Here is a 72,089-nt window from a genome sequence, read left to right on the forward strand (position 1 = left end):
CAAAATACATAAAAAATCAAAATTATTCAAATTTATAAATAAATATAAAATACACAAAAATATAAATATTGTTATAAAATAAAGAGATATGAGGAGAATAAAAAACAAAAAATATTAAAGTAATAGAGAATGTACTTTATTAATCAAAGTGATGTTTACAATTCTTCATCGAGTCTCTATTTATAGGCATAAGAAGTATAAAAGAAGTAGAGATCTAATTCTAATAACTATTAGAATTTAAAGTATACCAAAACTTTATCTTGATCATGATGGACATCCACTTAATAAGATATTCATAACACTCCCCCTTGGATGTCCATTGATAGATAATGTGCCTCTTTAAAACCTTATAAGGAAAAACCCTATGGGATAAAAACTTAATGAAGGAAAAAGAGAACACAATCTATAATACGCATAATATGTTGCCTCATTAAAAACCTTACCAGGAAAACTCAATGGGTCAAAACCTCAATCAAGTGAAAAAGTGTGCAATGCGTATTTACTCCCCCTTATGAAAACAACACATATTTTCTCATTCTACGTATTCAATCTTGAATACTAGTTTTTTAAATGACTATTTAAATGTATTTGCTAAACATTTATATTGTCATTCTTTTAAAAGTCATGACTGAGGGAAATTTGGGGACTTAAATTTTGATCTCTTCAGGAGATTCAACAATAATCATAACAAACTTGAATCACAATTTTTTATAAAAACAAAAATAGGTATTTTTGATCACTTTATTATCCTCCTTCAACTACTATTCGTCAAATTTACCACATATGTTCAAATTATTTCAATTCATATAAATGAACAATTTCTCGAAAACTTCAATATGGTTCTAGCATCCTAAATCCTTCAAGGATTTTAATATAAAATTTACTATATAGTGATTCATAAAAGTTTATAATAATAACCATTAGACGCAAGCTAAATCTTTTATTAATTGTCAGTTTAATAATATATTTAAATGTTATTGCATCCACCACAAAAGAATATTATATCTTTCCATAATCAATGTCAGGACTTATCGAAAAACTTCATATTCCGCTTTTGCAAAACTACTTCAATTGCACATTCATTGGTTTTATACCTTTAGATATTTAGATTACTGGTCCAAAAACTCCACAAATTTAATTGTACTTGAGTTGCATCTTTCTATTTTAATCAATTTATTTCATATCTATATTTCTCAATAGATTTATTCAATATCCTTCTTTTGTTTAATTATTTCAATAATAATATTGCATGCAAAATCATTGTCGACCACTTTTATTATACGATACCATATTTTCTCAAATTGACATAACTTATCGAGATTTCTTATTTTCATTATTCTAAAATTCAGCTTCAGGTACCTGAATCTCTTCTGAAGTTTTACTTATTAGTTATGTCTTGGGTCTCTTCTGGAGCACCCGCCTCTACTATATGACCATCTAGAAGAATTTTTATCTTTGGAACCAATCAATCTATTATTTATTCTAACTGATTGTCTTATTGGGAATTTGATTCAAATTAAAATATTAGATGATATATAACAATTGATTATTCTCATTAAGTTTGTAAATACATCTAACAATTAACTTGTAATGAGTTATCCTTATTGAACTTCTAGTTCAAATTATTCTCCCCCTAACTCATTACAAGTTATTATTTCTCTCCCTCTAAAGTCAAGAAAATTATCGAATCAAAATTGTAATCACATATTATGTCATAATTGAATCTCGAATACATTCAAAACATCTGATAATATAAAAAAAAACTTATAATTAATATATATTCTCAACTTTCTTTGAGAATTCACTCATCTTTGTGTGTTGTGGTGGAGCAATTGGAACATATACTCACTCACAAAAATTCAAAGATAAGAAATATTTATCTCTTGATCAAAAACCAATTGCAATGAGAGTATTTATAACTTATTGGCTTGATGCGTATAACATATAAATCAAAATAATCTCATGTTGAAATAGAAAATTTAGTTATCATAAGTAATGATTTAGCTATTAGTTAGAGGCATTTGATAAACAATTCAGCTAAATCATTTTGTGTGTGAACATGAGCGATATGATGTTCAACTTTTATCCCAATTGACATGTAATAATCATTGAAAGCTTGGGATGTAAACTCACCAACATTAGCAAGATGAATTGTTTTAAGGCATAATTGAAAAAAAAACCTTCAACATTTAGGGGCTTTTGGTTTTGTGCCTTTGACCTTTTTATTTTTTGATTGACACCCTCAACATTGCGATTTTTTAAAAAATCAGCCCAGTTTTAACGGTCAACGTGAGTTGACCGTTAATCAAACTGTAGGTTAACATAATTGCCCATGTGGCATGCCACATAAATGCACGACCTCATAGATGACACCATCTATTTAGCAAAAAATTTTCTCTCTTGCCAAATACATGGTTGCTGCCATTTTTTTCTCTCATTTTCTCTCTTGCCAAACATTATATTTCTTCTTCAAAACATATGGTTGGCTTATTTCATCAACAAGAATCTCCATTACCATGATTATAATCTTGCTTTTGTGCAATTTTTGTAAACCCACACCACACTTTCAACTTAAAATCATTGTTTTCTTTTTCCCTACTGTTGGCTGCCATTTTTTTTTCTCATTTACTCTCTTGCCAAACACCATTTTTCTTGACAAAAAGACCTTTACGAGATTTACTATGGATAAAATAAGCACCCTAAGTACCATAGATAAAACAAAAAAAAAGTTTATATCTTAATAATACCATTCAAGTCTTTGAGATTTGGAGCTTATTATACCACTTGTTTATCCCCTTCTTGTTCACCATTACTGCTTCTATATATAAGATTGTAATGACCCAAAAGTTGGGGTTGTTGAAGAACCTACTTCTGGGACCCCGCCTTGTGTGTCGAGTTTAAATATATTAATATTATAATTTTTGGAGATTACTTTAGAAGTTAATTGAATATAGAATTGATAATTTTAATTGATAGGGACTAAATTAATTATAAGAAAGAAATAGTTGAATGGACTATTTAAGTAAATAGTCCATTTTGATTTTAGTCAAATGGAGTTAGTGGGTGTATATGGGACTAATATATGTGTATAGGTGATATCATTACTATGGATAATAGGACACAAGCTGAGATACGGCTGTGTCCCTCATTTTGAATGCCCACACAGCCCGGGACACAGGTGTGTCATTTGACCGTATGTCTCTGGCCACACGGGCGTGTGTCCCCTATTTCTTTGAAAATTTTATATATTTTTCAAAAAATTTCTTAAGTACCTGGTTTAGCCACAAACTAACTTTAATGATTATTTTGGGCCTTGAGGGCTTGTATTAGAGACTATATGAATGTCTATTAATGGTTTTTAATTGATTGAGAAATGTGCATGAAATGTTTGATTGATTCAGTTATAAGTCTAGAAATACTCAATAACCCTATTTTGGTGACGGATACGGGTTTAGGGTGTTACATTTAGTGGTATCAGAGCGTACAGGTTTAGTCGATTCTCGGACCAAATCAAGCTCGAAAGTAAGTCTAAAGGTACATGCCAAAGTCGAGTCGAGTTTGAGTCAGTATTGGATGATGATAACCATTTTTTTTTATTTATAGTGTAAAATTGTCAGATGATGCTAATAACGTAGTCGATCAAAAAGTACATATTGGTCATGAATCCACCGGGAAATTTGATGATTTTGAGTCGGTAACACCGAGTGTACAAATTGATGGGGTACGACGACCTAATGCTACTAGTGGCCCAACTGAAGGGAAATCTAATAATGACGTATTGCGAGTGTTAGCGGATGCTCTTCAGAGGGTAGCAGGAGTCGCTCCACTCCCGACGACCACATCTGTAGCTAGGCAGACTCCTATTAAAGAACTAAGGAGGTACGACGCTACCGAGTTTGTTGGAACAAAGGGAGTTGACCCCTCAATGGCAGAACTTTGGTTAGAGTTAACGACTCAAATCTTACAACAGTTAGAATGCACTCCCCAAGAGAGCATTATCTGCGCAGTTTCACTATTACAAGGAGAAGCCTAGGCATGGTAGAACATAGTTATGAAGCATGTTACTAAAGAAGTAGCCGATTGGGAATTTTTTCAAGCTGAATTCCAGAAGAAATAAGTTGGTGAGCTTTATCTTAAAGATAGGAAACAAGAATTTATCATGTTAAAACAAGAAGATATGTCGATAGTAGACTATGAAAGGGAATACTCGCGACTTAGCAAGTATGGGAAGGAATTGATACCTAAGGAGAAGGAAAATTGCAAATGTTACCTTCGGGGCATGTGCAATGAAATTCGAACCCAACTAGTAGCATTGAGAATTAAAGAGTTTGCGGATTTATCAGAACGAGCAAAAATGGTCGAACAATCTCTAGAATTATGCAAAAAGGTTAAACCCCCTCGTACTACGAGTAAACGATTCGGGAACTTCAATCCTTCCTCTACATTAAAAAGAAGTAGAGAATCACGGTAAATTGGAAAATCAAATGCAAGATCAAGCATACCAATTAAAGTGCAAAACCATCAACCTATGGTATCAGTGGGTAGTGTAAAGGGACCAAATAGAGTTTCAGAAGCGCAGAATTGCGAATATTGTGGAAAGAAGCACTGGAGAAAATGCTGGAAATTAACGAAAGACTGCTTTCATTATAGGTCGTTAGAGCATTTTGCTAGAGAACATCCGAAGCGTGAAAATGATTTAGTAGATGATTCTCTAAAAGCCACTTCTATGGTGAGGGGCCGAGGGACGAATAGGGGTGGATCGATTTTGAGGGGAGGATCAAGAAAGAACGATGATATAGTCGCTCATCAATCTGAGACCAGAGTGTCTGCACATGCTTATGTAGTGTGGACCTGTGATGAAATGGTTGCTACTGATGTTGTAATTGGTATTTTCCTTCTATTCTCCACACATGTTTATACTTTAATAGATCCGGGCTCTTCTCACTCATATGTCAATTCTGACATGGTTAAATCTGGGAATATGCATTATGAAATGTTGAATGTAGCCATGTATGTGTCAAGTCCCTTGGGTCAAACTATATTAGTAGACCAAGTTTGTAAACATTGTCATTTAGAGATTCAAAATCTAGTATTTACCGTAGATTTATTGATTATGCCTTTTGGTGATTTTGATGTAATATTGAGTATGGATTGGTTGACCGAACACAAAGTAGTTTTAGATTGTTGCAAGAAAAAGTTTTCGATCCAAGATAAAGAGAGGAAAGGCATAGAGGTTTGTGGTGTTAACACAAATGGGTCAAATTAGATTATTTCTTCGATGCAATTAGATAAATTGTTGAAGCAATGTTGTGAAGCCTTCTTAACATATGTTATTAACTCGAAAATGAGAAGTGAAGACATTAGTAGTATTCAGACTGTTTGTGAGTTTTTTGGCATATTTCCTGAGGAATTACCAGGATTACAATCGGGTAGAGATGTCAAATTTGCAATCGAAGTGTTTCCTAGTGCGCTCCCGTATCTATAGCTCCGTATCGAATGGCTCTAGCTGAGTTGAAAGAATTGAAAGTTCAGCTACATGATTTGTTGGAACGTGTTTTTATTCACATGATTATATCACCTTGGGGAGCTTCAGTGTTATTTGTTAAAAAGAAAGATGGTTCAATGTGACTCTGCATTGATTATTGTCAGTTGAACAAGTTGACAATTAAGAATCGATACCCCCTTCTACGTATTAACGACTTGTTTGACCAACTTAAAGGAGCTTTTGTTTTCTCCAAGATTGACTTGAGATCAGGATACTATCAGTTGAAAGTAAAGGATAGTGATGTACCAAAAACAGCCTTTCGAACTCGTTACGGTCACTATGAATTTTTAGTGATGCCCTTCAGATTAACAAATGCTCCAATAGCATTTATGGATCTAATGAACCGTATTTTTTAATCGTATCTTGATCTATTTGTGGTTGTTTTCATTGATGATATTCTGATTTATTCAAAATCAGAGGTTGAACATGAACAAACACGTACAAACTGTATTGCAAGTGTTGCGAGAGAAGCAGTTTTTTGGGAAATTCAACAAATGTGAATTTTGGTTAACTGAAGTGGTGTTCTTTGGACACATGATATCAGTGGATGGAATTCGAGTAGATCCGAAAAAGATTGAAGCAATTGTTCAGTGGAAAGCACCAAGAATGTGTCAAAAGTTCGTAGTTTTATGGGTTTAGCCCGAGTATTATCGAAGATTTGTGAATGGCTTCTCAAAGATAGCAATACTAATGACAAAACTCCTCCAGAAAAATGTGCAGTTTGTTTGGAGTAAGAAGTGTCAAGAGAGTTTTGATAAGTTAAAGCAGTTGTTGACAGAAGCACCGATTTTAACTCTAACCGAGTTGAGAAAGGAATTCGTGATGTATAGTGATGCTTCACTAAGTGGTTTGGGTTGTGTTCTAATGCAAGAAGGAAAAGTAATTGCGTACATGTCTCAGCAGTTGAAAACTTATGAACGTAATTATCCGATGCACGATTATGACTGTGTTATAGATTACCATCCAGTTAAAGCCAATGTGGTAGCAGATGCGCTAAGCAAAAAAGTAGTAACTGACTTACAAGCAATGTTCACTCTAACCAGTGTTAACGGTGATGACAGTCTTTTGGCCGAATTAAAAACCAAGCTTGTATTATTCGATTAGATTAGAGAAGCACAGTTGTTGGATCGTAAATTGTCAGAGAAAAGAAAAATGGTTCAAGATGAATCAATTAAAGATTTCAACATCGATGATCGGGGTTGATTATGATTCCGTAATAGAGTATGTGTCCCTAATGTTGTGGAATTAAAAGAACTGATTTTACTGATGCACACGATAGTCTTTTAACACCCAGGTGGAATAAAAATGTATCGAGACCTTCGAGATTTGTATTGGTGGCTAGGCATGAAAAGAGAAATAGTGGAATTTGTGGCTAAATGCCTAACTTGTAAAAATCAAGGCAGAACATCAAGTCCCCACGGGATTGCTTCAACCTATTTCTATTCCTCAATAGAAATGGGAGAGCATAACCATGGATTTCGTCACCGGATTACCACTATCTTCAACCAAGAAAAATGCCGTATGGGTGATAGTCAATCGTTTCACAAAGTTGGCTTATTTCATCGCGGTAAGAATGTATTGGTCTCTACAAAAGCTAGCTAAAGCCTATATTCAAGAAATTGTTAGATTACACGGTATACCCATGTCAAATATATGAGATCGGGATCCCCGGTTCACTTCACGATTTTGGAAACAATTACATGAATTACTTGGTACTAGGCTAAATTTTAGCACATTTTTTCACCCTTAGACGGATGGACAATCTGAACTTGTTATTCAGATGCTAGAAGATATGTTTCGAGCCTATGTGATCGAACTTAAATCTAGTTGGGAAAGCTATTTACCTTTGGCCGAGTTCGTGTATAATAATAGTTTTCAATCAAGCATTCAGATGGCTCCTTACGAAGCTTTGTACGGCCGGAGATGTAGAGCACCTAAATGTGGTCTGACTTATACGAAAAGAAAGTGATTCGGGTAGAGTTAATTCAAGAAACAAAAAGTATGGTTAAAGTGATCTGAAACAGATTGAAAGCAGCCTTCGACAAACAAAAATCTTATGCAAATTTGAAATGTCGTGACATTGAATTCTCAGTGGGTGATAATGTATTTTTAAGAGTATCCCCGTGGAAGAAAGTCTTTCATTTTGGGATGAAATAAAAATTAAGTCCTCGATTTATAGGTCCGTATGAGGTCACTGAGAGGGTAGGACTTGTTGCCTATCGACTAGAACTACCTGTAGAGCTACAAAAAATTCATGATGTTTTCCATGTGTCAATGCTTAGAAGATATCGGTCGGATCCATCTCATATTTTATTGCCAAAAGAAATTGAACTACAGGCTGATTTGACGCATGAAGAGGAATCGGTCAAAATCTTAGCTCATGTAATAGCCCATTTTCAGTGAAATTGGAATAGAAGTCTCGGGACCACAAATCCGAGCCAAAATTTTTTTTTTTTGCATAGTTTACATTATGTTAGGAATGTCACATGAAAATTCTGATAAGAAAATTTTATCGATTAAGTACTTAATTATGGAAAGGACCAAATTGCATAAAATGCAAAAGTTGGATTCTAGTAGCTAGAAGAATTAAATAGCTATGAAATTCAAAACTTGAGGTCCTTAAATGGTAATTAGACCATTAAAGAAAAGTTAGTAGATATTTTTGATGATTCATCCATGGAAAAATTAGAAAAGGCTAAGGACTAAATTAGAAAGTGATAAAATTAAAGATGATAATTAAATTAAATAGAAATATCATCTTATTTTATATCATTTTCTTCCCCAAATACATGGAAACCTTAGGAGAGAGAGAAGAAACTAATCAAGCTTAATTGAGTAAGTATTCTTATCCCGTTTTTAGTAATTTTTACATTTTTAAGACCGAGATAATCTAATCTATCTATTTTGGGGACTAATTTGAAAATTTATCAAAGTATAGAAATTTTTCCATGGATGAATATGCTGAAAATTTGAAATTTATGGTATAAAATGAAAGGTTGTTGATAGATAAACAACTTTTACAAAGTGAATTTTGATGAAAATATGATTTAAGGACTAAATTGTAAAGTTGTAAAAATTGAAGAAAAATTCTAAAATTTATGGAATACGTGTGCTGTAAATTGTTTATTAAAGTTGTGGTTGGCTTGGAATAGGGAGTAAATTGCATGAATTTTATTTTCCGAGCCTAGAGATGAAATTAGAATTTATGGAAAGTTTAGGGGCAAAATGGTAATTTTTCCTAGGATGTAAATTGATTCCAATTGAATATGAAATGCGATAAATTGATGATTAAATTCATTTATATAGATCTGGATAACTCAAATTCAAAGTTAGGAAAGGAGAAAGTTTCGGATTAGTAGATTTATATACGTGAACAAGTGTTGAAGTAAGTTCGTGTAACTTAATTGAGCATGTAAATATGTTGAATTGAATGTTGTATTTGTATAGAATGTGATTTATATTTATGTGAATTAATTGGATATTATAATATAAGAATTGAATACATGTTTGATATTGTTTGAAAAGGGTTAGTTCCGTTTGAATAGGTATACATGTACTGATATATTATGTTAGGTGTTAGAATTGGCCTTGTTATAATGCTTGGATTGGTTGGTATATGAATGTAAATTTTGGTTTAGGTTATTGGCAAATTTGGGTGAAAAATAAAGCTAGGAAATGGCTTTATTTTGTCCACATGGGTAGACACAAATGCATGTGTCTTAACCGTGTGTGACACACAGCCTGGCACATGGGCATGTGGTTTGGCCGTGTGTCCCCTACATCTTAAAATTGATAAATAGAATGCTCAGAGTTGAGAACACGGGTAGAGACACGAGCGTGTGTCTCAACCGTGTGTGCTTCATGGCCTAGAACACAAGTATGTTTCTTGGCCGTGTGAATCCTGCACCTAATTTTAGAAAATTAAATTGATCACATAGCCTACTCACACTGGCGTGTGGCCAGCCGTGTGGCACAAGTCAGAGAGTTACAAGGGGTCGAACACGGCCTACAGCATGGACGTGTCTTAGGGTCACACAGACGTGTCCTAGACCACAAGGCGTGTGAGCCCTGCACCTAGGAAAATTTTAAAAATTTTTCAAAAAACCTATGAGTTCCTGATTTAGTTCCTACTCAATTCTAATACTCATATTGGGCCTCGAGGGTCCATTTAAGGGACGATATAAATAATCTTGGGAAATGAATAGTAAATAACATGAATTATCTATAAATATTCTATAAACTTCGGTAATACTCTATAACCCTATTCCGGCGACAGATACGGGTTAGGGGTGTTACATCATAAAGTAAAGGAATTACGTAACAAACGAGTGCCATTAGTCAAAGTCCTTTGGTGTAGTCATAGTGTTGAGGAAGTGACATGGGAGTTGGAAGAAACGATGAGGTTGCAATACCCTCACTTCTTTTCAGGTAGATTTTGGGGACGAAATTTTTTAAGGGGAAGAGATTTGTAACGACCCGAAAGTTGGGGTTGTTGAAGAACCTACTTCTAGGATCCCGCATTTGTGTGTCAGTTTAAATATATTAATATTATAATTTTAGAGATTACTTTAGAAGTTAATTGAATACTGAATTGATAATTTTAATTGATAGGGACTAGATTAATTATAAGAAAGAAATAGTTGAAATGACTATTTAAGTAAATAGTCTATTTTGATTTTAGTCAAATGAAGTTAGTGAGTGTATATGGGACTAATATATTTGTATAGGTGGTATCATTACTATGGATAATAGGATAACTATTATTGTAAGAGAAATAAATAAAAGAAAAGAAATAAGGTGATAATAATAATAATAGATAAATGAGAGGGTAGGTAAAAAGAAGACAAAAAGGGAAAGTGAAAAATTTTCTCTGCTCTTGCTGCCAAAATTTTGAAGAAGAAAAGGGAAAGACTCTTCAACTTTGGGGGTTTAATGCTTGCCTAAATTGGTAAGTGATACTTGGATGTTTTGACATAAAAATGATATTTTTAGTGTTTTAATGTTATGAATTAGGTTGCTCTTCTTGAAATTTTGTGAAAAAATAAAAGTCATAGAAGTTTTCATGGATGAGAAATACAAAGTTTTGTAGACTAATGTGGGCAAATTGTATGGTGATTTTTCAGCAATTACTTCTAAGGACTTGAAAGTCATAAATTCAAAGTGACATAGTTAAATGGTTAAATTTTGGTAAAGGTAATGGACTTCTTTTAGATGAATTATTTTTAGTTGGAATTCTTGTACGTTACATATAGATGTTAATGATTCAATGTGGTTAAATTCCATGTTTGGTATTGAGGATCAAATTAAACAAGTGATTAAACATTGGGATAATTTTATAATATATAGTAGAATGATGTGAATGTATAAATATAATTATTAAATTGATGAAATAAAATTAATTGAATGAAATTATGAACTTTGATTAAGGAACGAATCAATTAGACGCGAACCGTGGAAAAATTAGGAAACGGAGTAGCTATCAGCCTCATTGTTACGACTATTTTGTTAAGGTAAGTTCGTGACTCGAACTTAGTTTTACTTCTAGTTACTATTTAAATTAAGTAATGTTAAATTGCTCACGATATAAAATGTATCCGTATTGCTAAATATTGTAAGGAAAATAAATGAAGAAAAATGTAGAAGTAAATAACTATAAAATCGTCAATATGTTTGACTGGCACTAGGCGCAATCTTTGTCAGCTTGTCTGGCTAGCGATGGGCACACAATCGTCGGTTAATCTAACTAGCACTAGGTGCAAATATTGTTGGTTTATCCAACTAGACCTGGGCTTACAACTATTATCGTTGGTTAATCCGACTAACACTGGGTGCAACATTGTTGGTTTATCCAACTAGAGCTGGGCTCACATTTGATATCGTCGATTAAACTGACTAGTGCTGGGCACAACCTTTTTTTGTGGTTTACTACTAGGCACTGGGTGCCACATTGATAATTGATTTACGATAAAGTACTTGAATTATTGGGAGAATCGAATTTGTATTTGACTAAGTTAAAATTTCATATTAATGGAGATTGAAATTGTGTTTAGTTAATAAATGGAACCTATTAAAGATAAATTGATTTACATGTTGCAGGTTAGATAAATAGTATATTTGGACTTGGCATCCTGAAGGAATCTCGTACTCAATTTTGGTGACATTTTCTTTTTGTGTTTGGCATGTACCTAGGATACAAATTCAATGATAGTGTCTTTTTTGTGTATTGAGCTCTAGGGTACTAATTCTTGTGAATGCATATAATTGTAAATACCTTGTTGACAATGTACATTATATTGAAAGTAATGTTTGTTTAAATGAATTGGTCATTTTAGTTATCTATCTAGATTGCTTGTTATGTGTGTATGCTTGAACTCGTTGAATTGGTATATCAAGTATAAATATGTTTAAGCAAGTATGTGATAAAATGAACAAGTTGAGTGTTTGAATAAATGTCATGACATATCATCCATAAAACTTGGTATTGGCATTGATTTGAGAGTTATAAATTGGCTTGTATATGTGCTTTGAAGTTGTATAGGTGAAAGACCCATTGAGTGAGAAAAGTGGCCTGAGAATGGCCTATTTTTCATCCACACGGGCAAGGACACAGGCGTGTGTCTCAGCCGTATGGTTCGCCTGTGTATCCCCTGTACCTAAAATTCAAAATTTTAATTGTCCACACGGCCTAACGCACAAGCGTTGGGCTGGCTGTATGACCCAAGTTAGAGAGTTACACCGGTAAGGACACGGGCTGAGACATGACTGTATGCCTCATTTCGAGCGCCCACACAACCTGGGACACGGGCATTTCATTTGGCTGTGTGAGACACACAGCCTGGCCACACGGGCGTGTGTCCCCTATTTCTTTGAAAATTTTATATGTTTTTCGAAAAATTTCTTGAGTACCTAGTTTAGCCACAAACTAACTTTAATGATTAGTTTGGGCCTTGAGGGCTCATATTAGAGACCATATGAATGTCTATTAATGGTTTTTGAATTGATTGAGAAATGTTCATGAAATGTTTGATTGATTGATTTATAAGTCCGGTAATACTCAATAACCCTATTTTGGTGATGGATACGGGTTTAGGGTGTTACAAAGATAATTACCTTTGTATATGTGGCCAATAATAGTTAAATAGTATGGCTTAATATTCTATGATTAGACCTTCCATTGGGGCTCTATGTGGAATCCCCTTTCCTCGTTTAGCAATTCGATAATTAACCAATGTTGGTGGGGGTGTTGATAGGCTAAAGCTTTGGACTTTGTTGTTGTTGTTTCTGTTCTTGAGGTAATTTTGATGGTTGCTGCTACTATTGTATGAATCCTCTGAATCTGATGACATTCCCATTTGGCTATTCTTCTTCTAGAAATCCTTTGAAGTGTCAACTACCTACAATGTTCAGATAACATTCAAAACTTTCGAATTGACCCAATAAACTCATTGCAAAAGTCAAACATAATGTACAAAATTTGGGAACTTCACTTACCCCCAAAAGTTTTCTCAGTTGCCAAATAACACCATTGACTTGCCAAGAAAATTTAATTTGAAAGTGAAAGAGAGAAGAGTGGTGGGTTTTTTTGTTTTGTTACCTTGCAACTGAGAAAGCAAAATCTGAAGTTGTCGATAAGGCAACGCTCACAAACTTCATAGATGTTGATGATACCCTTTTTAGGCCTTGGCTGTGGCTTTTCATTGATGAAAACAACCTTAGCACTATTGATAACATATGTTTGAACTCCAGATATGTCTAGGTATTTTTGTATCTCAATCACCCTTATCACATCATGGTATGAAGACCTTCTTATTTGTCAAAACACACACATTAACAAATCCAAATTAATGCCCGATTTTTGTAATGAATGAGTAAATAATAGACAAATCGTATAGGATTGGTTAATAGTACCAATTTTTTATCCATGGTAAATCTCGTAGAGGTCTTTTTGTTAAGAAAAATGGTGTTTGGCAAGAGAGAAAAAAATGCCAGCCGATAGTGGGAAAAAAAAACAATGATTTTAAGTTGAAAGTGTGGTGTGGGTTTACAAAAATTTCACAAAAGCATGATTATAATCATGGTAATAAAGATTATTGTAGATGAAATGAGCCAACCATATGTTTTGAAGAAGAAAAATAATGTTTGGCAAGAGAGAAAATGAGAGAAAAAAATGGCAGCAACCATGTGTTTGGCAAGAGAGAAAATGAAAGAAAAAATTTTGCTAAATAGATGACGTCATCTATGACATCGTCTGCTTATGTGGCATGCCACATGGGCTATTATGTTGACCTACAATTTGATTAATGGTCAACTCACGTTGACAGTTAAAATTAGGCCGATTTCTTAAAAAATCGTAATGTTGAGGGTGTAAATCAAAAAATAGAAAGGTCAAGGGCACAAAACCAAAAGCCCTAAAACGTTGAGGGTTTTTTTTTTTTTTCAATTATGCCTTGTTTTAATTACATAATCTAAAATTAATAATTTAAACAAGCAATCTTGCAAACAACAGGTTGCAAATTGATAACACTTATGTGATTGTTTTGTAGATGTATCTATCAAAATCATATAATATCAAAACTATCTACATGGCCGATGAATGGACCCATATTTGTTTCAGAAATGCAAGACATTAAATCTCAACTTTAGCTAGTAAGTTTCTAATAATCAATTTTCATTGAGAACAAGCAACATATGAGAATTCTTTTAAATTAAAGAATCTTCTGGTTCTTTAATTGATGTCCATATGAATTCTCAATCAATTTTCACATCATATACGATCCAGGATGGTCTAACTGGACACGCCAAGTAGTAAACACATTTGTATTAGTAAACTTCTGGTTTACTTTAACATATGTTTCAATTGCACTAAATTGCAACAAATTGATAATTTTATTATCATTCATTTTAATTTGCATCCACATATAAGTACTATTGTGACCTTTACTACTGGAAATGTCTAAATCAATGTGAAGTCTATAATGCCACCAAGTCAATAAATATAATTTCTAAATAATTATATGCAACATTGGCTGAGGGAATATGCCAAAATCTTCAAATGCCCAAAAATCTATTCATAGAAAACTTTGAGAGTGGATCTTATTTTCTAGGTGTACAACAGGTACATAACCAATGACTTTTCATACATAAGTTTGCTCTCTTGCAACTTCTCATCAGTAATATTTTACCACGTAATTTTAATTGAGAACTTATTCTGACTATTGTAGAGTTATACTCACAGTTTTTAAAAAAACTTGCAACTTTAGGTGCATCCAACCATAATAAGCTTTAGATAGAATTATCATATTTTATCGCTCATAAGCAGATCTTTCACAGTCAAATATTTTGCTTTCAACCGTTTAATAGGGATGATGACAAAAGAATATCACAAAGATTATAAAATAAAATAAATTAATAACCCAATCCCCTTTTTTTATTCATATGAAATATAATGTTTTTAATATGAGATCCATTACAAATAACTTTTAAAAGTAATACATTAACCATCACAAATTTTGTACTTTTTAGATAGTGATATATTAGCTCTCCTGGAACTTTCAACTAATTTTGTACTATCAAATATTGGAATAATATTTGTTTGTTTCAATACCAAATAAGTTAAATATTTTTTATCTGCAATGATAGAATTCATTACTACATTTTCATATCTTTCTCAAAGACTATGGCCATACGCCACATATCTAGCCAATAATCTTTTCATGCCACATATCTAGCCAATAATCTTTTCATACCCCATTGATAACAAAAGTTATTTTTACCCTTTGAAAAGTTATCTTGAAAACTCTCATTGTTCTCTTATTTATTACTATGTTCCCACTTTTAGTGGTCCATAAGTATATCGTTTATTTTCTTTATATTTACATTCACTTCGAGGAATGTAATAAATTTACTAGGACGAACATATAAACGTCCCAATAGATTCTTTACTTCATAATCACCATCACAAACATGCATGGATTTTAAATTTAAATCTATCTATTCATGTTGTTATGATTAGTCTCCAATTATAATAAACATGATATAATAAATAAAATACAGTAAAATATACCTAAAGATCTTTAACATCATCTTCATCACCATGATCCATTATGAGATTGAACCTTTCAACATCCTGGAAATGAAGTTGTAAGGGTGAAAGTTTAAAATGAAAGAGGAAATGGATTTGGGGGACAACTTCGAAAGATTTTAAAAGAAAAAAAAATAGAGGATCATCGTGCTGATAACGTGTTATAAAATAAAGAGAGATGGGGAGAATAAAAAACAAAGAAAATATGAAAGCAATAGGGAATGTACTTTATTAATCAAAGGGATGATTTACAATGCTTCATCAGAGTCTATTTATAGGCATAAGAAGTATAAAAGAAGTAGAGATCTAATTCTAATAACTATTAGAATTTAAAGCACCAAAACTTTATATTGATCATGATGGATATCCATTTAATAATATATTCATAACAAATATATATTAAAAATTGTTAAAATTTAATATATTTTCACACCTTCCTTCGCCCAAAGTCTACACTTTTCCTTCTCATCTTTCTAAATCAACATTAGTTTTTCTTCCTCATTCACTCAAATATTTTGTGTGCTTATCATTCTGAGCTTATATAATTTTGCCTTTAATTTTCTATTGTAAAAATGTATTAACTTTTCATTTAAGTTTTCATTGCCATTTTGAATTATGTATTCGAATCAAAATAATTACAAGGAGGATTTTTGAATTTTCGAATTTGAAAGGCAATTAATTAGATAATGTTGCTAAAGAGGAAATCAAATTCCGTTGCAAATCACTTAAAACAAATGCAGACCAATTGTTTGTCAAAATGATGAAAAAGATTCGATTTTCTCAATCCAATTAATATGATAGTAACTGTAACACCTCCTATCCGATCAAATTGCTATGTCTAAGCTATGAGATGCCACATTCATCGTCAGAGCATCTACACTCAGTTATAATTTAATTTAACCATGAGTACATGTTAATAACTATATTACTCCTTTCAAATATACTATACAATCATTTTTAGGATTTATATGAGTTTACGAAAGATCTTAAGATGACTCGAGATAAAATAAAGACCAGATTCTAAAGTTTGTAAACTATCGGGTTGACGTCATGACTTTAGGCGTTCCTCATCATGATGCAATTCACTGATTTGATCTCTGTCGTGACTTTAAGGACCCGATGTCACGATGTGACCACCTATTTTCAAATGGTCCAAATGGTAACAATTTTTCAACACCTAAACAATCAAACTTATGTTTCAATTTAATTAGCAAGGATACCTTTAAAATATGCATATTTCTAAACTTTAACATCTTATATTCATATGCATTATACAAAATTCACCATTTCAACCTAAACACATATGCCAAGTTCCGTAATTCTAACCATTTAGCTATTTGATAGAAATACACATATATGTCACAAGTCATGCAACATCTAATTTAATTCAACTCTTAACCAATTTCAATTGTATAAACCAACCATGTGGCCATAACAAAATTTACCATATCTAGCTTTAAATTCAACATGATCACCTATTGTGCAAAATTGAATCAAAACCTAGGTACATATCATTTATCGAAACAAAAGGAACTTTCATGGTTCACCTATTCCTACACATAGAATAACAAATTATACGCTGAGCGATAAAGCTCAATGGTACTTTCATGATTCAAGTAAATTGAACATTAATAACACCATGTATAACAAATTCCATGTAACACCTAGTTTTCAACCAACATCATTAACATTCATGTATCAAAACTGGGATTATGCACATTCGCATTTAAATACAAATCTATGAACAATCACTTATAAAAATCAATGTAACATATCATACATTTCTATCTATTTAATAACAATACATTCAATTTCAATTCAATTTCAATCATTTATTTGTATCATTATTCCATTCTCATATCGAATCCATTTGTAATAGCCCATTTTTCAGTGGTGTCAGAAATAGTGGCTTCGGGACCACAATTTCAACGAGTGAGTCTATAAATATTATTATTTAATATTTACGGGTCAAGTATTATGATATACTGAATTTTAATTGGATAATTAGTTAAGTATAAGTGGTTTATCCCTAAAGTTAAATAATTTTAAAAAATAAGGTATCAGGACCTCGTTTTCATAAATTGAGTCCGTAAATATTTTCATTAAAATATTTACAAAGTTGTTATATAGGTGTATTAGATTTTGCTCCAAAAATTTTAGTGATTAAATGGCTAATTTAGGTACAATGACTAAGTTGAAAAAATCATAAAAGTCAATACTTTAGATTATTATTAGTTATATGGCTTAAAAATGTAAATATTTGAGGATCAAAGTGACAATTGACCACTCTTTAATGATAGTGGATGATGGATGTTTGCTTTAAGGGAAATTTATATATTAAATAATGTTTTAATATTAATAAAATATAATATAACATAATTTAAAGTGATCATCTTTATCACTTTCAATCTTCCACTGATTTTACTCAAAAGAGAAACCCACGAACAACCATGTTTGAATTCTTAAGTTCGACCAAGCTTCCATTTTTGTTTGGTAAGTCATTTTTAATTCGTTTATTGTATTTTTTATGGTTTTGAGATAGTTGCAATTTGGTCCAACTAACTTGTATCTCTAATTTTAAAATTGTTAAAGATTTTAAAATTAACCGTTAACGAATCTTAGATTCTTTTTATAAAAATTGGTAGATTTGGAAGTTATGAAATGTTTAAGGACTATTTAATAAAGTAAATTTTGTTAATTTTGCATTTAAGACTAAATTGTGAATTTTTTAAAAGTGATATCAAATTTATGTAAAATTGGATTTATGAGGACTGTAAAAGGACATAATTGAAATTGGAATGAAAAACAAAGCTCAATTGTAAAAGTTATACTTTTTTTCGGTTTAAGAAACTAAATTGAATAAAAAGTAAAAGTTCAGGGAAATTGAGTAAAATGAAATTAAAAGATTATAAGCATGAATTTGAGTATTATTATGCGATTGATATTGATATTTTGAATCATAACTATTCTATAAATCAAGTTGTTGACTTAGGCAAAAAAGAGAAAACATGAAGTGACGGCAACCCCAGTAGAAATGCAGGGGTGAATTGTTCACCCGTCTTCTACTCTAAATAGAATGTTATTTTTATATTTAAAATAAATCTCTACAACTTTACTAGGGTTCTACCTTCTCTTCATATAAATATATGCCACCGCTAGAGATATTAACACAACTTTTGAGAGATTGTTATTCTGCCGAAAAGTAAAGAGAATTTATTCTCAACTTATAAATATATTTTTTAGAATAACAATGTTATCGGTTTCTATTATAAAAAAGAGAATTTATGTTTTCACCCCAAAAGGAAAATTTTTTCTAGTTATGTGTTTTAATTCAATTGGTTCGAACCCACACTTAAAACAATTCGTGGTACGAGAATAGCAGAAAAGATCATCTGGTTGAAAGTAAAAAAAATCAAGGATCCGCTTATCTAAAAACACTAGTAGGAATTCAATTAAGGTTAGTGCTTTAAATATCACAAACCGGGTTGGCTTTCAAAATTTTAATTTTTCGTTGTGTAAGAAAACCGTTTTCAAATCGGATTATTTCCAACAGTTACATGTGTAAGGCCTTAGCTCTGTAAGGGTAGCATGTGAAGTCCGCAATTTGGAAAACCAGGAAACCCACCAAGATATAAGGAAGAAGGCGCGTAATGATTTGAATGCCCAGTCACTTGACAAAAAGGACTTGGCACATTTGAGACACGGGTCAAATGGGGCAACTAGAAGATACATCAAGGGCAATGATGGTTGGAGCCTAGTGAGCGTCATAACTCAGCCATGTGTAAAAGGAGAAGTGACTCCTTAGACGAGATGGTAAATGGGGTATTTACCAATAAGAGTCCACCAGATAAGTTGCATATCCCTTAGGTGTTAAGCAATTAAGGAATGGAGCGCAATAGAATAGATCCTAATGGGTAAAACAACAACACTTATCATGGAAGGAGGGTTAGCTCTAGGCGAAATAATGAATAAAGTTCACCAGAAAATAGCGAGAAGCAGAAGTCCATCATGACCATGAAACACAACAAAGATCTTGTGGATCTACTTAAGGTAGATACCTTCATGAAATACCTGAAGAGGAGATTGTACATTGGGAACCACATGTCTAGCGAGGCATCTTAAAATAATGGGCTAAAAGAGCAGGTACCATGGGGTTACATTGTAGGCACTAGCTCTCTAAGAAAATAGGGGATACTAGAAAGAGATTGTATTCTATAAGAACCAGTAGTTCTAGGAATTATTTGGGAAAAACGTCAAGTGTCGTCAATCAAAAGTAATGAATACAAGTATCAATGATGTGAAACAAAGGTAAATGGGATGAGACCCATGAGAGAACCTAGTTATGACCAAACCAAGGTTTATGTCTGCTAACAACGATTCAAAGAGCATAAGGCATGGGCCTTGCCAACCAAGTTCGCGAATTCTGTTATGAAATTTAGGGAATTTAATTCTTAACTAGAAATCTCATTTTCTTAAAGATTTATGCAGTCGTAAATGAATTTCATATACAGATCTCACTAAGTTCTTCTGAGCTTAATAAATTGATGTTTGAATGTAGGATATGTAATAACTTGGAAAAATAAAGAGGGACTAAGCTAGACTTTATCGAAATTACATGGGGCGTAGTAGTTGTTCATGTATATAGAGAGGCACCCTCCAAGGCAATGCCTCAAGGTTGAAGTTGAAGAAGTTGAATAGTAAATTGTAAATAACTGTTGAGTCATTAAATGTGTCAGGTTATAAGAAATTAAAACTAAAAAGATGTGTGTATAAATGTCAAAAAGATTTTGAAGGTTTAAGTTGTCTAAGTATAAATTGAATTCGAAATAAGAATGTGTTACTTTATCCGAATAGTTGTGGCATTCGATACCCGAACTTAACGATCAGGTCATGTAAAGGGTGTTACACATATTCTTAAAATAACAAAAAAAATGTGCAAAAAAAAAAATACTTCGGGACAAGTGCAGTAGAATTGCCTTAGCCTGCAAGAAAGAAAACATTCATCACTGTAATAAGGACATGCAAATGAGAAAAAATTGCATGGGCACGGGTGTAGTACATACCTAACTCATTCTGTTGTTGCCCCTACTGCTGCCATAAACAAAACAAAGTCAGCCATATTTTCCAACATGTATTAACTTATCATGCACACTCTTAAAAAAAAAATGTGTCGATTTGTTACCTTCACTCTTTTAAGATGAAGCCTAGAAATAATATTGTCCCTTCTGAATTTAGAATTGAAAATAAATGGTGGAGTTCACAATGGTCTTTTTACGCCACCGGGCAAAATATTTTCCAAATCTAATTCTTTACAGAGATGAGTCTATTGCTTAGGTTTCTTATTCCCCTAAGTACATTTATTGTATACTTACTCATATAGGCAGCATAAATGTAGGATGCTCTGGGAGTTAACAATTAGCTGATCCTACTCCATGAGGTCATCATGCCCTTACAAATCATCATGATCCATCTACTGTTGTTGTTTCCTTGTGAGGTCATCATGCCTCAATTAATGATCTTGCTGTTGCATGAGGTTATCATGCCCCAACTGATCATCCTTTATATCCAAGAGTTGATCTAAGTTCTCTACAAAAATTTAAATAACTTAAATCTAATAAGTAATATTAGATAATTAATTTGGTTTGGAAAATATCTAACGAACATTATCAAAATGAGAAAGCAAGTTGTAATGAGAGTCCTCATGTCTCTCATTTAGACACAATCCCCATGTTAAGGTTATGTAAAGAAGAAAAATCAACTTACCTATTTCCCCATCATGCTCTTGTGTTGGAGCTACTGCAACGCCCCCACGCCCGAGACCATCACCGGAGTCAAGCTTGAGGGGTTACCGAACATAATTTATCAATTTAAGAACTTTAAATCATTTGTTTCTACATTCACAGCTTTCTAGCTACTCGCGTCATAGTTACAAGAAAAATATATCTCGAGTTAAGAAACTCGAAATCAAGATCTGTAAATTTCTCCTGAATCTAGACTCATATATCTATTTACTAATTTTTTTCTAGATTTTTTTATTGGGCCAATTAGTACAGTTTATTAATTAAAGTATCCCTGTTTCAGGTTCATCGCTCGACCTCTGTGTATTACGAATCAGATATATCTCTATAAAAATTTCAATGACTATGAGGTTTCTTTCTATTAAAACTACACATAATAAGGAATCTGTACATATAAATAAAAACTTATAATTATTTTAGTAAAATTTATTATGAATTTTTAAAGTCAGAATAGGGATTCAGAAATCAGTCTGGCCCTGTTTCGCAAAAGTTTAAATATCTCATAAAATATAATTTATATTCCTGTTTTGTTCAATCCATATGAAAATAGACTCATTAAGCTTCAATTTCATAACTTACTCATCATTTAGTTCTATTTATACTATTTTAGTGATTTTTCAAATTCATATCATTGCTGCAGCAATATTCATTTTAAGGCAAGTTTCATCTTTCCATGAATTTTATGAACTAGATAACCTATTAAACTTCCATAATATCAAACATGATCTGAATTAGCCATCACCATGACTTATCAATATCAAACATTTTCTCAACCAAACATGGCCATATCATAAAATTATTTACACAAAATAAGTATATTGCTATACATGCCATACTTAAGTTTTACAAGCCATTTACCCGGATGAAAGTCCTTTGGATAATGTGATCGAACCTTCGACCCGTCCGATTCCCGAGCTGGCTTGTTCAAAACTACAGTAAATAAAGAGGAGGAGTAAGCATAAATGCTTAGTAAGTCCATATGTAAATAAAAGTAACATAACAATACAAATATACCAAACAACTTTAGCATGGTATCACCAAAACATATATCACATTTCTAAACATCATTCATCATCTTACCACCTTATCGTTGTTGTATCTATTTTCAACCCGAGGGTTAAGAACATACCTGTCCAAAGTGTCTATTTCAAAACACTTACCAAAACGTCGCTTGCATCTTAAGTGTTCTTCCATTTCACTAGAAATTTCACCCGTTGAACACATCGAAATACAACTCGGATACGGATAATTTGCACATAAGTGCCTCATATGTAATCAAGCTACCATGTAACCCGCCCATAAGTGAACTCGGACTCAACTCAACGAGCTCGGCGTTCGCATCCATAAGTGAACTCGGACTCAACTCAACGAGTTCGGATGCCTAGTTACATTTCACGAACTCGGACTCAACTCAACGAGTTCGGACATTCGCATCCATAAGTGAACTCGGACTCAACTCAACGAGTTCGGATGCTCAACCATCCTAGTGACATGTCACTTGTATCCTAATCTATTCCTAAGGTTCAAACGGGCTTTTCCTCGATCTCACATTTGTTGTCTTCCATGGAATATCTAACCGATACTCGGTAGCAATTCATATTTATCAAGTAGTAAACATAATTTGCATATTACTCAACATTAACCACAAAGCATAATATTTCACGATTAAAAATCAGCATATCATATAATTAACATTAATAACTTAAAATAACATTTATGCTACATTATTTACACATGAACTTACCTTGGTACCAAAATATAAAGATTTTGCAATTTAGTCCACAATCTTTTCTTTTCCTCGATCACGACTTGAATCTCGTTTTTCTTGATCTATAATACCAAATTAATCTTATTTAATACATACATTTATCAAAACAGCATTTAATACGAACTTTGGAAAAATTACACTTTTGCCCTTAAACTTTTGCATAATTACACTTTTGCCCCTAGGCTCGGGAATTAAACTTTATTCCTTATTCTTATGTTTTATAACATGCTGATCACTTTTCCCTTCTATGGCAACATCAAATTCTCTCTCTAACATATACTTGTGACTATTAGGTATTTTTGTCGATTAAGCCCTTTTACTCGTTTTCACTCAAAACCGAGTAGCACAAGTTGTCTAACATAATTTAAAACCCCATATTCTATCATAAAACATCAAAATACACAAATTTCACCTATGGGTATTTTTCCAAATATAAACCCTAGGTTGAATTATTGCAAACATAAGCTTAATCGAGCTACCGAGATTCCAAAAACGTAAAGAACATTAAAAACGGGGCTTGGAATCACTTACTATGGAGCTTGGAAGCTTGAAACAAACCCTAGCTATGGAGAACCCTTGAAATTTCGGCCTAATGAGGAAGATGGACAAAAATTGGCTTTTAATTTTGTTTTTAATTCATTTTAATAACTAAATGACCAAAATACCCTTACTACTAAACTTTCCAAAAATTCCTTCCATGTCCTAATTTTTTCCATGAACTTAAAATTGGTCAAATTGCTATTTAAGACCTCCTCATTAATATTTCAAAACAATTTCATACTAAAAATTTCTAGAATGCAAGTTTTGCAACTTATTCGATTTAGTCCCTACTTTCAATTTAAGCACTTTAGGCATAGAATTTCATCACGAAATTTTCACACAATCATGCAATCATATCATAATCATCAAAATAATTATAAAATTATTATTTCTATCTCGAATTTGTGGTCACGAAACCACTATTCCGATTAAGCCCTAATTCAGGATATTACAGCTACTATCTCTTTCATCAACTGCTCCTACTTCATGGGGTCATCATGCCCCAACGGATCATCATTATCCATCTGTTGTTGTTGTCACTGGTTCATGGGGTCATCATGCCCCAACTGGTGATCTTGTTGTTGCATTGGGTTATCATTCTCTAACTGATCATCCTCCATATCCAAGAGCTAATTTAAGTTCTCTACAGAAATTTAAATAACTTAAATCTAATAAGTTATATTAGTTAGTGAATTTGGTTTGGAAAATATCTAACAAACATTATCAAAATGATAGAACAAGTTGTAATGGGAGTCCCCATGTCTCTCATTTAGACACAATCCCCATGTTCAGGTTATGTAAAGATGAAAAATCAACTTACCTATTTACCCATCATACTCTTGTGTTGGAGCTGCTATTTTTCCCATCAGCTGCTCTTGTTTCATGGGGTCATTATGCCCCAACAAATCATCATGATCCATATGTTGTTGTTATTGTTACTGCTTTATGGGGTCATCATGCCCCAACTAGTGATCATGTTGCTGCATTAGGTTATCATGCCCTAATTGATCATGCTCCATATCCCAAAGCTGATCTAAGTTCTCTACAGAAATTTAAATAACTTAAATCTAATAACTTAAATCTAATAAGTAATATTAGATAGTGAATTTGGTTCGAAAAATATCTAATAAACATTACCAAAAGGAGAGAGAAAGTTATAATGAGAGTCACCATGTCTTTCATTTAGACATAATCCTCATGTTAAATTTATGTAAAGAAGAAAAATCAACTTACCTATTTCCCCATCATGCTCTTGTGTGGAGTTGCTAGATCTTCCTTTTGATTTTGAAACCCCTCTTTTCTTCATCTATGAAATTCCAAAAACAATTTAGAATACAAAGGAAGCAATAAGTAAGAAAAAATAGGGTCATTCGGGGGGGAGGGGAAACACAAGTTTAGGATTACCTGCAATATACAAACACCGCCAACGATCACACAGACTGGCATGAAATTTTCATGTACCAAGGTCCAATCTCTCTTCTATCTTCCCCAAGACTTTTTTTTTTACATTTACCATGTTTCTTGCGAATAGAAGAGATATAACTCATATTGGATTGAAAATGATGATACACATGTAATTGCTTTTGCTCCGAGACAAGAATGTTATAAAGAATTACCTTCTCCATAGATATAAGTGATGTCAAAGCATGTTCGGAGGGAACTTGACCATTATGTGGAGAAGGTAAGAAATTTCCTAGTAGTTTAGCATATGAGGTCCGATCAACCTGTTTGAAACATTGAAATATAAAATACTAAAAAAAATAAGAAAGACATTTGAAAGAGTTAAAATTAAATCATTAGAAAGAATAAAATGACTTCACTTACTCTAGCTGGCCATAACTTTCTAAAATACTCATCAAATTCAAAAACCATGTAGTAATTTATATGCTTCTTGGATCACGTAATCAGCCTTTCATGCCATCCAGCCAGCAAAGGGAAGTCCTTGGGGCAATTTTTCTTATTTTCAGTTATGACAATTGCATTTATTTATTCAATGGTGGGATGGAGCAACCGAGATGCAACCCACGGTATGTCCTCCAATATAAGAACCTACAAAAAAGAAAAATAAAATGTTAATCCACATGAAATAAAAAGAAATCTACTAAAAAATGAAACTATAAATATAACTTCTATTCTCACTGTAACAAAATGAAAATTTCCAAAAAGATCTCGTCCCTTTAATTTTTGGTTCTCCAACCTGCGATTCAGAGTTGCTAGCATGACAGCACCCTATGCATAACTTCTAATTTGATCAATGTTCCAAAAAAAAATTAGATAAAATAGAGCCACCACATCAGCACTAGAAGGGAGTACGATAGACTCTATGATGTAAAGCACAATTTCCCGAATATAGTGGTTAAGTTCCTGCCCTTCAAGAATAAAATTTTCATCCTAATGCCCATAAATTTTTTTAGCCAAGCCAGACGAATTCCACTTTTCATAGGTCTTAGGCACTCGTTAACACCAAAATACTTTATACACAAGTTATTCTTATTTTCATATTGATGTTGAGGTCCATGACAATGAATGTAGTGACGTTTGGCGGCTAACAGGATTCTATGGGAATCCAAATGAAAGGAGTAGACACAGGTCTTGGGAGTTACTTGGCTAGTTGGGACATGATCAAACAATCCTTTGGATTGTGATAGGGGATTTTAATGAGATCATGAATTATTTTGAAAAAAAGGGTGGCCATCTTAGATTCGAACGTTAGAGGAATGATTTTTGAAACACGTTGGATGAATGCAGGCTCAATTGGTAGGTGGTTTATGTGGGAGCGAGGAAGATTCTTGTCAACAAATATGAGGGAGAGACTTGATCGAAGGGTTGCATCTTTGGCTTGGATGAATCCTTTTCCAAATTACCAAGTAAAGCATTTGAGCCATACTTTTTTGGATCATTGTTCGATCTTTTTGGATACAACTAGTATGCGAAGGACTAATCATCAAATTGGGGCCAAACTATTTCGTTTCAGGGCCAAATGGTGTCTAGAAAATTCTTTTGAGGAAGAGGTAAAAAGGAATTGGGTTGTTTTATCAGGAAGCGTTCCAGATAAGCTTGTGAAAGTGGGACAGCAGTTTCAACAATGGAGTCGATCCATAAATAGGGAGAATAAGAAAACTCGTTTGGATTTAGAAGAATGGTTACATGATCATTATAAATGGGATCAACTGATGAGGTCCTAGACGAAATTACGAAATCCAGCTAGGTCTTAATTTGGAGGCTGATCAATAGGAGATTTGGGGAGCAACAAGCCCGCGTCAACTGGTTGAAAAATTAAGATCAAAATACAAGTTATTTTCATAAAGTTGCTATTCATTGCCAGAATCATGGACGGATAATTGGATTGGAAGGGGATGATAGAAGCTGGTTCTCAACGATCGAGGAGATGTTGCAGCTTGAATTGAATTATTTTGGTAATTTATTTTCGGCCTCTAAAACAGGTGCTGATGAACGGTTGTTTGGCTTAGTGGAGAAATCGATCACTACGAGTATGAATGACGAGTTGCTTAAACAGTTCACTAAGGAGGATATCGAACATGCTGTCAAATCGATGTCACCCCTGAGGGTTCCTGGAATTGATGGTTTTCCAGCAATTTTCTTTCAAAGGTATTGGCATATTATTGGACCTGATATTTCTAGTTATTGTTTATTGTCTTGAACAGTGAAATTGAAATGGGATAAATTAATAAAACTCACATTGTTTCGATTCCTAAAGTTGAGAAACCAAATTTTTTTCTCAATTTTGTCCTATAAGCCTTTGCAACGTACTTTACAAGATTATTGCGAAAGTCTTAGTGGAATGTATGAGTGCAATTTTGGGAAGTTGTATTAATGAAGCTCAATGGGCTTTTATCCTAGGCAGACATATTTCAGATAATGTGTTAATTGCTTATGAGGTCTTACACTCCCTTAAAATGAAGAAGAAAAGTAGAAAAGGGAATTTTGCGCTTAAACTCGATATGAGTAAAGCATATGATCGTGTTGAGTGGGATTTTTGGCTGAAATGATGATTCAGTTGGGTTTTCATATTGATTGAGTCGTTCTCATTATGATTTGTGTTTGTTCTGTCTCTTATACTGTGGGACTCAATGGGACTACTAGTGAGTGGTTCTCACCTTTGAAAGGTTTAAGATAAGACGATCCACTCAACCCTTATCTTTTTTTTTAATTTGTGCAGAGGGTTTCTCTACACTGCTCTATGAAGCCAAACAAAAGGACTTGATGAGGGGTGCTCCTATTGGAAGGGAAAGACTCACGATAAACCATTTTTTTCGCAGATGACTGCATCCTGTTTAGGGATACCTCGAGTGAGAGAGCTAATATGGTTCGAAACATTATTCAGAAGTATGAGCTAGCTTCAAAGCAACGGGTGAATTTCGATAAATCTCTTATCTACTTTGGTGGTAGTGTGGATTCTAATGACAGGGAGATCATAACCAATATATTGGGTGTTCGTGTAGCTTCAAACCCTGAGAAGTATTTGGGATTACCAATGATGGTTGGAAGTAAAAAGAGGTGGGCTTTTGCTAATTTTGTTGTCTGATTCAGAAATAAAATTGATGAGTGGAGTTTGTGCTATCTTTTGATAGGGGGAAAGGAGGTTTTCATTAAGTTGGTTCTACAAGCTATAACAGTATATGTTATGCAATGCTTTGCTTTGCTAAAAATTTTATGTCTCAAGTTAGAGGGTATTATGAATAAATTCTGATGGTCTAATAATAAGTCTGCTAAAGGCATATACTGGAGTAGTTGGAGTGCATTGTGTAAGCCAAAATGTGTTGGTGGGCTGGGATTTTGGGCTCTGTTTTTGTTTAATAAAGAATTATTAGCAAAACAAGTTTGGCATCTTTTTTTCCCAGCCCAATTACCTTTTATCTAAGGTTTTAAAAAATTCGTTATTATCCTTTTATAGATATCTTATCAACTAAGGTTGGTTCTTACCCATCGTTTACATGGAGGAGTATTTGTAGCGCTTGGAATTTATTGCAAAAGGGATTATTTGGCATATTGTTAACATGTGGAATGATCCATGGCTGCCTGGTATAGGGAATAACAGATTATCAATACAGAACATAAATCCTTCTTGGACTATAGTGAACCAGTTAATTGATGCGGAGACAAATACCTAGAATAAGGAGTCTATCAGTGGAATTGTTGATGATGATCAAGCGAATCGTATCTTTTCCATTCCGCTTTCTGGCTCTAGATCGGCTGATTTGCTAGTTTGGAATTACGAGGCTATTGGGGAGTACTCCGTAAAAAGTGGGTATTGAGTTTGAGTTACAGAACAATTACAGAGCAATAATTATAACCTCCCTACTGCAGATAATTACAAGGATTTCTACAAAACATTTTGGACTATGCACATTCCAACTAAAATTAAAATACATATGTGGAGGCTATTCAATAATCTTGTGCCTCATTTCTGTAATCTTTTCCAAAGAAAATTAAATGTTGATGTAGCCTGTCCACTTTGTAAGGAAGCTCCGGAAGACTCTGACCACTTGATGTGGTCATGTGGCATTTCACAGCAACTATGGGCTTCTCTTCACATTACGCTATCTCCAGTTGGGAGTACCTCGAATTTCAAAACTCGGTTTGTTAACACTTTTTATGCAGCAGATGAAAGTAACAAACAAATTCTAGTTATTTCTTTATGGGCTTTATGGTATTAAAGATATAAACTAATACATAAAGGTGTTAAGTTCTCATTATAGGAACTTCTAGGTTTTGTTCAAGGCTATAGTCAAGAAATTATCTTAAGCTAAGGGAATCTCTAGGTTTTTTCTAGACCCATGTTAAAGGAGCTATGGCGACCCCCAAATACTAGTACTATTAAGCTAAATTTTGACGCTGCGTTTCAAAGAGTCTCTAGAACTTCCATTGCAGCAGTCTTAGCTCGAAATTCTGAAGGTAAAATTTTAGGGGCATGTACTTATCCTTTAGAGAACGTTGTTGATGTTTTTGTCGCTGAGGCTGGGATATGTAAAAGGGCTTTGTTTTTTGCGTTTGATATGGGCTTTCGGCGAAGGGGATTCTCTGTCGATCATCAAAAAACTCAAGTCAACAGGAGAGGATAAATCTATTCTCAAACTGATTACTCACAGTATCCATATCCTTAAAAGTTATTTTGAGAAAGTCTCTTACCTTTTTGTTCCTCGAGCGATTAATAGGGCGTCCATACGCTGGCATTGGAAGGACGGCAACGCCAAACACCTTGCTTTTGGGTTGATGGAGCTCTAGAATCGGTGCAAAAGATGGTGGATGAAGATTGGACAGTATGGTTTCAAAATTGCTAAGTTTTTTTTTAGAATGCTTTGAAAATGGAGAAGGTTCAAAGAATCTCCATGGCTGGGTTTCAAGGCTTTTAATTTTCTTCTGTTTTTCGGCTTTACTGTGGATATACACTGAAGGAAGGTGAGTGACAATTTGTATCTGGCTTAAGGTGGTTTTGCTATTTTCTATGTGCTTTGTTTACAGATTGGTTGTTTATGCCGGTCTGTCTTTTCTTTTATCTAATGATTTGACTTTGTTTCAACCATTTTGAGGCATGTGCTTTTAATGAATATCAGTTTGTTTTTGTTGTAAAAAAGAAAATTTACATTTTGTTCATTTCCTATAACTGGAAAATCATTTCTTGGTAGTCTAGTAATTCTCAAAACATCCCCTAAACCCGTAAATAGTTTAATAGAACTTTTGCGTCCAAATACAGAACATCTTTCTTTTACACTATATATATATATATATTAGTTATTGTTGTTATAAGAGATAGGAAATGCTTTAAAGGGCTTGTGAGCTTCAATAAATTCTCAAAGTTCGTCAATATGACTTTGCAGTCAGGTGAAAATTGAAGTTTATTGGCAACAGATTTTCAGTAGTTTCGACAACATCAAAAACATACCTACAAAACAATCAAAGTTTATTCGAATAATTTCACTAGGCTCGACTTGACTTGATTCAACTCGAATTTCATTTTACTCGAACCGACTCGAAAAAATTCAAATCGAGTTAGAATGATAAAATAGTACTCGTCAACTTGATTAACTCAAATTTTTTTTGACTCAATTCGATCAAGCGCTCACCCCTAATTCTTTCCACCTATAGATCAAATGTTCCAAATGTTCCTAAATTCTCCATGCATGAACAAAACAAATGTTGTACTCTAAGAGTCTATCAAGATTTGATGAAGTGATATTTTGATATTGTACCATGCTATCATTTAAAAAAGAAAATAAATAAAAAAATAATTTTCACGTGATAACATGGTACAATATGATTGTTATGTTAACAAACTTTTACATTTGCTAAGTTCAAATTAAAACAGACTTAGTTGCCATGTTTATGTACTAAAGTGGACAAAAGGAAAAAGTACAAATACCAAAATAGACTCAATTACCAAATTTAAATACTAAAATTATAGTAAGATATATCTTAGAAATGGTTTGTACTCAATATAAAAACACATTTTGTAGAAAATATATAACATTATAAATATGAACTAACAAAAATTGTTAAATTCATTTATGTGATATATATTTAATGAAATAAGTATTCCTTGTATAGCATAGTTTTAAAATTAGTATGATATATGGAAGAGTTTATATTCGAACAAACTTGTTTATAATATTTAATATATTATCAACGAACCAAACTATGATGCCACTTTTGTGAAATTTTTGTGAAAATGTTATATCATTCAAAATTACTTGCATGAAATATAACAAAACTTTGCAATCAAAACATCCTTTTCTATCATGCATACATACATATTTAGATGCAAGAGGTCCTTTTAAGTTTCATTCCCCACAATCATATTTACATATATTTTTGTATAAATTGATCCACCATATTCATAATTAGTTTTCTATCTCTACTTTGTTCCGTGTAAATAGATAATTACTTAATTATATTTAATTAAAACAATCATTTTGATATATATATATATATATATATATATATATATATTAAACTTTTATTAAATCAAATCATAAAAGATTGTGGTAGATATAAATTGTTTCAGCTTAAATTCAGGTTATAACCCTCTATTATGTTTAATTTTATGATTTAATATTTATAATTTAATTTGATATAAATTTTTTCTGTATTTTTATAATATCTCCAGTTAGTTCAAATTGTTCAAATTGTTGATACTTTTAATTATTCTAATTAAAATGTTAAGGACAACTTTTTTTTTCTTTTTTTTTTTTACATGTTAGAAAAGTACTTAAAAAAATCATCCCATCATTTTAATTAGAATAACTAAGGATTTTGACTAGCTAATGTTTTGTTAAATTAGAGAACCAAACGTGACTATAGTAGAGGGATCAAAATTGCAATTTGACCACCATCAGGTATGACTAGAAAAAGAAAAGAATGGAGTTGGACACGTGTAAAAAGCCTTTTGTACAGAGTATAGGTGAAATTATGGTTATGGTTTCTCTATTATGTTTAAATTTATGATTTAATATTTATACTTTAATTTGACCTAATTTGGTTATTGTACTTTTATAATATCATTAGTTAGTCTAAATAGTTAGCAGTCTTGATTATTTTGATTAAAATAATGAGGCAATTTTTTCCTTGGGAAATATCCTTTCCAACTTATAACGTTGAAATATGTGTTAAAAAGGTGGCCTTTTAAAAAAAAAAAGTTCATGTCATCATTTTAACTAGAATAACTAATGATGTTAACTTTTAAGACTAGTTAATGTCATTATAAAATTAGAGGACCAAAATATAAGACTAAATGTCAAATGTGAAAATAATAGAGGATCAAATCTACAATTTAAAGTTTATGTTATAATGGTGAAAAAAATAAATAAATTGGAATGAGAATTCTTTTTTAATTAGAATAATTAAGGATATTAATTATTTGGATTAATTAATGTGATTGTAAAAGTAAAAAAATTAAATTATGTAAAGTGTTGGTATAATAGATAAAACAAATCTTTAATAAGAAAAAATCAAATTGGACACTTATCGTGAAGAAGGCCCTTTTACATATAGAGTATAGATAAACTAAAAATTAAATCCCAAATAACCTTTGATTATAATGGCAAGAGATTAAATTAAGAAAGTATAGTAACAATGAAAAGAAATTTATTCTTATATATTAGTATATATAAGACGAAGGAAAAATGACTAGCATTGGGGACAGCAGCGTAGTTGATACGGGCAGGCAGGCAGGGGAATTTCGCATTTCATCCCCTAAACTTTTTAATTTTTACATTATGTAATGTGTCAAAATAATTTTAATTTAGATTTACTGTACAATTACTTTTAAATTACACACCATCTATTATTTTTACCTTAATTTTTTACATTTTTAATTCATTAAATGGATACATTTGCATTAATTATTTTATTAGTAAGAATTTCCATTTCAAGCTCTTAATCTGTACAAATTGGATCTTATTTTTTTCTTTTTTGATAAACAAAGCTTATATAATCTAAAACTTAGCTATTGGGGGCGAAGTCAACAAACAATAAATCATCGGCCTCCTAATTCATTGGATTATCTGTATAACTTTTTTTTATGCTCCAACTTAACAACAATTCTCTCTTCCTAGGCGTTGATTTCCAAAGGAAAGAACACATCTTTTCCGTCTTTAGCTTTCGTTTCCTAATTAACGTGATTTTTTCTTGATTCCTTAAATGACCCCTTTAAACTTCTTCTTCGTCTTCCTCCTATCCTTCTTTCTTCATCCATTTTTCACCTACGGTGAATTCTGCCCCAGGGTTTCATGCGGCAATGTATCAGTTGACTCCCCTTTCCGACTCACAAATCAACCCGACTGCTGCGGTGATCCCAACTTCAACCTCTTATGCACAATCACAAACCAAACCATCATCAGTTTCCCTTTTTCCGGTGACTTTATGGTCAACACCATCAATTATTCCAATCCTTATTTACAGCTCACTGACCCTTGCATCACCAAACGTCTTCTTCAGGGATTTAATCTCTCCGGCACTCCGTTTCAGCCCCTATACACTCGAACCTACATATTTTCTAACTGTTCCACCGATTCAAATATCTCAGTCGTATATTCTTCAGCTTTATTTATTTCTTGCCTTAGTAGTATAAACTTTTTGGTTTGGGGTATAGCCAAAAACTTTTACGATCCGTCGACCCCGGTGAGTTCATGTCTAGAGCTAGCAGAGATTTCAGTCCCCCAACACGATCCAGGTTGGCCATTCTATATTGATGATATTCCGTTAACATGGGAACAACCCCTGTGCCATACGGTACCATGTAACTACTGTCCAAGCAGTGAATGCTCCAGAGAGAAAGGAGGTATGTATGTTTCAAATAAAACCATTTTCATTAAATTTAGATGTACAACTTCATGCTTAAACATTTATATTTTGTCAAGGTCTTTCAAACGGTACCAAATACGCTGTGATTTTCATCCTGGGAACACCCATCTCCTTGATTGCGGTGTGTATTATTTATTACAACGTTAGAGTCCATTGTTATGATCATCGTCGCCACCAACCAAATGTCGAAATCTCCGGCCTTACTTCAGAGCCGCAGTTAGCTGGTATTATTGTAAATGGTCTCGATGGTTCAAGTATCGAAGCCTATCCAATTACATTGCTCGGTGAAAACATGAAGCTTCCAAGGCCTAATGATAATACTTGTTCAATATGTTTATCGGAATATCAAGCCAAAGAGACAATAAGAACAATACCTGATTGCAATCACTACTTTCATGCTAGTTGTATTGATGAGTGGCTTAAGTTAAATGCAGCCTGCCCTGTGTGTCGTCGTACACCAGGTCATGACTCTGCTCATTTAATCACCCGTTCCATATCATCTATTTCATCGAGACCATCACTGTAAAATATTAATTTTGTATAAATATTTTTGGTTTTTTTTTATTTTGTTTTGGGGGTGTTATTAGAGCTCATCATGGGTTGGGCGGCCCGGCCCAAAGGTCCGCCCGAAAAATGAAAGGGATTGAGTAAAAATATAGGTCCAAAAAATGGGCTTGGGCAAAAAAAGAGGCCCGTTTAGAAAACGGACCGGCCTCGGTAAGAGTTTTTTTCGGCTCGGCCCGACTTGGCCCGAATTATATATTAATATATTTTTATTTTATTTTAATCATTTTAAATTTTAATATAACCATTTTTATTATATTGTCAATTTGTGTATTATTTTAAAAATTGTTTTAGTATCATTTTATTTGTTTTAATATTTGTTTTATGTTTTTAAATATATTTGATTTATTATATTTTTAAAATTTTTTATTTAATGAAATAAGCAAAAAAAAAATTAATATGGGTCGAGCCGGGCCGGGTTCGGACTTAGCAATTTTATTTTAGGCCGGGCTTGGATAAATTTTTAGGCCCATATTTCGGGCCGGACCAGGCCCGAGCCTAGTAGACGGGCCTAAAATTTTGTTTGGGCCTAACCCGGCCCGACCCATGATCAACTCTAGGTGTTACAGTATATGTCTGTATTATACATGGTGGATGAGTTATTCTATTTTTCTTTGACATGCTTGATGGCTAATTTAGCTTTATCTAAAGGTTCAACTCTTCATTTGCCATGAACCCTACCATAGTTTTTTTAAAAAATTCGATGATGAAGATAAACAATTAAGACACGACAGAAATTTTTTTATAAAATTCCTTATTCGGTAGAGAAAAAAACTAAGGGAATTGACATCTTTTATTAGTTTTAGCCCCTTACTATAGTTACCATTTATTCATTAATACAAATGTGAATTACTAATTTACACCTCTTTTTGTCTTACTTTTCTTTATCTGTTACTACATATAAAAGAATAATTTTAAAACTTGAATAAAAATAATTCAAATGTTAATGTTATCATATAATTGAATCTAAATATTCAATATGGAACCGACCATTCTTGTAGTAAAAGATTCATAAATAAATATTAAGAATTTTATTCAAATACAATTACATAATAATTAATTAGGAATAAATATAAAATTCTCAAGATTCTAAATATAATAGCTATTAGCATTTATTTATAAGAGTTATAATTAATTGATATTTAATTATTTTAAATAAAATTATTAATATTTGTTTATGAGTCTATAATTTTTATTTTATTTAATGTTAATATATTAACAGTGATTAAATATTATCTCATATACTTAAGTAAAACATCAACTTTCTAATTGTCTCGTTGAATTTGATTATCTGTCTAAATTTGGAAGCAAACACTATTTCCGTCTTTTAGTTTTCTGTTTGTTAATTAACGTGAATCTTTTCTTGATTCCTTAAATGGACCCTTTAAACTTCTTCTTCATCGTCGTCGTCGTCGTCGTCGTCATCCTACTATCGTTCTTTCTTCAACCATTTTTGACCAATGGTGAACTCTGCTCCGCGGTTTCATGCAACAGTGTTATAGTTGAGTACCCTTTCCGGCTCACAAATCAACCCGATTGATGCGGCCATCCTGACTTCAACCCCTCAATCTCATGCAGAAGCAGATACCATTTGCCAGACCAAACGATCATCAATTTCCCATCTTCCGGTGACTTCGTTGTCGAAACCATCGATTATTCTACTTCCTACTTACTGCTCACTGATCCTTGCATGCCCAAACGCCTTCTTAAGGGATTCGATCTCTCCGGTACTGCTTTTATGTCATTATACCCTCGGACCTACATATTTCTTAACTGTTTCACCCAATCCAATATCTCAATCATCTATCCTTCAACAATAAGTTTTTCTTGCCTTAGTGGTATGAACTTTTCGTTTTGGGGTATACCCAAAATCTTTTACGACCCGTCGACACCGTTGAGTTCATGTCTAGAGCTAGCAGAGATTTCGGTTCCCCTTCGCAGTCGAGGTTGGCCGATGAATTATATTGATGATATTCTGTTAACATGGGAACAACCCTCTAGCGTGTTTCCTCCATGTAATCACTGTGAAAGTAATTGCCAGTCAGAAAATGGCGATGGTGAATGCTCCAGAAAGAAAAGAGGTATGTATGTCTCAAATAAAGCCATGTTTATGTTGTTAAACTTCATGCTAAAACATTTATTGTTTTTCCAAGGTCTCTCAAGCGGTACGAAATATGCTGTGATTTTCATCGTGGGAACACCCATCTCCTTGATTGTGTTGTGTATTATTTATTACAACATTAGAGTCCATTGTTATGACCATCGCCACCAGCTAAATGCCGAAATCTCCAGCTTGACTGAAGAGCAGCAATTAGCTGATATTACTGTAAATGGTCTCGATGGTTCAAGGATCGAAGCCTATCCAATTATGTTCAAAGGTGGCAACTACAGCAGCAACATGCATGCTACCATGCAATCATGCACGAGCATGCAAGTGACCAAGTAGTCCAACTGAGGCATTGAAATGTCCATGGTGTAATCCGGTTGAAGAACCACTTTTGTAATAGTTGACTTTTGTTAATTTGTTATTTATCTTTTTATGTAATGTCCAACTAAGATTAATTATGTTCTTAGCTGATTTAGCAGTCATTTTTAGAGGTCATTATGCTGATTTTACAGCTTAGATACTTGCACAAGCAAGCTTTGTTTTCTTTATATGTAACCCATCTTCTTATGTATCATTTTTTTTATGAATGAAGTAACAAGCATAGCCAACTTGTTCTCTCATCTTTGTTTATCTGTTTTTGCTTCTGTTTTGAGCTTTCAAACATAAAATTTCTTTGTTTTGTTCTTGATCATTTGATCGAAACTTAACACATACTTTACCCAGGTATAATACTTTGTTGCTCCAGTTTCAACAAGTTGTTCATACTTTACCCGGGTAAAATAGATTTGTTATTCATCCTGTGTGAAAAACTTAACAAATGGTATCAAGAGCCTGTTGTCTTTGAGGGCCTTGGTTGTACATAGTTTGTGGCCGACTCGTGTTTGAAAGAAAGAAGCAGGAGCTTTTGTTGTTGGTCAGTTTTTTAGTTGCTGCAAGTATGAGCTTCTCACCACCACCACCACCTATTTTTGCTGGTGAAAATTACAACATCTAGGCTGTGAAAATGAGGACATATCTGCAGGTACATGACCTGTGGAATGTGGTCCAAAATGACACTGAGCCACCTCCCCTAAGAGCAAACCCGACCATTGCTCAGATCAAGCAGTATAATGAAGACTGTGCAAAGAAGTACAAGGCCATGTCATGCCTTCAAAGTGGAGTTTCAGATGTGATCTTCACAAGGATAATTTCCTGTGACAGTCCAAAGTAGGCATGGGACAAACTCAAGGAGGAGTTTCAAGGATCTGAGAAGACTAGGCAACAGCAGCTAATAAACCTAAGAAGGGACTTTGAGAATCTAAGGATGAAGGAGTCAGAGACTGTCAAGCAGTATGCTGACAGGATAATGGCCACTGTCAACAACATAAGATTGCTTAGAGATAATTTTAGTGACCAAAGGGTAGTTGAAAAAGTCATAACAACCCTGCCAGAGAAGTATGAATCAAAGATCTCTTCCCTGGAGGACTCGAGGGACTTATCAACTATTCCATTGACAGATTTGATAAATGCTCTCTATGCACAAGAGCAAAGAAGAGCAAACAGAATGGAAGAGTATTCTGAGGGAGCTTTTCAGGCCAGAGGCAGAGAAGGCTCAAACTCGAGCTCCAACTTCAAAGGCAAGAAGCCTTGGACAGAAAAGAAGGACAAAGGCAAGAAGGAAGCCACCAAAAGAAAGTTTCCACCTTGTGCTCATTGCAAGAAGACCAATCACCTTGAAAAATACTGCTGGTACAAGCCTGACATTCAGTGCAGAGGGTGCAAACAACTTGGACACATTGAAAAGGTGTGTAAAAACAAACCAAAACCACAGCTACACCATCAAAATCAAACTCAGACTGCTGAAGATGTTGAAGCACATGAAGAGCATGTCTTCACAGCTTCTTGTTTTGCAAGCTCGAGCAAGGTTAGAAAGATGTGGTTGATTGATAGTGGGTGTACTCATCACATGGCTTCAAACAGAAGCATGTTCAAGAAGCTAGACACCACCTTTGTGACCAAAGTCAGAGTAGGGAATAGTGAACTCATAGAGGCCAAAGGCAAAGGCAAGGCTGTGATCGACACAAAGTCAGGTAACAAAACTATTTCTGAGGTTCTTTATGTACCTGACATTGACCAAAATTTGTTGAGTGTTGGTCAGCTACTGGAGAAGGGGTATTCTCTCATTTTTGAAGACAAGGTGTGTGTGATCAAAGATGCTGTTAACCAAGTGTTAGTAACAGTAACCATGAGTGATCGAAGTTTCACTTTGGATGTAAATCAGCTGGAGCCGAAGACACATGTAGCTCAGGCTGATGAGTCAAGTTTGTGGCATAGGAGGCTAGGCCATGTGAACTACAAGTCACTTGGCCTACTGCACAAAATGAGTCTGGTTGAAGACATGTCCTGCGTTGAGCCAAAGAAAGATGTGTGTGAAGTCTGTCAGCTTGGCAAGCAGACCAGACTGCCATTTCCTGCAAACAAAGCGTGGAGAGCTCGAGAGAGGCTCCAGTTGGTTCATACAGACATTTGTGGACCCATGAAGACCACTTCCCCAAATGGGAACAGGTACTTTGCACTCTTTATTGATGATTGCACTAGCTTCTATTGGGTAACCTTTTTGAAGCAAAAGTCAGATGTTGCTGACCTCTTTTGCAAATTTAAGGCTTTGGCTGAAAACCAAGCCAACTGTAAGCTGAAATGCTTAAGGTCAGATAATGGGACTAAGTATGTATCTCAAAGGTTCCAAAAGATATGTGATGATGCTGGAATTCTTCATCAGCTGACAACCATCTACACACCACAGCAAAATGGTGTCTGTGGAGGAAGAACAGAATAGTTCTTGATATAGCCAGGTGTCTTTTGTTTGATGCTAAAATGCCTAACAATTTTTGGGCTGAGGCAGTGAACACTTCAGTTTACTTGCTAAACAGACTTCCAACTAATGCAGTGAAAGGAAAAACACCCTTTGAAGCCTGGTTTGGACAAAAACCAACAATGTCACACCTGAGGGTATTTGGTTGTTTGTGCTATGTACTGGTTCCAGCAGAGAAAATGACTAAGCTTGAAAAAAGGTCCATACCAGGGGTGTTTGTAGGCTACAGCAGTATGAAGAAAGGTTATAGGATCTTTGATCCATTGACCAAGAAGATCATTGTGAGCAGAGATGTAAAGTTCAATGAAGAAGGGTATTGGAAATGGGATGGAACTAATGCAAGCCTGCTTGAGGAAGATCAAAATAGTCCTGACCTGCAGCCTACTGAAACTGAAGCTGAAGTTGAAGATGACTATGATGATGTACCTATTCGAGGCACTAGAACTTTGGCAGATGTCTATGAAAGATGTGCCATGACCATAGTTGAGCCATCCTGCTATGCTGAAGCTGTAAAAGAGAAATGCTGGCAAGAGGCTATGGAGGCTGAACTAAAGATGATTCAGAAGAATGACACTTGGGAGCTGGTCAATAAGCCAGAAAATAGAAAAGTCATTGGTGTTAAATGGGTGTTCAGGACCAAGACAAATTCAGATGGGTCTCTGAACAAACACAAGGCCAGGTTGGTTGTAAAGGGCTACAATCAGTAGCAAGGGGTCGATTTCTTCGAAACCTTTGCACCTGTTGCAAGGTTGGACACTATAAGGCTGCTATTTGCCTTGGCAGCTCAGAAACAGTGGAAAGTGCACCAATTAGATGTGAAATCAGCTTTTTTAAATGGATTTCTCAAAGAAGAAATCTTCATTGAGCAGCCTGAAGGGTTTGAGGTCTCTGGTGAGGAACATAAAGTCTATAGGCTTAAGAGGGCCTTGTATGGCTTGAAACAGGCTCCAAGAGCCTGGTATGATAGAATTGATGCCTACTTGTCAAGGCTTGGGTTCACAAAAACCATAAGTGAGCCCACTATTTATGTGAAGAAGGATGAAAAGGAGACACTGCTGATTGTGTCATTATATGTTGATGATCTGCTAGTCACTGGCAGCAAAGATGAGCTAATTGAGGACTTTAAGAAGCAAATGCAAGACATTTTTGAGATGACTGATCTTGGTCTGATGACATACTTCCTTGGTATGGAGGTAAATCAAGGAGAACAAGGAATCTTTATAAACCAGCAAGCCTTTGCATTGAAAGTTCTAAGCAAATTCAGCATGTCAAAGTGCAAGCCTGCTAGCACACCAGTTGCACTAGGAGAGAAGCTGTCAAGCACAAGTGAGCACGATCGAGTTGATGAAAGGGGGTACAGGAGTTTGGTTGGTTGCTTGCTTTACCTAACAGCAACAAGGCCAGACATCCTATATGCTGTTGGCTTACTCTCAAGGTTCATGCACTGCTGCAATGTTGCACATTTTAAAGCAGCAAAAAGGGTCCTAAGATATGTCAAAGGGACTTTGAATTTTGGTGTGAAGTTTGGAAGGTCAAAGGAGCTGAAACTTGTTGGTTATTCAGTTAGTGACTGGGCTGGTTCAGTTGATGACATGAAGAGCACATCAGGCTACTTCTTCAATCTAGGATCAAGTGTTTTCAGTTGGAGTTCAAAGAAGCAACAAACAGTAGCTCAATCCACTGCAGAGGCTGAGTATATTGCAGCTGCTACTGCTATTAACCAAGCCATTTGGCTTAGAAAGTTGTTGGATGATTTAAATGCTAGACAGATGGAAGCAACTGAAATCAAGGTTGACAACCAGTCTGCTATTGCCATTGCCAAGAACCCTGTGTTCCATGGCAAAACAAAACATTTCAATATCAAGTATCACTTTGTAAGAGAAGTTTGAACTTGCTAAGGAAATCGCTTGGTACCTTTGTTGTTCAAGGGATCAGCTTGCTGATGTTCTGACCAAGCCATTAGCTTCTGGAAGGTTTGAATGTTTAAGGAAAGAGATTGGAGTTTGCTACCTTGTAGCCAAGGAGGAGTGTTCAAAGGTGGCAACTACAGCAGCAACATGCATGCTACCATGCAATCATGCACGAGCATGCAAGTGACCAAGTAGTCCAGCTGAGGCATTGAAATGTCCATGGTGTAATCCGGTTGAAGAACCATTTTTGTAATAGTTGACTTTTGTTAATTTGTTATTTATCTTTTTATGTAATGTCCAGCTAAGATTAATTATGTTCTTAGCTGATTTAGCAGTCATTTTTAGAGGTCATTATGCTGATTTTACAGCTTAGATACTTGCACAAGCAAGCTTTGTTTTCTTTCTATGTAACCCATCTTCTTATGTATCATTTTTTTTATGAATGAAGTAACAAGCATAGCCAACTTGTTCTCTCATCTTTGTTCATCCGTTTTTGCTTCTGTTTTGAGCTTTCAAATACAAAATTTCTTTGTTTTGTTCTTGATCATTTGATCGAAACTTAACACATACTTTACCCAGGTATAATACTTTGTTGCTCTAGTTTCAACAAGTTGTTCATACTTTACCCGGGTAAAATAGATTTGTTATTCATCCTGTGTGAAAAACTTAACAAATTACATTACTGGGTGAAAACTTCGAGCTTCCAAGGCCTAATGATAATACATGTTCAATATGTCTATCGGAATATCAAGCCAAAGAGACAATAAGAACCATGCCTGATTGCAATCACTACTTTCATGCTAATTGCATTGACGAGTGGTTTAAACTAAATGCAGCTTGCCCTGTCTGTCGCAATACGCCAAATCATGACTCTGCTCGTTTGATCACCCGTTCCACATCATCTTTTTCATCGAGACCACCATTATAGAAGATTAATTTTGTATAATTATTTCGGGGTGTTTTTTTTATAGTATATGTTTGTATTATACGTGGTGTATGAGATTTTTTTTTCCTTTTGATATGTTGAAAAATATAGACATCACAAATATAATAAGGTAATTACATGTTATTATTTACCATAATGATAGGTTAGCCCAAATTAAAAGTTATTTAATTTGGTTAAAATTTTATTAGGCTTTAATTATTAAATAAAGAATAGGTCAAATATGTGTAAATACTCTAGTAATTGATTTTTAATCAAATTTTATTTGCATATGCTATTCAAAAGATGAATGTTTATTTATTTATTTATAATCAATTGATAAAAATTGATTTGTGAGATTTCTTTCTCTTCTTCTCACACAATTATTTTATAAATTTTGGTTAAAGTTATTATTAAATTAAAGTTACAGACTTACAACTTTTTGCAATTGAAGAATTCCAATTGGGTTGTAAAATTGGTTTTAAAAGTTAATTCACTTGATAATCGAATAATTGAATGTTGTTAAGATGTTTTTTTTTGTTTTTTGCACTATTTGTTTTAAATGTTTTGTTTGTGGTTGAATGTATATGAAATTATCATCTTTTGTCTTTATTTATGATGAATTATATTCACCATTGAATTCAATTCATATATCTGAATGATTACTTTTGGTTTCGCTATAATTATTTTATATAAGTTTTAGTCCTTATGGAACCCGACTAAAATTAAAATATTTAGGATTTTTTTAAAATATGGTGGCTATGAATTTTCATAAGTAATTGCATATAAAGACTTTTATATAATTTGGGATTCTTTTTATATTTAGTGGTTATGGATTTTTTAAGTATTTGTGCATATAAAGAAATTTTATGATAATGTCTTTAGTCATGAATTTAAATTTGAGTTTACATGAAATATGTAAGGCAAGCCAATATTATTTTTATATTATTATAATTGTGTGTATATATATTATATGCATATCAATGATGTTGAGGATTAATGCATGATTATTGTTTGTGTGAATAGGTATTTATAACCATTGTTCAATAAGATATCTTTTATAATTTAATTGGTGAAATTAAGTTTTGATGGATATCGTTGAAGTTGTTAATTTTTCTTGTTATGGTTATATATTCAATTTTATGGGTGTTTTGGTACAAATTCATGTCAACTATATACATATTTAAATATTTTGGTTTTAAGTTTAGTTCTATAATCTTAGATTTTTCATGTGAATATTTGTTTAATTATTAATTCAACTTTGGATTTACATGGTAAATTCATGGTAAGTTTTTCTATTTGATTATGAATACATGTATATATCGTGAATTGCTTTGGTGTTTTTATCTATGCCAAAATTATAATTACATGTACTTGTTAATTATTTGGCTTTGAATCACTACATTATTTCTGTTTGGTTTTGATATATATGGTTTTAGAACAAAAAAAGTCAAAGATTAAGGTTTTTGATTTTTTATTGCATTATTAAGACAACCTTATTTTGGGTTATTTCAAGTCTATAAAGCAATAAAAATACTTTTTATATTTGACTATTAGGTAAATTTTAAATTTGAATATTAGTATGTTTATATATTTTTAAAATAACTTAATTGAAGCAATAAGTCACCAAAGTGATTTTTTTTGTATAAATTATTTTGTTTTAAAATATAAAAGTTTGTGTGCATGTAACTTAAGTTATGTTGATATTGATTGGCCCAAATGAAGGTTAATAATATTACATGTGCAACTATAGTGATAAACATGTGACGATTATTCGGTTTTATATGTGAGTAATAAATCGGCCCAAAGGAATATTTATTGTTCGGCATGTTCTTATTGTCAATGTTTGATTAGTACACCAAGATATCACTTACAAGTTAGTGTTTTGTCCAAAGATAAAATATTAATGGAGTGTCTGATATCTTAATATGAGGTTTACCTTTATTCAAATTATTTTGGATTAAATTTGAAGTCTTATGTGAAGTTGTTTATGGTTTATGATTTATTCAACTATTATTATATTTGCCAACATCACTGTATGTTGTTTCGGGATAACTATATATACATATGTATATATATATATACTAGTATCTTTTAATTTAATTGAAAGGCGAAATTAAAAGAAATATTTTGAAACAAATAAATTCAAATTTTGACTTTGGGTTTTAATTAAAGATGTCTAATATTTTAAATATATTAGTTGAAACAAAATGCCACCAAAGTGACCTCTTTTGTGTAGATTAGTATATATGAAATATCAAGATGATTATATGTTTTTTGTGATCCATGCGTTTATTAATTGACCCAAAGGTAAGTTAATATTTGGCAGAATTTCAACGATATCTGTGGTGATAAATGTGTGACAATTATAAGGTATTTTATATGAGCAACAAGTTAGTCCAAAGATTAATTAAATGTTTGACATAATTTATTGTCAATGTTTGATTGCAACAACAAGAGTATCACTTACTGTTAATATTATTGTCGAAAGACTTGATATTAATGTTGTGTTTGGTATCTTGAGATGGGATTAGCCAATATGCTGAATTTATTGTTACTTATGAATATTGATGTGAGCTTATTTTTATTTATTTTTTGTTCTATATTTAGCTAATTCATCTTCTACTACCACAATATCTGTTAATATAAATTCTATACCCATGCTTAATGGGACTAATTTCAATGAATGGAAAAGGCATGTACTTATAGTGCTTGGCTGTATGAACATAGACCTTATACTAAGGGAAGAACAACTCGCACCTCTTACTGCAGAAAACACCCTTATGTTAAAAGAGATTTTAAGAGGTGGAATCGTTCAAATTGCATGAGTCTAATGATCATGAAGCACAACATTTCAGAAGCCTTTAGGGGCACAAAATCTGAAAAGATTACTCAAGCCAAGGTTTTCTTGACAAAACTAAGAAATGTTTTGCTAAAAACGATAAGGTTGAAATGACATCACTCCTGACTTCTTTGATGTCTATAAAGCATAAGGGTCAAGGAAATTCTGAGCAATCTAATGGTTATAAATTTTATGATCCCATAATAAGGAATATTTTTAAGATGGGAACTGCAACATTTTTTGAGGATGTTGAGCTTGGGGGGAGAAATAATGTTAGAGACATTGCTTTTGAGGAGGAATTGGATTCTAACTCAGTTCTTACTATCACTTTTGATGATGTTTAGGTTCTCATACCTATCATTAATTAAGAAGTGAATCTAGAACCTCAATAAGACAATGTTGAACAACTCTTTATTCAAGATGAGGTAATTGTTCCAGAAGAACAAACTAAACAACCTCAAGAATGAATGTCATTAAAAAGGTCCACTAGAGAAATGATTATAATATCTTTAGTGGAATATTTTGACATTACGCTACATCAGATGAATATTAAGTTAATGGTTTCTCAATGGTAACATTGATTATACATTTATATGATGCAATTAGAAAGCTTTGTGTTTAATGATGCGAAGTTAATGATTTGCAAAGAACTTCATCTATGGGCTTAAGCAAACTTCTTGTCAATAATATTACAAATTTTACCAAATGATTATCTCATTCAGTTTAAAGATGAATTTTATTGATAACCATATATGCCATAAGTTTAGTGGGAGTAAGGTTCTATATTTGGTTTTATATGTTAATGACATACTACTTGTCAATAATAAGTATAGCCTCAATCAACGCCCTAAAAATGATTTTGAGATTACAAAAATGCATTAGATTTTTTACATTTTAACAGTAGAAGGTCTAATGTATGTTCAGGATTGTATACATTGGAATATTGTGTACACTATTGGAATGTTGGGTAGATATTTTAAGCAACCTTGGTTTGGACCATTGGATAGCATCCAAGAGGTTTATAAGGTATTTTTAGATAATAAAAGATTACATGCTCACATATCGGAGGTCTAATCAGTTAAAAATCATCAAGTAGACAGACTCCGATTTTGATGAAATATGGATACAAGATTTTGTCACTAAGGTGCAAATTGTGAAAACAAATTGCAGTCTTTTATTCCAATAGCAACAAGACACTATAGCAAAACAGGTTTTTAGCGGCGTTTGGATAAAAAACGCTGCTATAGATTGAGCATTAGCGGCAATTTTTGAAAAACGCCACTATAGATCAAGCATTAACAATGCTTTTTGGAAAACACCGCTATAGATCGAGCATTAGCATTAGCGGCGCTTTTTGAAAAACGCCGCTAATGGTTGACCTATGCGGCGTTTTTCAATAAGCGCCGAAAAAAATTAAGCACAACGCCATTTTATGTTGAGCTTTAGTGGCATTAGCGGTACTTTTTAAAAAAACACCGCTATAGATCGAGCATTAGCGGCACTTTTCTAAAAACGCGGCTATAGATCGAGCATTAGCGGCACTTTTCTAAAAACATAGCTATAGATCGAGCATTAGCGGCACTTTTCTAAAAACGCCGCTAGAGATCAAGCATTAGAGGCGTTTTTTTGAAAAACGTTGCAAAGAAATTAACCACAACGTCGTCGTTTTATGTTGACCTTTAGCGGCATTAGTGGCATTTTTTGAAAAACGTCGCTATAGATCAAGCATTAGCGGTGCTTTTTGAAAAACGCCGCTATAGCTCAACCGTTAGCGGTGCTTTTTGGAAAAAATCGCAAAAAAATTAAGCACAATCCTGTAATTTTCTCAACTATGCTCGCTCGCATGCATTTGAGCTAGAACAATAAAAAAATTAAGCAGTACATAAAGGAATGCTTAGCGTAGTGGAGTGGTTATATTTATTAGAATGGTAGAAAATTGACTTCTATTAACAAGAGAGACGAAAAGGCCAGGTCAAGAAAACTAGGGGCAACAAAACTACATCAGTCCCTAGAAACCAAACAAATATCAAAAGCCCCAAAACAAATAGTTGAGCTCTCAACCCAAATAAGATGTCAAAACTAATAGTGCAAAAAGAGCTCCATTTAATCATCAAGACAGAATAAGGTCACAGAAGTTAAATCGACCGAACCACCCCTCGCCGATCTCCGTCAATGTAAACAGTAGCCACATCCGGGAAGAAAGGCCCACCTCGTTGAAGTAGATGAGCTCATCTACTTAATCAAACTTAATCAACTACTTTTGAATGTCTTGATTTTTATTTTGAATCTTATAAAATTGAATCCAACTTAAATAAAACTTTACGTCTCAAATTACAAATCCAACTTGAATTCGAGTTTTTACAATCTCAAGTGAATCATATTTAATTAAATCTTAAACCCTATAATTAATATATATTTAGGGGCATAATTAGGGGGTTGAAAGGGTCTCAGCCCCCTTAAAATCAAAAATTTTCCATTTAGGGCTTTTGAAATTTTTAAAATTTTAAAGGTAAAATTACACTTTATCCCTCTAAAAACGGAAAAAATTTGATTTAATCGTTTCAAAATTATAAAAATATATGTTATAAAAATGATCAGATTGCATTTGTACTTACAATTTAATTTCGGCCCCTAAACCCTAAACTCTAAAGCTTAATCCCTAAACCTTAACACCTAAACCCTAAAATCTAAAGCCTAACCCCTAAATCCCAACCCATGAACTATAAACCCTTAAACCCTAAAACCTTAAACTATAAAAACTAAATCCTTAAACTTTTAAACCCCAAACCATAAACCCTAAAACTTTAAACCCTGATAATAAATTTCACAAACAATAAAAGAGGAAAAAAAGTGAAATGGCAAAATGATGCATTTCAAAAATGGAAGAGTAATATATAAAAATATTAATTTTCCTTTTCAATTCAACATATATTTCATGTTTATTTTAGGTTTATGTTAAAATATTTTTCAAATTCATAATTATTTATGTTAAAATATTTTTCGAATTCATAATTATCTCTCTTAAATTATGGTTAGCATTCTAATTTAGTTGTTCTAAAATGTTTTATTTGAGTCATCAAATAATAAGTGTCTTATCAATCATATTCTTTTGTCATTTTACTTGTTAGCTTGGGCATTAAAATTTGGCTCATATCTAGATTAGGGTATAATGTGAATTAAATTTTAAATAAGTTTAACAATAGTGGCATTTTTGTCCAAAACGCCGCAATAGGCTATGCATTATCGGCGTTTGAGCCAAAAACGCTGCAAACATGTGTTAAGTGTTAGTAAAACAGTGCCATTTTAAACGCTGCAAATATGGTGTTACTTGCTATTGACTGGGATTACATTAAATACAGCTAACGTAGGTTTCTTTTGTGGAATTTGTAAATTAAAGGTATTTTTAGGTTTTGGGATTTTCAAGTTGATTTATTGTACATAGTTGAAGGAATGTTAACATTTTTCAAGTGTTTCAATTAGGAAGAGATGTGAAATCGCTGCTTGTTTTCTTAATTTATTGATTGGAATTTCATGAACTGAGCAAGAGGTGAAATGACTGAAAATGGGGATCACTGTCAAGTTGGAATAAAGCTAAGTCAACTTGAACAAGAACTTCAGAGAGCACGATCTCAGGTTTTTATTTTTTCTATATTATATTGATTACAATTTATATATATTTACTGTTTGCAGTTAAAATCTGTTTGGACCGGATGATAGTAGTTAAATCTGTTTTTGGATGAATTAAGCAAGCTGAAAAGTTTGAAGCAATCTTTGGATGAAATTGTGACAGATCATAAACTTCATTGTTTGCAGATGTAATTTAATTTCCCATCCAATTTAATCGACTCTACCATCCAATTTACAATTTCTAAGAGGTATGTATATTTAATTTGCTAAATCTTTATTTGATGTCGCTTGGGGATCTTTGCTACTGGTTCCAATGCCTATGTTCTTACTTACATTAATACTGTAAAAGGGATCATTTCTGCTCAATTTGCAACCTTTTAATAATATTATACCTCTCTACATGTTTGCTTCCCACATAAATTTTTCTATCCTATTTTTGTACTATGACGATTTTTAATAAATTTAATTATTAGTATAATATGTCCCATCTCTTATTCAAATATTTAATAAAATATTTTATATATTTTTATAAATAAATTTAAATTATTATTGAAATATTCTCGTCCGTTTTATCAAAAATATTATCGTCCATTTTATCATTTAAGTTAAACTTTTTATTTAAAATAAATCATAGCTTTTAAGTTAAATACGGATGTTCACACAATGCTTTAACATTAACTTAAGAAAAGATGACTTGTAAAATCTAAATTCAATTAAGTGTGGACTATTGTACATCTATATTTTAACTGCGCATGTGATTTGTCAAATAAAAGCAAAACACATGTCTATATAAAGACTATAGTACATGTCATTAATGATAGTGTTAGTCGATAATGTCATTACCATAATGCCATTACCATATTAAAACAAGGTTCAATCTTATTTTTAATATTTTTTCATGGAACAAAGTTGACATTTCATCTTATACGGTTTTCAAATTTTTATACACAATTTTTAAATTATATAATTTGGATTAATTTATTTAAATATTATTTAATTAAAATAATTTTTTCCATGTGATTTTCCACACCGTCAAATTTTATTTTTATTATTTCTTTTCATGGAACAAAGTTGACATTTCATCTTATACGGTTTTCAACTTTTTATACACAATTTTTAAATTACATAAGTTGGATTAATTTATTTAAATATTATTTAATTAAAATAATTGTTTTAAAGGAAAATAATATTTATCTTAATGTTAAATATATATCATATAATAATTTACATAAATATATATCATATAATAACTTACATAACTTACAAAACTTACATAATACATAAATATATATCATATCATAACTTACAAAACTTACATAATACATAAATATATACCATATCATTACTTACAAAACTTACATAATACATAAATATATATCATATCATAACTTACATAACTTACATAATACATAAATATATATCATATCATAACTTACATAACTTACATAATACATAGCTATATATCATATCATAACTTACATAGCTTACATAAATGTATATCATATCATAACTTACATAACTTACAAAACTTACAAAACTTACTTAACCTACGTAATACATAACTATACACTTGAAAATCCCACAACTTACATGAATTAGTTTACACCTATTAGATACTTTATACTTGATTTGTATTATCTATTTTAGTAACCGCAATTTATTGTCAACTTTAGTCTTCAAGAACAACGAAATGGATAAGAGTTGGATGAATTTGTCAAGGGTAAGCAACGACTATCGGAATGGAGTACAAACTTTTTTAAATTTTGCATTTCAAAATGCAAGCCAAGAGAATATGATTCTTTGCCCGTGTAAGAAGTGTGGCAACATCAATTGGCATTTTCGTGAAGTTGTCTATGAACATCTAATTGTTGATGGTTTTATTCGGGGGTATAAAAAATAGATTTTCCATGGAGAGTGTACACCTAGTAGAACATCTAATCCTACTTATCTTCATACTGCTTAACATCAGTATGTTAGAGAAAATGACATGGAAGGTATGTTGCGGGATGTATTTAATATGCACAGTCACGGTTTGCAACCGTTTCCACTTAACTTTATTGCATCCGAATATTATAATACTGGTGGAAATGTTTTTATCGAAACAGGAAGAAGTGTACCTGATGAAAAGCCAAATGAAGAAGCGGCAAAGTTCTACAAGTTACTTAATGAAATGAACGAAGAACTTTATGATGGATCAAAATATTCGAAATTGTCCTTCTGCATTCGTCTATTTCACTTAAAATGTTTGGGAGGGTAGACTAGAAACTCTTTTACAATGCTGTTAGAGTTTTTGAGAGATATGTTTCCGTTTGCAAAAATCCCTCAGTCTTGTCAATATATAAAGAAACTAATAAAAGATTTAGGCATTAGGTACGACAAAGTTCATAGTTGCCCAAATGACTGCATGTTGTACTGGGGTGATCGGAAAAACCAACAGTCTTGTCATGTTTGCGATAATTCTCGTTGGATGAATAGGAATACAGAAGATGTGAAAGCGGATGAAGGTGAGGCACAGTTAAGAAAAAAGTCAATAAAGATTTTGCAATATTTTCCACTAATACCTAGGCTTCAAAGACTTTTCATGTCATCAAAGACAGCCGAATCTATGAGGTGGCATCATGATCAATGAATCGATAATGGATTATTAAGGCATCCTGCAGATTCCTTAGCTTGGAAATCATTTGACAGTAAATTTCAAAACTTTGCAAGCGATCCTCGGAATGTGAGGCTTAGGCTAGCAGCTGACGAATTTAATTCTTTTAAAATCATGTGTACTTTGTATAGAACTTGGCCTGTAGTGCTTGTTGCTTACAATTTGCCTCCGTGGATTTGTATGACGCAATCTTCTTTTATCTTATCTATGATTATCCCTGGAGAGAAAGGTCCCGAAAATGATATTGACGTTTATATGCAGCTGCTTATTGAAGAGTTGAAACAGTTATGGGCTAGTGTTGAAACATATGATGTTTTCAGAAAAGAGAACTTTTATTTATGTGCAGCATTGTTGTGGACTATTAACGATTTCCCGATTTATGCCAATTTATCTGGTTTGAGTACCAAAGGACGTTATGTTTGTCCTTGATATGTGGCGTAAGTATGTTCAAAATGGTTATATAATGGGAAAAAGTTATCTTATATGGGGCATCGTCGGTGGCTAGATGGAAATCATAGATTTAGATTTCAGATGACTCTATTTGAAGGTACTAAAGAGTTCAGAGAAGCTTCTGAGCAGACTATTAGATCTGAAATCTTATTCATGTTGAAAGATATCAATTTCAATTATAGGAAGATGAATCAACCACCTAACACGCAAACAAAGAGAAGATCGAGGGATGAATCTAATGATGAATCTGACGAAAAGGATGATCCTAATAAGGCAGACTTGTGGAAAAAAAGAAATATTTTTTTTAGTTGCCTTATTAGGAGTATCACATTTTACGACACAATCTTGATGTATGCATATTAAGAAAAATGTTTGCGAGAACATCATTAGGACAATTTTGAATGCCGATGGAAAATCAAAAGACAATCTTCAAAGTCGACTTGATTTAGTTGACATGGGAATTGGACGTGATCTTCATCCCCAAGTACTTCCAAATAGGAAATATCGATTGCCGCCTTCTATTTTTGCAATGTCGAAAAAAGAGAAAGAAGTGTTCTCCATGGTGTTGAAGGATATAAAGGTCCCAGATGCGTATGCATCAAATATATCTCAATGTGTAAGTCTTAAAGATCGAAGACATATTCTTTAAAATCACATGATTATCACCTCTTGATGCAAGATTTACTGCCAGTTGTTTTACGGTGTTGTATGTCAAAAAAGGTCACGTCTTGTATAATTGAACTATCCAATATAATGAAAGCTATTTGTGCCAAAGTTTTGAATGCTGAAGAACTTGAGAAAGTACAAGATTGAGCCGCTTTGAATTTATACAAATTGGAGAAGATCTTTCCACCTTCCTTCTTCACTATTATGGTGCATTTGCTAATCCATCTCCCTCGTGAAACAGTACTTGGTGGACCAATTTTCTATCGATGGATGTATCCTATAGATTATTTGTAAAGTATTCATTCATTCACCTCTATACCTTTAGTTACAACTTTTGATAATGTTGTATATCGTGTTTAGGTTCATATGCAAATTGATGTCTTATTGCCGTAATAAGCATTATCTAGAAGGATCAATTGCTAAAGGTTACTAGGCAGAGGAGTGTATGACTTTCTATTCTCGATATTTAGAAGATGTTGAAACAAGACTGAATAGACAAGTAAAAATGTTGGGCTCACTGATCATAACTTGGCTAAAACTTATTTATTTCAAAGTTATGGAGAACCAAACGGTAAAGTTGAAATTGTAGAATTAGAAGATAGATATTGGGTACAAGCACATCGATATGTTCTTTTTTCACCACGATTCAATTAAACCATTACGCAAGTAAGTTCTAGAATTTGATAAATATTCATCTTTTTAATTTGTTTGTCTTCTAACCAATTAAACCTCTTTTTAACATAGTGAGTACAAACAAATCTTGAGATCTCATTCACGCTCTCGAAGATTACGACATCGAGAGATTAATAAGTTATTCACAGAATCTTTTCATGAATGGTTAAGCCAAATGATATACAATTGAAGCTTTCATTGACAAATAATAATGTATTCTCATAACATTTATAATTACTCAATTACTTTCGATTCAATAGGTTTGGAATAGGAAGGACGTTAATGACGAAGTTAAATGGCTTTCCCAAGGTCCGAATAGAGTAGTAAAAAGATATAGTGTCTTCCTTATCAATGGATTCAGATTTCATACAAAATATCGCGAGAGATTGAGGAGAACTAAAAATTGTGGAATTGTTGTTAATTCTTTAATTACAAGTTATGATAGTGCTAGGGACAGTAATCCTGTTGAGGGAAATGTGAAGTATTACGGACTTCTTACTAACATTATTGAGTTGGATTACTATGGAAAATGGAAGGTTGTCTTATTTCGATGTGATTGGGCTGATGTTAATACTGCTCGCGAAATTAAAAAAGATCAATTTGGTTTTACAATGGTGAATTTCTCTTGCTTGATACACACTGGACAACAATTAATAGACAGGCCGTATGTATTTTCTTCTCAAGTGAAACAAGTTTTTTATTCGAAAGATCCAACTGATAAGGGTTGGTATGTTGTACTTCGAAACACCCCTAGAGACTTGTTTGACATGGGCAATGAAAGTAGAGATGACATTGTCGAAAGATCAGAAACTTTCTTTTTTCAAGAACAAAACTAAAATATCCCTAGTACTAGTACACAATTTCAATGGGTTCGCTAGGATGTCGATGAAGATGTTTATGAATTATGAGTAACATTTTACGATTTTTTAATTATATGTAATATTATAATTTAAATCTTAGTCTTGTTAAATATTTCAACTATTTTATATGTACTATTATTGTTGTAATTAGTTACTAAAATTTCAACTATTTTTTGTGTATTACAGAAAAAAAGAAATCTAAGTATTGTTCAGAATACTCCAAATTCAAAAGAAACAAATAGTGAACAACAAACTGCTATTGGAACTTTGAATGTTCCGGAAACACCTGACGAGCCTGCAGAAATTCAAAGTAATGTTAAATTTAATTTACATGTGTGTTGACTTTTATTATTAATTTCTTTTTCAAATTTATATATTATAATATACCATTTTTTAGCTGAAAGCTGTGGGTCACGCAGATCTTGAGGACGTATGCTACTAAAAGATTTATATGAGTTAAATCTTGTCGAGCGTGTCAAAGTATCTAGAAACAACCTTGGTCAGCCTGTTGGATCGGAAGCTAGACTTTTAGCAGGATATTTGGGCATTATAGCACGAAATGCCAATATGTTGCCTATCAACTACGAATCATGGCATCAAATGCCTGATAGTAACAAAAATCAAGCTCTCGATAATATTAAGGTAACAAAACATTAATGTAATTTATAATACTTTGGTTTAAGTTTCATTTATATTTATTTTCTAAACTTGTGTTTTTTTAGGAGAGATTTGCTTTAAAGGTCTCGGATGCTTATATCAAGAAGGCATTGGGAAAAAAATGGAGAGACCATAAAAGCACTTTAAAAAAAGAATATTTTAAGAAAGATATAAGCCTCGAAGAGAAATTGCGAAATGTCCCGCGGAAAATGCTGAAGTACCAATGAGAAGATGTGGTTAGATTCTGGAATTCAAAGAAAGGAGAGGTATTACATAGTTCTAAACTCTTATAATTATTTTGGTTGATAGTATTGACTATATACGTAATAATAATTTCATAATATAGGACCGTGAGTGAGTTGGAACAAGCAGCAGGCAAAAACAAAAATTCACGCACACAGCAGGGTCGAAAAGTATTGCTTGTGTAGCTGAGGCCGAGGTATTTTGAATTTATTAATTGTGTCAAATATTAATTTTTTCTATTAAACCTTCAGCTTTTTGACATTACACATAGGAAGAAAGATGGATCTCCAATGACTTCTGAAGCTGGAGAAATTATAGTATATTTACTTAATAAAATTTGATTTATTTTAAATATTTATAATGTTTAATCATAATGGTTTAATTATAATGGTAAATTCATCGTTAGTAGTTTTAAATAATGTTAAGTTATGTTGCATTTGTTTTTATTATATATTTCGTTTCTAACTCTTTGATTGATTTATTAGGATAAACTAAAGATAAAAAGGCGGTATGAAGCGATTGCTTCGAGTGATAGTTCTTTTAATCTTGGGGACATTAATAACAGAATTATTACTGAAGTTTTGGGTCCTGAAAGGTATGGTCGGGTTTGATTTCAAGGATCTGGTGTTAACCCAACCCAATATTTTGGATCCAGCTCGCAGCAATACATGCCTACGGGGAGTCAAGATCAAGCTGAAGTTCAGAGGTTAAGAGACCAGATGGCTCATATGCAAGTAAGCACAGTTGAGCAAATTGCTCAACTTAAAGTGGAAGCAGCAGCGAGGGAAGCAGAGCAAAACAGAAAATACAACGAACTCCATCTATAGCTTCAGAATATGATGAAGATGTTTCAGCAGTCGCAAAATCCACCATCTTAGACGTTTATTTTCTTATTGTAAGAATGTTTTAACAATATAACTTTTAACATTACTGTAAGAATATTTTGTTATTTGATTTATTAATTTAGATAATATATCTTTCATTTTGGATTTTTGAAGTATCATTTAGATTTGCTGTTATTGGTTGGATTTTGATGTTACAGGAAGGGTTGTATATGAATGAAAATAAGATGTTAGAAATTTGCTGAAATTAGTGGCGTTTTTTAGAAAAGCGCCGCTATAGGTCATGTTCTTTAGCGGCGTTTTTGAGAAAAGTACCGCCAAAGATCACGTTCTTTAGCGGCGTTTGTGTGAAAAGAACCGCCAAAGGTCATGTTCTTTAGCGGCGTTTGTTTGGTATGCACCGCTAAAGGTCATGTTCTTTAGCGACGTTTGTACGGGAAGCGCCGCTAAAGGTCATGTTCTTTAGTGGATTTTGTATGGAAAGCGCCGCTAAAGGTCAAGTTTTTTAGCGGCGCTTTCTCAAAAATGCCGCTAAATGTCATGTTCTTTAACGGTGTTTTTTTACATAAATGCCGCAAATTTTAGCGGAGTTGTCTTTAGTGGCGTTTTTTGCGGTGCTTGTAAAAGTGTCGCTAAAGGCCTAAAAAAACGTTGCTAAAAGCATGTTTTGCTATAATGAGAGCAGATCAAAGTCAAAACACATAAACTTTAAGTTCCTGGTTGTTAAAGTAAAAGCTCAAAGTTGTTAGGTGTCTATAAAGCATATTAGGAAAAAGTCAATAATTGCGGATCTGCTTACTAAGGGACTATACCCAAGGTTTTTCATGAGCACATTGCTCATAAGGGTGTAATATCATTTAAGGATATTTGGTTTTAGTGGGAGTTTGTACTTTTAAATGCTTTTATGTTATAGACACATTTTTAGTTTTCAGTCTAAAGATATTAAGTTTATTTTCTGCAAAAATAAAGTTTATTTGGTCTATTTACACTCTGATTTTAGTAAGGTTTGATCTCACTAAAGAGGACCAGTTGGAAATAGATATGTTTAGATCATATTGCATGTAATTTCCATGCTACACATCCATACTTGATCTATTTCATTTGGTTGCATTAATATATGTGATCATGGATGGATTTAGTTACGATATATGTGACGAAAGTCGTTTTGGTTCTATGTTAACATAATTAATGGACGAGATTGTTCGGAATACCTTTTTGATATGATAGTAAAATTTTGAGCTCTTAAGGTTATATAATAACATGTAATTATAGAGTAATTAGTATATATATGCGGTCCAAGCGAGAGATTGCTGGAAAATAAGGATATCACATATATAATACGGGTAATTACATGTTATATTTACTATCATGATAGATTAGCCCAAATTAAAAGTGATCTAATTTGGTTAAAATTTTATTAGGCTTTAATTATTAAATAAAGTATGGGTCAAATATGTGTAGATACTCTAATAATTGAGTTCTAATCAAATTCTAATTAGCCTATCATTATAGAATTTGATTAGAACTCAATTACTAGATTTTCTACACATATTTGATTAGAACTAATATGCCAAGGTTATAAATATTAGGGTTATGGTCCTCAAATTATACACAATATATATCTTTTCTAATATCCCATCATTAGGAAAAAGAGAGCAGATATTCTCTGAATTTCTTGTGTGCTAATTTGGAAGATCAAATCCTCAAGATCCGATAAAACTTCAAGGAATTCCTAGATTCAGGTACGCTTCCGCATCTAATTTTGTTCTTGATGATTTGACATGATAGATCCTGATTTATTCAATTTTATTTTAGATTTATTTTACAAATCTAACATGACATGCTTGATTGCTAATTTATCTTTACCTAAAGCTTCATTTTTCTATCTCTGTGACCTATTAAAATTCCAAATAAACCAAGTTCATCATTTGCCAGGAATCCTACCACAGATTTTTTTTTTTAATTCCATAAAAATAATTAAACAAATAAAATATGACCACAAAAAAGTTAAACGCGTTAAAAGTTTGGGTAAATTATATTGTTAGTTGCTAAATAATGAGTAAGTTTACATTTTGGTAAAAAATATTACAATTTGGTTACTAAACTATTCAAAAATTTTCATTTAAGTAATTGGGTTGTTAAAATCGATGTTATATGGCTTTCTCTATTCATATTATTTGCACCAATCAAAAACTTTTTTTCCCTTTTTTTCTACGGTTCAATTTTTTTTCATGAAACAACTTTAGACGTTATGAACATGCGAATCAAAATTCAAACTTTTTTTTTCCAATCTCCAACATTGACCATTAGATCGACTAAGACCTAAGCTAAGGTATATTGTTCTACTCGTCGATAGATACTGATCCACTATATCGATTGTCAAATTGTTGCTTGGAGCTCTCTGACGAAACTTCTTTTAAAAAAAATTTTAACAACTCAGTGACTTAAATAAAATTTTTAAAATAATTCCGTTACTTAAATGAAAACTTTCAAATAGTTCAATGACAAATTATAACTTGTTTTAGTTAAGTGACCGAAACGAAAACTTACCCATTATTTATTGACTAACAGTGTAATTTACCATAAAAATTTTATAGAATTCTTTTGCTTTCCCATTTCCATTAAGTATGAAAATGACATCGTCTCATTTTCTTTAGATCATATATAATTAAAATTCTTTTAATGTTTCTATAAAAAAAATTCTTTTAACGTTTCTGTTTTTACTTATCATTATGAAAGCTTAAAAATCCAACAAGATCTTGGTATAGCTTTCATTTTAGCACCACTTTAGATGGCACTTTTCCAAATTATCTTCTTCATAGTCGTCTCCATTTTACTATCATTTCAACCATCAACAAGCGCTGGAATTTGTTCAGTTTTTCATGTGGGGATCGATGGATTCACTTCCCTTTTCGTCTTAGCAATCAACCTGATCGTTGTGGCTATCCTCGTTTCAATCTCTCACGCAAAAAATTAGACTAAAGCAATTCTCATCCTTACATTTTCCGGTGAATTCATAGTCGAAAATATCGATTATTTGTATCAAGGTATATGGATCAACGATCCTAATTATTGCACCCCAAGGCGTCTCCTTAAGGGTCTTAACCTCTCTGGTACTCCTTTTAAGCTTGAATATCCAGAAAGCTATGTGTTTCTAAATAGCTCAAATGGTGCAATATCGAAACAACTTCCCGAAGTAAGGTACATTTCTTGTCTTAGCGGAGAAACTTTTTCTGGGGTGGCCATTTTAGAGAATCAGCTTGATATGTAGGGTTTTAGTTCCAGCTTGGGATTCTGTATGAGATTAACTTGGAATGAACCCGATTGAATGTCTTGTGAACTGGCGGTGGGAATTGCATGCTCAAGAGTGATACGGCTATGGATATCCAGTGCTCCACTGATTTTTAGGTGACCAAAATTCATTCGATTAGAAAAAGTAATAAAAAATTGATTTTTAAAAATCAAACCCAATTATTTAGCTTTTTCAAATTTTATTCGAGTCAAGTTAAATTTTATAATTCAAATAACTTGAATAATTTGAATAATAAATTTGTGTAAATATCTTTTGGTCCTTGTCAATTTTAAAATGAACAAATTAGTCTCTCAACAAAATTACAAAATAATTCAAAATAATTTTTAAAATTTAAAATATTCATAAAATTCCAACATTTATATTTTCTAAAAATTATAAATTTAAAAAATAAAAATTCTAAAAACGTTCTAAAGGATATTTAAAAAGTTTAAAAATATTTTTTCTAAAATAATAATTTTGGAACCTAAATAAGTTAATTAACTATTCAAGTTTATCTTATTAAAGTATTTTTTCTTCTTATTTTGCTTTGAAAAAATTTCAAATATATATGGTTTCTAATTTATGTGCTCTAATATAGAATTAGTTATATTGTAATAAAATTTTAATTTAACATGTTTAATTTTTTAATTTAACTCGAACAACTTCACTCAATTCAACTTAACTCGAAATTTATTTCACTCGATTCGATTCAAAAGAAATTTCAAATCGAGTAAAGATGATAAAATAGAACTCGTCAACTTGATTAATTAAAAATTTTTTCACTCGATTCGATCAAACGCTCACGCTAAATAATTTTAGCTTTAGATACTTAAAAATTAATTCGTTCATTCTCAAAAACTTCACAAATAGAAGTAATATAGTCATGTGTCTTCACCTAATAATAAAAATTAAAATAGATCTATCATTAAATTTATTAATTTTTTTATATAATACAGTTTCAAACTCGCATAGACACACACTAACCACCACACGGGAGAATCTGTGGATTGAACCCTGCTCATGAGCATGAGTGAACTCTCTTTCAGCCAATGGGCTACTTCTCGAGTTCCATTAAATGTATTTTACACAACAAATATATTATTATATGTACTGTAATGTCATATTAAATTATTATTCTTACATAATATTAATAGAAAAATCATGTCACTTTAGTTAATAAATTTAGCAATCACTAAAGTTTCAAATTTCAAATAATATAGTCTAAAAATAATTAAAGTAGAAAATAAGTACTAAATACATAATTTATACATAGTACAAGACTAACAGTAGAATTTGACCTAATGAATTTAACTAGTACTATTTAAGTCATGACTAGAAGCTTAAATTTTCAAAAATACAAAAATTAAATTTGATAAAATTAGAGTACAATGATTAGATACGTAACTTGCGAATGATATATGGACTAATACAAAAATTTAACCTAAATTCTTTTTACTCTGTTTATACAATTATTTATTTATTTTGCACATTCAAGTAAAAATTATTTAGAATTTTTAAAAAATTATACACCAATCATTTAAGCCAAAACATAGACGTGAAAATAGCACATTGTCTTGTATTATTCCACAAGTAACTATCGGAAGCATAAATATTATTCTTTTCACTTCCACAGGAATTTCAAGAAAAGCTAAACTCTGTTTAATTTTTGGAGTGGGAATACCCCTCTTATGCCTCCTAGGGTTTGTTGTCATAGCATCAACAGCATAATCTGGAAATCTCCGTTCCAGTCGTCGTCCCACGTTGATCAGCTGCTCCTGATGCCAAAGGGCTTAACGGACCAAGTATCGATTCCTATCCAGTAACCTTGCTTGGTGAAAGCCGGCGATTACCGAGGCCAAGTGGCAATACTTGCTCAATATGCCTTCGTGAATACCAAGCTCATGAAAAATTAAGGACTATTCCGAGCATTATTTTCATGTTGATGAGTGGTTGAAATTAAATGCTGCTTGTCCAATATGTCGTAACACTACTGATAAATTTCATTCCACTGTTCCATCATAATATATAGGATTAAATTAACCCAGCGTGCGTAATTTTATGGTTTTCTGTTTCCATAATTATTGAATTTCAACTATATAAATATAAAGTGTGGTAACCATTTTTTGAAAAACTAAAATCGGCTTAAATTTTGAAAATGGAAATAAATAGAGGAGTCGCCACCAATCTTTTTTGATGAGGTTTGATCGGGTCACCTCATAAAAGTGGTTGTTTTTAATAAATGGTTTGATTTATTTAAACAACGATTTTGGTTCACGCAAATCAAGAAAACAGGTTCGGGAGTCGGTTACGCACAAGAAAGGATTAGCACCCTCGATACGCCCATAATTGGTACCTAGTTGATTAATTAGTGTCTTAGTGTCGAAGATTTGAAAACTTGAAAGAATTTAAAATACGATCCCTCTTTGTGTCGAAGATTTGAAAACTTGAAAGAATTTAAAATACGATCCCTCTTTGTATTAATGTTGATTTAAAAATGATCGAATAAATTAAAACGGATGTTAAGGACTCTCTCATCTCGAAGTAATAAAATGTCACACCCAGTAAGTTAGGACACGTCATCTCGAACTTTGAGAATGAGCTTGCCTTTATTTAAAATTCATGTATTTTAACTTTTTTGAAAAGGATATTCGTTTAGCTAGGGTGAACGAGAAAAATCGAAACCCAGTAAGTTAGGGCACGTTTCCTCGAATTTTCGAACACCGAATATTGCCTTTATTTGCGAAAGACCTTATTTCGAGGTAACAAAATGTCATACTCGGTAAGTTAGGGCACCACACCTCGTATCTCCGAAAATAAGAATTTTTTTAAAACTCGTATTGATTAAAAATAATATTCCGTTATTTAGGTAAAATGAGAAGAAATCGAAACCCAGTGAGTTAGGGCACGATTGTTTCGAATTACCAAATACGGAATATTACTTTTATGAAAGAATTTTTTAATGTATTGAGTAAAAATATAACGTTATTTATAGTAAAACATAAAAGCAAATTATGGTGCTAATACGTAATAATAAGTGCGATAGTGTCAATAACAATAATATGAGCAATTATAAGAGGTGAAATAATAGCAAGGCTAGTAATATGTAACTATAAACAAATACATGAGGAAAATGAAATGATCGAATATATAAGTAAATTAACGAATAAATAAAAATGAATAAAACATGGAACAACAAAATGGCAATGATAACTAGAATGATAATAATAATAATAATATAAATAATAATAGTATAAAACGATAATAACATATGGTATTAAACATGATAGTAATAATGTAAATATGAAATAGTAGGAACATATATATATATATATATATATATATATATATATATATAAAACATATAATACTAGATTAAAATATATGTACAATATTTAATGAAAATAGTAATAATAAAAATAACTAATAATAACAATATATAAATATATACATATATGTATTAAAATATATACGTAATAATAGAAATAAAATGTATACGTAGTATTAAAAATATATACATAATATATACACACTAGAAATAATAATATTGAAAAAAATATTACATAAATATACACATATATATATTAAAATTTATATATAATAATGATATTAAAAGTATGTACAAAAATAAAAATAGTGTAATATAAAGTGGAAAATAATGATAATAATATATGAATAAAGAAATATATATATATATATATATATATATATATACCAAGAACATATTCATAATAATAGTATTGAGTATTAAAAGTATATACATAATATAGACAAAATATATGCATAATGTAGTATTGAAAGTATTTTCATGGGATAATATAAAAATATATGAATAATGTGATATTAAAAATATATACATAAATAGGATAAAAATAAGAAATCAAATAAAACCTTATATAAGGGGAAAAAATCGGATGTAAAAGTAAACTAAGAATATATATAAAAATGATATGAAAATAAATAACAAAACAATTTATGGCCAATTTTAAGATTGATAATATATATATATATATATATATATATATATATTAGTATAAAATAAATCATACCTTTTAAATAAATAATAATCTTAGAAAATAAAATGACCCCTTTTAGCATAAATAAAATAAAATAAAAATAAAAGGCACAACAAATTTTAAATCTTATTTAAAAGGGTTTAAAATAAATAATACGTAAAAGATAATATATATATATATTAAAATATATAATAAAATAACTTAATATAAATAAGAAATAATTTAATATAGAATAATAAAATAAGCGAATAAATAAATAAAAAGGGTTAAAATTGGATGAAATAGGGACTCAATCAAAACAAAAATAAAATCAGAGGTAAAAGAATAAGAAATAAGCGTATAAGGACCAAATTAAAGTACACAACACATCATAGGGACCCATTTGGAATTATACCCTATCACCAAACAACTTCGTTTCATTAGCTAAACAAAATCAAGCCTAAAACCCTAAAATACATTCAGCCACTTAAGAACAAATCAAAGAAAAAAAAACCTCAAGTCTTTCCCCGCTTCATTTGGTGAACCAAAAATAGAACCCTAACCTCCCATTTCATTTCCTCACCGAACCCTATGCTTCCCTTTTAAGTGACGATCGCCACCGTGAGCGGCGACCAACATGCTTAAGCCTCGGGGTTCTTCTCTTTCACCTTGAGATCCTCTTTATACTTGATCTCGTGAAGCGAAGAGGTTTCACGGCATATTTACAAGGTAAAACTTCGTTCTCCTTGTCTTTTCTACTTTTAAATGCGAAAATGAAAGTCCAAAAGGAAAATAAAACTCAAGAAAACTCAAAACTACAGAAAATTTAAGTCAAAAATCACCTTTTTGAAACTGACTTTCTTTCTTTTTTATTTCTTTTTCGTGTTCAATACAATTTTTGTTAGAAAAATCCCCCATAAAATACAATCTATTATTTCCCCCATTTTTTACATTCATCATTCAGCCTTTTAAAGCCGATTACAAATATAAAAAATGTTTCTGCTACTGTTTGCGTGTTGTGTTTATCTACTCTTCTTGGTCTGTTTTGCAGGGATGGCAGAAAGTTGGTGGTGGCAGCAAGATGGGCATACTGGTACGGCGGCTAGGGTTTTAGAAAAATTTGATTTTCTTTCTTTGCTTTTTTTTTTGTTTGGGCTAGGGTTTAGGTTGTTGGGCCTGGACAGATTTGGCCCAATACAGTTGCCCCTCTTTGCTCATTATCGTGTAACGAGAATGGAGCAAAGACTTTAAAATGGGCCAAATCTATCTGGTCTTGTAAGATCTTGACTTCTTCGGTACTTCTCTTTTTCAAGTAGCCTCGTTCTAACCCACTGCAACTTCAGAGGTATAAATTTGTACCTTTCATCTGCTTTGCCGCAATATAGAGAATTTGATTCGACCCTACTGCAACTTCAGAGGTATAGGACTTGTAACTCGTAGCTTTGATCTGTTCCACTGCAACTTCAGAGAAATAAGATCAATCTGCTCCACTACTGCTTAGGGATATAAGATCTACAATTTCTGGCCTATTACCCTACTGCTTAGGGGGTTAAGGCTCATCGTCTTCTACTGTAAATTCAGGGAGACAAGATCTGCAATCTTTAGCCTACTCCACTACTGCTTAGGGAGATAGGATGGTGGCTTAAATTTGCTTCACTGCAACTTCAGGAAGGCAAGATTCGCCTTCTTCGATCTGCTCCACTACAACTTCAGGGAGGCAAGATCTACAATCTTCAGCCTACTCCACTACTGCTTAGGGAGATAGGATGGTGGCTTAAATCTACTTCACTGTAACTTCAGGAATGCAAGATTCGCCGTCTTCGATCTGCTCCACTACAACTTCAGGGAGGCAAGATCTGCAATTTTCAGCCTACTCCACTACTGCTTAGGGAGATAGGATGGTGGCTTAAATCTGCTTCACTGTAACTTTAAGAAGGCAAGATTTGCCTTCTTTAATCTGCTCCACTGCAACTTCAGGAAGGCAAGATCTGTAATTTTCAGTCTGTTACCCTACTGCTTAGGGGTTTAAGGCACATTGTCTTTGATCTGTTTCCCTAGTGCTTAGGGGGTTAAGATCTATAATTCAGCTTGTTACTCTACTGCTTAAGGGTTTAAGGCCCATCGCCTTTGATCTGTTTCCCTACTGCTTAAGGGTTAAGATCCATCACCTTCGATCTGTTTCCCTACTGCTTAGGGGATTAAGATCTATCATCTTCGATCTGTTTCCCTACTGCTTAGGGGGTTAAGATCTGTAAATTCAACCTGTTACCCTACTGCTTAGAGGTTTAAAGCTCTTAACCTTTGATCTGTTCCACCACTGCTTAGGGAGACAAGATCTGTAAATTTAGCCTGTTACCCTACTGGTTAGGGGTTTAAGGCCATTCGTCTTTGATTTGCTCCACTACTGCTTAGGGAGACAAGATCTGTAAATTTAGCCTGTTACCCTACTGCTTAGGGGGTTAAGGCCCTTCGTCTTCGATCTGCTCTACTACTGCTTAGGGAGACAAGATCTGTAATTCAACCTGTTTGTAATACCCCTACCCGTATTCATTGCCGGAATAGGGTACGAGGCATTACCGAAGTTTACGAATTAATTTTTTTTTTTAATTCAACATATTTTCATGATAGATTCATGCATTTATATAAGATAACATCATCACATATCTATAACCAGGTTTGTTAACCATACTAATGGCTAACTTTACATTCATTTCACGTTAACATTTACTTTGTTAGCTTATACATGCCATTGATTTCCAAAATAAAGTTTCTTTATATACCGAAATCCTGAGGTTGACAATGTGATGTGTCTCCGACCAAATCCGACCTCCGAGCTCTTAACACTACAAAACAGGGAAAAAGGAAACGGGGTAAGCACTTTGTGCTTAGTAAGCTCATGTAACAAGAATTATACTTACCTAATATTTTCAATACAATATAATAAACATTCATATATCCATTCAATGCATTATTACCCTAACATGCACAAACTCAACATTCAAGTTAGTACAATAATTTCCATGTATCAATAATATATATATATATATACCATGATTGATGTACTCATCAATACCATGATTTTCATTCCCTTATTATTTTCATATTTATCCGTTGAATTTATCGAAATTTCGATGGATTTTCAGAGGTACACATTTAGTGTACAATTCCGGGCCCGTCAATTCATATTCATGTGCGCACATATCCATTTCAGAGAGCACACTCCCGCGAACCTCAACCTTGCAGCGGGATTACCGGTCGAGCTAAATCCGCAATATAAACTCATAGAGTATTGTCGGGATTACCAGTCCAGGCTAAATCCCCTGCAACGACAATTACTCGAATGAGCTTGGATCTGAATTACCAGTCCAGGCTAAATTTAGGCCCTAATTCGGATTACCCGTCTGGGTTAAATCCATTTTACACATATTCTTCGGGAGGGCTATATCAGGATAGGATCACCCGTCCGGGCTAGATCCTTTTTTTCCGTCAATTCCTTTTCAGAGATCCATCAAATTTTCCTTTCATTCAACCGGGATTTCTTCCCATTTTATCAAATATATCAATGCTTCATAAATTTTCATACAATGAACATTCAAATCATATTCATATCAAAAACATGCATTTCAAGCATTTAAGAATATAATTCAAGTTACACGAACTTACCTTGATACTTGTTTGTAAACAGTAAAAATCTATTAATCCCGAACTTTTTCCTTTCCTCGATCTAGCTTCGTATTTGAATCTTCTGGATCTAAATAAATAAATTTAATTATCAATTTAATACATTTCATGTTCATATGCAACATTCTCTATAATTCAACTATTATTTATAGTTCATTCAAAGCTGTCTACTTGAGTCATAGTCACTAAATTATTTATAACTTGAGCTACGGAACTCCAAATTAAGATCCGTTAATTTTCCATGAAACTAGACTCATATATATTTTTACCATAAAATTTTCAGAATTTTTAGTTTATCCAATAAGTACAGTTTATTCTTTAAATTCACCCCTATTCTGTTGTCTAACAGTTCTGACCCTTCTTCACTAAAAATAAATTATCTCTTTATACAGAATTCAAATGATGTTCTTGTTTGTTTCTATTAAAAATAGACTCATTCAGAATTCTAGACATATAAATTTAAGTCCCTAATTATTTTTATTCAATTTTTTATAATTTTTCAAAGTCAGAACAGGGGAACCCGAATTCATTCTGACCTTGTCTCACAAAATTCATTATATCTTAAAATTTACAAATCCATTGCTTACAATATTTCTTCTATGAGAAATTATATTCAATAAGATTTAATTCCATATTTTGTTCATCTTCTAATTCGATTCCTACAATTTTTGGTGATTTTTCAAAGTTAGTCTACTGCTGCTGTCCAAACTGTTTTAGTGCAAGCTGTTTATTACCATTTTTCCCCTAAGCTTTTAATAAATGATAATTTCGTCCCTACTCAATTAGCCTCTCAATTGAGCTCATTTTTCTCAATTAACATTTTATTCTATCACATTAAACTAGTTTACAACCTTTAGGAATCATAATTTCAGCAATAGACTTTAATTCCAAACATTTTCACAATTAGGTCCCAAAAATCATTTTCCATTGAAATTGCCTAATAAAATCATCTCATAAACAAATTAAAGCTTTAATTTCATTCTATTTCATTATAAACTTACAGCACTCAACCATGGTGACTTTAAATTTCATCCATGAAATCAAAAACTAATGAATTTAATAGTAGGATCTAGTTGTAAAAGTCTTAGAAACACAAAAATTACAAGAAAAAGGCAAGGATTAACTCACTTGGTGCAAAAATTATGAAATACCAGCTTAGAGAACCCTCCTATGGCGTTTTTAGCTGCTGGAATTGAAGAGAAATGAAGAGAAATCTAGATATTTCCTATTTAGTCCTAGTTTTATTTAGTTAATTTTGCAATATTCCAATTTTACCCTTAATTTATCAATTTTTCTGCTGATTTCATACCCTTGCCGTCCAGCCCAAATAACTTTTGGGTCTAATTGCCTTTTAAATCCTTTCTCATTAGACTCTTAAGCTATTTAATCACTCTAGCAACTTTTACACCTATTACAATTCAGTCCTTTTCATTTAATTGACTACCCAAACATTAAAATTTCCTAACGAAATTTTAATACCACATTAATAACATCTCATAAATATTTATAAAATTATTTTTGACTCGGTTTTACGAGATAGAGGTCCCGATACCTTATTTTATCCAATTTCTTCAATAATTTCTTTTTCTAACTAATCACTAAATTGATAAAATTTTCCTATCAATATTTTCATACGATTTTCCCATCATATAAATTTTCAAGCAAAAATATTGAAATAAATTTCTCTTTAAATCGGATTTGTGGTTACGAAACCACTGGTCCGATAACATTGAATTTACGCCATTACACTGTTACCCTACTGCTTAGGGGTTTAAGGTCTGTCACCTTCGATCTGTTTCCCTATTGCTTAGGGAGACAAGATCTGTAAATTTAGCCTGTTACCCTACTGCTTAGGAAGTTAAGGACCTTCGTCTTCGATCTGTTTCCCTACTGCTTAAGGGGTTAAGATCTTTAAATTTAGCCTGTTACCCTACTTCTTAGGGAGATAAGGCTTTGAATTCACCGATTCCACTGCACTGTCCTCTGAGGAACATGATCTGTAAAATCGGTTTCATGTATCTATGTTTATGCCAAATAATTAGGATGCTATGATTGAAATGGATCTAATGCTCCTAACTAAATGTTATGCTTATGTCAAATAATTAGGATGCTATGATCGAAATGAATCAAATGCTCCTTACTAGATGTGCAGAAATGTCATGAGCTTTTTTTTTTAAAAACGCTTAAGGTATCATTGCTCATTGTTCATCAGGACATTGTCACTGATGTATTAGGCTGCCATCTTGTTCGACTGGTATTCTTGATAGAAATGTCAGAAAAACAATCACATTTTGTTCAGCAAGCTTGCCCCGCTGTAATTTCAGAGTCCCTTCCATTGTACCTTCTGGGACATAAAGTTTGTACCTCCCACTGCAATTTCAGAGGAATAACATTTAGTTTCTTCCATCCATCCTACTGCAACTCAAAGGTATAGGATTTGTATCATCTTCAATCAGTTTGATCTATTACACTATTCCCTGGGTGTAATGACCAGATGTATATGCCTGATATTTGCATAAATGCAAAGCATCATTTTTCTTTTCCCGAGAATAATCCCATTGCTCGTTCTTTGCAGGGATTATAACACCAATGTAATTTTTCTGCTCAACCAATATCTTTGATAGAAAACCCAATGAGATAATTTCAATTTGGGCTCAAATATTTCCAACCCTTAGGCTTGGTGAGTTCTGAATAATGGTCCTATTTCAGGCTCCTGTACTATTTAGAAGCTCCCAAAGTAATATGCAGAACTTCTTTTGTGAAAGTATTATTGGTCCATTAATCGTTATTTCAATACAAAATGCTTGAAAAATATCAAAACGATGGACAAGAAGGAAATTGATTGGGAGCATAGCTCGAAATGAATAAATTAATCAAAGATTGCAAATGCAATAAGAAGGAAATTAACTCAAAATGAATAAGTTAATCAAAGATAGCAATGCAATAAGAAGAAAATTTATTCAGACATATCTTGAAAAGAATCAAAGATAACAAATTCAAAATGGGCAAAATGGAAGCTAGATGCCCCAGATATCGCAGCTCGAGCTTCTCTGTACCAACTTCTTGACAACCTTTCTAAGCTCAATATATGTTTAGGGGATCCGGAGTACTTTGTCGATGTCCCAAGATGTAGCATACTTCTTCATTGTTAATTCAGGCATAGTGAAACTAATGTATGCCCCACTTTGATCCAAATTTGAGCAGCCCCTTTCGGGTTTTCAACTCAAATCCCTTTTGGTCTAAATAGGCCCTTTGCGGGTTTTCGCCATGGCCTCTCCCTTTTTTTTTTTCAAGGCACCCTTTGTGGGTTTTCACCTTGGCCTCTTTCCTTTTAGGTAGAATATTCCTTGACTGGATTTGAATTCACTGGATTGGGCAAATCTTTGCCATCAACACTCCTCCAGAATGGGCCTTTTTTACTACATAAAGTCCTTCCCAGTTTGGCATCCACTTTTCTCTGAAGTCCTTTTATATATGAAGGGTCTTCTTTAAATCAAGTACCCCTAGTGAAATTCTCTAGGATGATCCTCTTCATCGTAAACTCGCATCATTCATTGGACCATGACTGATGGCTTTTAACCTCTTTTCTTCAAATTCAACTGATCATATCGGGATTGGATCCATTTTGCCTTATCCAACTTCAGCTCTGATGAGACTCGGAGAAAAGGAACTTCATCTTCAAAACCGATTCTATCCCATAAACCAATGAGCAATGTGTTGCCCCAGCTAAGGTCCTGGCCGACGTTCGATAAGGATAAAGGGTAAAAAGGTCACTTTCTTATGCCAATCTTTACAAGTCTCGGTTATCTTCCACGATTTTTTCAAGGCTCCCTTTGCTGCACTGCAATATAGCGCCTAATCTTTGCACAAACTGCGAACTTTTGACATTGTACAGTTGTGTTAGACATGGTCTTTTCTGATATTCTTTGTTGGCACCCCTTTTTTTTTATGACTGTCGACTTAGTAATATTGGCATATGAAATGACTTTCACCCTTTTCACAAAGTAATCGACGACCCCAAAGATGAATCAATACCGGTTAAAAGCTTTTGACGAGATCAGCCCTATAATATCTGTGCCCTATATATAGAAAATTTTGTGAAGAAATTGAGGAGGCATAAAAGTCTTGTCTTCCTCCGTTTGGCATTCATGGCTTGACTGATACAATCCCCTTCCATAGTGGATCAGCAGTACTCGAACCTTATGATTAGTCTGGCTAATGTAAGACCATAAACATGTGTCCTTCTGACACTCGTATGGACCCTTTTTAGCATCCATAGGCCTTAGTAGCCCAGGCATATCTTAATGCGATCATGTGAAAACATCTTTGAATTCTTGGAATGATTCAATGATGTCTCACTTTGTCTTTGTAGTGATGTAGACTCCAATGTTTTGCCTCTTTCTCTTATCCTAGGCTTACTGTCCACTGACTTTTGTAAGGTAGGATCTGTTTTCATCTTACTCTACCATCCTTAACACATCAGGAGATATGTAACTATCTCTGTCATCTTTCAAGTTCTGAGATCCCTCAAGACTCATATCTCGCTCGAAAGGAGATTCTGGGTCAGTAGAAACGTTGCTCACGTCATTGATATCTGGGGACCTATTGAAGGCAGATGCTAAAGAATAAATGATTCTAAGGATGTTTATTTGTATGGTATAATCATGAATGAATAATAAATGAATACTTGAAAGAAATCCAAATAACAAAAGAATCTATGAACAATTATTTATATAGTATGAAATGAAATAAAAGAATATTTACTAAAAAAGATGCATTTTATTGAAATAAAGACTTAGGACACAAGCCTATTTCACAAAAAGATTTTTATCGCTTCTAGGCTTAAAGCAACAAGCGTGTTTTGAATATTACTCTAGATTAGCTCTAAAAATAAAGGGATCTCTTCCACAGTCCTATTGCTCAAAACACTCCCAAGTATGCAAAAGTTTGGAGACTTTTATTCCTTAATTCCCTCTTCGGATAAGTCATTCAGATTCCCCAATATTCTTTCCAAGCTTTGTTCAAGGCATCGCAACTCTTTTTCCCTCACTTCCAAATGTCGCATTTACTGCATTGTCAGAGCGATTAGGCTTTGAGGAATCGTCGAACTTTACAATTCCCATTTCAATGAACCTTTCGACCAACTTTTTAAATGTAGTGCAGTTTTCGATTGAGTGTCCCGTTATTCCCACATGGTACTCGCATT

At 32.7% G+C, this 72,089-nt stretch overlaps 1 protein-coding gene, 2 long non-coding RNA genes and 1 pseudogene across 3 annotated transcripts; 1 reads left to right on the forward strand and 3 right to left on the reverse strand.

Annotated features, from left to right (window-relative positions):
* Nucleotides 1-12,693: 12,693 nt before the first annotated feature.
* Nucleotides 12,694-13,352, reverse strand: LOC108469480 (uncharacterized; annotated as a pseudogene).
* A 15,388-nt stretch (nucleotides 13,353-28,740) lies between these two features.
* On the reverse strand, nucleotides 28,741-30,444 carry LOC108468881 (uncharacterized). Its single transcript, XR_001869005.2, has 2 exons — nucleotides 29,883-30,444; nucleotides 28,741-29,774 (listed from the first exon to the last, which is right to left on the reverse strand). It is a non-coding gene; the product is annotated as an uncharacterized LOC108468881 (long non-coding RNA).
* Nucleotides 30,445-33,206: 2,762 nt separating this feature from the next.
* Nucleotides 33,207-34,603, forward strand: LOC128279484 (putative RING-H2 finger protein ATL21B). Its single transcript, XM_053018435.1, has 2 exons — nucleotides 33,207-34,029; nucleotides 34,109-34,603. Exons 1-2 carry the CDS (start codon nucleotides 33,390-33,392, stop codon nucleotides 34,576-34,578), a joined length of 1,110 nt encoding a protein of 369 aa, XP_052874395.1. The 5' UTR covers nucleotides 33,207-33,389; the 3' UTR covers nucleotides 34,579-34,603.
* Nucleotides 34,604-65,839: 31,236 nt separating this feature from the next.
* LOC128296650 (uncharacterized) lies at nucleotides 65,840-67,036 on the reverse strand. The gene is made up of 2 exons (XR_008287228.1): nucleotides 66,866-67,036; nucleotides 65,840-66,045 (listed from the first exon to the last, which is right to left on the reverse strand). It is a non-coding gene; the product is annotated as an uncharacterized LOC128296650 (long non-coding RNA).
* Between the last annotated feature and the right edge of the window lie 5,053 nt (nucleotides 67,037-72,089).

The sequence above is a fragment of the Gossypium arboreum genome, chromosome 1 (genome assembly GCF_025698485.1).
Source record: "Gossypium arboreum isolate Shixiya-1 chromosome 1, ASM2569848v2, whole genome shotgun sequence".
NCBI lineage: Eukaryota > Viridiplantae > Streptophyta > Magnoliopsida > Malvales > Malvaceae > Gossypium > Gossypium arboreum.

Excerpts from the sequence above, each read along its gene's own strand:
- LOC128279484 (XM_053018435.1), top strand. The coding sequence starts at position 33,390 with ATGACCCCTTTAAACTTCTTCTTCGTCTTCCTCCTATCCTTCTTTCTT. Across the intron at positions 34,030-34,108 it reads ATGCTCCAGAGAGAAAGGAG|GTCTTTCAAACGGTACCAAA; the intron begins GTATGTATGTTT and ends TATTTTGTCAAG.